We start from the raw sequence: 72089 nt of genomic DNA, 5'->3' as shown, positions 1-72089 counted from the left end.
TTCCCATTTATGGGGACAGTTGTGATTACATTTAGGGACCACTGATAATCCAAGCTCAAGATTCTTTTTTTTTTTAATTGAGGTATTGTTAATTTACAATATTGTGTCAATTTCTGGTGCACAACATAATGTTCCAGTAATACATACACATGCATATATTCTTTTCCTATTCTTTTTCATTATGGGCTATTATAAGATATTGAATATAGTTCCCTGTGGTACAGAGTAGGACCTTGTGGTTTATCTATTTTTATATATACTAGTTAGTATCTTCAAATCCTGAACTCCCCATCCCCCTTCCCTGCTGGTAACCATAAGTTTGTTTTCTATGTCTGTGGGTCTGTCTCTGTTTTGAAAATAACTTCATTTGTGTCCTTTTTTTTTTCTGATTCCATATATGAGTGATATCATATGTATTTTTCTTTCTCTTCCTGGCTTATTTCAGTTAGAATGATGATCTCCAGGTCCATCCATGTTGCTGCAAATGGCATTGTTTTATTCTTGTTTATGGCCGAGTAGTATTCCATTGAGTATAGATACCACAACTTCTTTATCCAGTCTCACTTAATCACATCTGCAGAGTCCTTTTACCATATAAGGTGACATTCACAGATTCTACGAATTAGGACTCAGATGTCTTCAGGGACTATTATTCAGTGTACCACAAAGTCTTTACTGTCATGGGCACCATTTATTCCTTACTCTGTTCCTATTGCCCGCATAGGATCCAACCCATAGTAGGAACTCAGCAGATATGTGTTGAAAGAATGAATTAAATCAATGGATGGATGGACAAACAGATGCTCCAGGTAACCCAAGCCATGTGGGTGTGACTACCGACAAGGCTAGACATAAAGGGGGAGGAAGACGAGAAGAGCAGAGGTAGAGGGCAGGTAAAGAAAGGGAATAGAGACCAAGGAATTTTACAGGTGGGTCCTGCAGCTGCCAAGCAAGTGAGGATATGTTCAGAATTTGAAGGAAATGCACAGGCAGTGCCAGCACTGCTCTCAGAACCACGGCCTGGTGCCACGAACCTTTGAAAGTACATTTTTTTCTCACTCATGTTCCCAGTCAACAGCATTAGCAAACCCAATGTTGTCTTAAACACAAGTCATTGGACATTTTCTGATCATTTACACTGATTCAACCAGCACAGGGTTTTCCCATCCACCATCCCATGCGAGACTCACACCAACTCCTTCGAGGGAAGCATGGAAACTCTCACAATGAAGAAACAGAAGAAGAAACAGAGGCTCAGAGAGGACACGGGTTTCTGCTCATGGTCACATACTGAGTTAATCTAGGTGGACTGTTTCAGCTTCTGCTAGACTGTGCTGTCTGTGCTACCACCACTCACATAAGACTCAGTCTTCAAGCTAGTCAAAAGGATCATATCACATACTACACACATGGAGACATTTTTGTGTGTATTTATACCCACACGCACCCATTTAGATACACACATATACGTATCTATGTAATATCATTATATATCCTACACAGGGACATGCTTATATGCACCTATAACAAATAGGTTTAATAGGAAAGCACCTGAGATAGCAATGAGAGTCTATAAAGGGGAAATTATTATGTTTAAATGAAATAATGGCAGGGAGGTCCTTCTTTACTCTTAATAACTAAAGAAACGGGAAATGAGGACAAATTATCAAAGGCCAATATAGAGCACTTGGGTATTTTTTGGATTGAAAGGCTACATGCTAATTAGGATCTGCGTCTTACACCTCCAGAGCAAGGACTCATTCATTGTCATATTCTCAAGTATCTCAAATATCAAGACCTTTCCATGTGGTAAGAATGTTGCGACACAAAGGCAAGTTAAGATGTAGTCCCTGCCTTCAAGGAGCTCACTGCAGAGGGACAGGCAGATGTGGAAACCTAGCAATTACCCTACAATGTGACAAGAGTTTGCCCTGCTCTATCCCATGGGAACACAGAGCCGGGGCAACCAAGTCAGGCTTAGGTCATAGGAGACTCTCTGGTCGAGCTTAAGTGAGAGCACTGTGCAGGAGCTGGCTAGATGAAAAGTGTTCAATAAATGTTTATTGAATCAACCTGAGGATGAAAAACGGACCGAGGAGGACTCCAGCTTCCCTCCATGGATCTGATCCCTTCCCCGGCAACCCCGCCAGCTCTCCACGCTCTTTACAGAGTCAAGGATGAGAATTTATTGCGTCGAAGCCTTAAGAATTCATAGATAATTCATAGACTGCTGAGGTAGCGGTTGTCATACTCAATAAACAAAGAAACCCACAACTTGGGGAAAGAGAAAGGAAGAGCAGAAGTGCCTAATAAAAGAAAAGAAACATCTGGGCTCTCTTCACTTGGTGCTATCCCACCCTCTCCCCTTGCTAGTGAACTTTTTGGATGTCCAATTATCAGGCAGCCTGGAAACAAGTTCCTCTTCTTAAGATAAACAGCAACGACTGAAGCACAATTTATATCTATTATTTTTTCATCAGGCTCCCGTCTCAGTCTGGGCAAGGCTAAATAAGAAGAACTGTTAGGAAAATTAGAGGCGAGGACTCAAATGAAGGTTTTACCTTTGGCATTTAGATGTGGATCTGATCCTGAACCATGTGTGTCTTCCTATGTGACATTTCCAGCACCGAACTGGAAAATAGGAGTCTAAATACAGATACAGCCTATAATGAATCCATCTGGCCACACACCAAATTTTTAAATATTTACAATTACGGCCCCGGCCTTATTAAACGTGCAGGAAAACAGCAGCAGCAGGGTTTACACATGAGGGCTGTGAAGCCTCCCTCAGCTGACGCCACCAAAGCAACTGTCTGAAATTTCTAGAAAAAAAAAATATATCCTTGCCAGACTCTTGAGATTAGGAAATGGTATGAAAACACCAGGCAAACGGCTTCCTGGGATTTCTCAAACTGCATCCGGCGCACAGCAAAGAGCATGTATGCGTACCAAGTCCATGTTTAAATCCATTCCCGTCACAAAAAGTCTATTCCATGCTGATTGTCCAAGAAGGGGCAAATCCAGCAGATAAATGGGAACAAGTAATAAATACAGGGAAATAAAGAACTCTCTGCTATCAGGGGCAATGCAAAAATCAAGATTTGAGTCAGAGCTGGAACCCAGTCTTAACAGTATTTTCTAGAAGGCAACATGGTTTCCTTAAAGAACCATGTGGTCAGGGCACCAGGAGATTCTGGTTCCAGTCTGGACTTACCACTCACTCATTGCATGAGGGCTAGCAAATCCCTTAATTTCCGAGAGTCCATTTTCTCATGAGTAAAATGGGGAACACAATCTCTCCCTGCCTCACAGGGTTGTCTGAGGCTCCAATGCTGTCGCAGTGTTTTTCCAACTGTACTTTGAGTCATTAGTGGGTCTGGAAATTAGTTTAGCGTATTACAACTACTATTTTTAAACAGAATGAAATTGGAATAGAATCAAATGGAATGGAAGAGAGACTAGCTCACACAGCATGAGTTCAGCTCACACACGTAAGAGCGAGTACAGCTTTGTAAAATTTTTGTTCCATTTATATGTGTATGTATGCACTCGGTTGCTATGTTAAATGCATGTGTTTTTGCAAATTAAGGCTATATTATATGAAAGAGCTTTATAAAATGCAAAGGGAGGTATCCAGGGAAAGCTACTAGCCTAGCAATCACAGGTGTGTTTTGTTTTGCTTACAGAGTTTTCAATTTTTAAAAAATAGACTTTAGTTTTTAGAGGAATTTTTGGTTTACAGCAAAATTGAGCAGAAGGTACAGAGATTTCCCATATACTTCCTGCCTCCATGAATGCACAGCCTCCCCTATTATCAGTCAGTCCACATGGAGTGATACATTCGTTACAAATGGTGAACCTATAGACCATCCATAACACCCCAAGTCTTCAGTTTATGCTAAGGTTCACTCTTGCTGTTGTACTTTCTATGGGTTTGGACAAATGTATGACATGTATTCACCATAATAATATAGAGAGTAGTTTCACTGCCCTAAAAATCATCAGTGCTCCATGTATTCATCCCCCCACCCCACCCCCCCGTCTAACCCCTGCCAATGACTGATCTTTTTACTGCCACCATAGTTTTGCCTTTTCTAGAACGTCATACATACTTGGAATTATACAGTATGTAGCCTTTTCAGATTGGCTTCTTCACTTAGTAATAAGCATGTCTTTTCATGACTTGATAGTTCATTTCTTTTGAGTGCTGGATAATATTCCATTGTTTGGATATACCACAGTTTGTTTATTCATTCACCTACTGAAGGACATCTTGGTCACTTCAAAGTTTGGGCAATTATGAATAAAGCTGCTATAAACACATACGTGCAGGTTTTTGCATGGACGTAAGTTTTCAACTCCTTTGGGTAAATTTCAAGAAGCATGACTGTTGGATGGTATAAGAGTTATGTTTGGGTTTATAGGAAACTACCCAACTATACTCCAAAGTAATTGTGCCATTTTGCATTCCCTTTAGCAATGAATGAAGAGTTCCTGTTGCTCCATATCTGCACTAGTATTTAATGCAGTCCAATGTTTTCTGGATCTTGGCCATTTAATAGTGTAGTGGTATCTCATTATTATTTCAATTTGAAGTTCCATGATGACATACAGTGTGGAGCATCTATCTTTTCACATATTATATTATTTGCCATCTGTGTATCTTTTTTACTGAGGTATCTGATAAAATCTTTGGCCCATTTTTAATTGGGTTGTTTGTTTTCTTCTTGTTGCATTTTAAGAGGTCTTTGTATATTTAGATAACAGTCCCTTATCAGATGTGTTTTTGCACACATTTGCTCCCTGTCTGTGGCCAGTCTTTTTATTCTCTTGATAGTGTCTTTCACAGAGTGGCAATTTTTAATTTTAATGAAGTCCAGCTTATTGACTCTTTCTTTCATGGATCATACCTTTGGCATTGTATCTAAAAGATCATCACCAGACCCAAGTTCATCTATATTTTCTTCAGTGTTATCTTCTAGGAGTTTTATAGTTTTGCGTTTTACATTTAGGTCTGTGATCTATTTTGAGTGAATATTTACAAAGAGTGCAAGGTCTGTGTAGAGATTCCTTTTTGTGCATGTGCATGTCCAGTTCAAGCATCATTTGTTGAAAAGACTCTCTTCTCTATTGTATTGTCTTTGCTTCTCTGTCAAAGATCAGCTGACTGTATTTATGTGGGTCTACTTCTGGGCTCTCCATTCTGTTCCATTTATCGATTTGTCCATTCTTCTACCAATGCGACTCTTGTCTTGATCACTGTAGCTTTATACTAAGTCATGAAGTTGAATAGTGTCAATCCTGCACTTTATCTTTTTCCTTCAATACTGTGTTGGCTGGTCTGAGTCTTCTGTCTTTCCTTATAAACTTTAGAATAAGTTTGTCAACATCCACACAGTAACTTGCTGGGATTCCACTGAATCTACAGATCAAGCTGAGAAGAACTGACAGCTTGACTGTCTTCCTACCCATGAACATGAAATCTCTATTTGTTGACCTCTTTCATCAGAGTTTTGTAGTTCTCCTTATGTAAATCTTGTACATAATTTGTTAGATTTATACCTAAGTATTTTATTTTAGGGATGCTAATGTAAATATTGCTTTTAATTTAAAATTCCATATGTTCATTGCTGGTATACAAGAAAAAGATTGCCTTTTGTATTCTAACCTTGCATCCTGCAAACTTGTTATAGTTGCTTATTAGTTTCAGGATATTTTTTTGTTGTTGATTCTTTCAGATTTTCTACATAGACAATCATGTCATCTACAAAGACAGTTTTATGTCTTCCTTCCTAATCCATATACCTTTCATTTCCTTGTCTTATCTCACTGCATTAACTAGGACTTCCAGTATGATATTGAAATATAGTGGTGAAAGGGCACAACCTTACTCTGTTCCTGAGCTTAGTGGGAAAGCTTTGAGATTCTTACCATTAAGTGTAATGTCAGCTGTGGGGTTTCTTGATAAATATTCTTTATCAAGTTGAGGTTTTCAAGTTAAAAAAAAAATTGAATGTACTCAGCTGACATTCATGTCCTAGTTCTTTCAATTGCCACCGTAGTTTATTTTCAGCATGTTTCATTCTTGTTACCTGCTTGACTCATGAAAGCGTCTGAATTTGTGATACGTGGTTAAACCACCGTATGTACATAGCTCTAGTTTTACACTTTTCACCCTGAATTAGCATTGTCTTTGCAATTGTTCTTGACGTTCTTAGGAAGAGGAATTTGATCTTTCAATGTATCCTACAAGCTGGCAGTATCCTTTACATAGTAGCTGCTCAACAGTATTTCTTAAACAAAAGAAATTACTGGTGGATGAAAAGCAGAGTCAAGATTTCTGGATCCCTGTCTGGGCTCAGACATTGCCATTGGCCACCTGGGTTATACCGAGGGAGTCATTTCTCTGCTCTGTGTCCATGTTTCCCTCACTAATAAAAATGAGACTGTTGGACTCAAACCAGTGTTTTTCACGCATGTGTGTGCTCTGGGAAATCCACAACAATGAAAAGTGCTTGTCTGCCAAATGATGAAGATTTTAACTGCCAGAGGAACCCATTTGTTGCTCTTCCTGCTTTATTATTCAGGTTCTACCTTAAGATGTCATTTGACTAGATGATTAGATGATATCTAAGATTCCATGTAACTCTGCCATTCAAAGACTCCACCCCCACCCCACCCCCGGTGTGGTGCTCTCCCACCTTCATTAAGCTGTTGTGTTCTTTCCTCAAAGCCTGCTAAGCTATCGGTGACTGAGGCGGTCGCTGATATGAATAGAACATTTGACAACACAAGCTGGGGGATTCATTTGTTATCTGGCTTTCAAACAGAGTCCAGGCAAATGGTCCCATCTTCCTTTTGACTCCTACAATTCCTGATGACTAACTGCATTCATCTCCTCTGATATGTGGCTACTCCCATAGATCTTGCTGAGAACTTTCTGTTTCAGGGGTTCATCTATCAGCCAGTGTGGATTAGGAGGACATTTAATGGAGAATTCATTATGATGAGAAATCTGTGAGTTGCAGTCATAAAATTTGCTCTCGCTTTTATAGAAAGCTTCATCATTCACCCACTCTTCCTGAAAACGACTGGTACCAGGCTAACCCTCCTCCCTCTGGCTTCCTGCTTTGTTTTGCAATGTTGGTACTGTTCACCCAAATATGTTATTTGATTCATTTCAACCTAGGTTTACTGAGTGCCTGTTATGTACCAGGTCCTGTGCTAACCATGACCAGTAAACTAAGGTGTGCTTTACACACCTCTGTCCTTGAGTCCCATTCTCTTCCTTACCTCTCAAGATTAAATGCACTCACAAATTTTATTATCCCTTTTCTGACCCACCCCTCATCACCTAACTCATCCTATTCTGTGCTTCCGTACCTCAGTTTCTCTTTTGATCACCTGTTTTACCTTGTGCCTCTGTTTTCTTAGCTTGTAGGGAAGATGAGATGACTAAAGAGAGGCAAAGCACTTAAATTGTGCGGGCTACATGACAGGTATTAGATAACCATGAGCTATGTTTATTGTTATACTTGCAATTGGCATCTCTATCTATTTCATCTGAGCAGACAAAATAGAGCAGAAAGGATGCAAGAGGGCTGGGCATTAGGGTGTATCATTCAAAGGGAGGAAGAAAAGATCCAGGGGGCTAGGGATGTGTGGATTCCTGGTCCAGGTGTGGAAAGGGAAAGAGATGGTTTGGGAATGAAATTGACAATGCTCAAATCACCGCTTTAGATGTCGGGTCCAAGCGCTGACCAGCTGCTTATGAAGGGTCTGCCATCACGAGCATCCTCCCTGTCTACCATCCCACCACCCTGCAGCTTTGGAAGGAATTTTCTGCCCTGCCCTTTCAAGAGGAGCTGCCTCAGGCTTTCAGCAAAGGCTGCCAAAGTCGCGGGAGAGAGGGTCACACTTCTCGGCAGCCGAGGGTGAAGGGCTCCTCCGGCAACACTTGATCTGCCGGCTGCTTCTCTGGCAGCCCACTCAAAATTATTGATTTGAGTATGTGGATTAGAAATGAGGGCTGGAGCTGCAAAGGGTCCGCTACTCATCCCTCATAGAACTGGTCTAATTGGAGAGACTCTCTACACCCTCTCGAGGATCTCAGTCTGTACTTTTCTTGAGGCCAGGAAAACATCATCTACACCTCAGGCCAGAGCCCTGAGTCCAACAGGTCTCTATGCTCTGTTCACCCGCCTCCCTGCAAGCTGGCCAATGCAAAGCGTATATGCACTCATATTATCACATGATCGCGGGGGGGGGGGGCTTAAAAGAATTTTTAATTGAAATATAGTTGATTTACAATATTTCATTAATTTCAGGTGTACAACAGTGATTCAATATTTTTCTAGATTTTACTCCATTTAAAGTTATTACAAAATATTGGATATATTCCCTGGGCTAGACACAATATATCCTTGTAGCCTGTTTTTAAATATTTATTTATTTATTTATTTATTTATTTATTTATTTATTTATTTATTTTTAATTGAAGTATAGTCCGTTTACAATGTTGTGTCAGTTTCTGGTGTCTTGTCACTTATTTTGTACATAGAAGTTTGTAACTTCTTAATTCCCTGACCCTATTTGACCCTCCCCTTTTCCCTCTCGCCACTGGAGAAACTAGTTTTAATGAGAATTTTTATTCATTTGTTTGTTCATTACTTGGTCCATTTATCCATCAAACAAACACTCAGCCTCTTAAACCCTGGGAACAGTACCTGACATTTAAATGAATAAGTTAAAAAATAACAATACACAATCTCTGCTCTTTATTGATCACAGGCTAATCATTAGAGAAAGAGGGCTAAACAAGAGAATAGAGTGCGATGAGTGTTATAATAATGGTCAGTCAAGGCATGGGCAAGGCTGCTGAAAACTGAAATAGCAAAAAGGATCGAGTCAAATATAAAAATGCTGTTTTAAAACACAAACGAATGTGTGTAATAGACATGCAGTCTCCCTCCACCGCTGAGCCCCCTCCTGACTCTGAGTCTCAGCCCATCTCTGACACCCCCCGTTCCTAAACATCCCTCAACCTTGGAGGTCTCCCCAGGAGGGGCTCAGCGTCAGAGACCTCAAGATGTTTGTCGTACCTGTTGCATGGTAGGGAAATTTGTTTCTTTGTTTGATGGACTAAAGAAAAAGTTCAAAATACTCTATAATATTCACAATAATAATAATAATTGCTGACACTTACTGGGTTCTTCCCATATGCTGCCTAGTTGGCTCAGGACTTCACATCCATCCCCTACCCAGTCCTTATAAAGCCTTTGCGTGTGGGGATCTATCGCTCTTCATTTTACAAAAGATAACATGGAAGCTCACGGAAGTTGCCCCAAATCACCCAGTTAGTATGAGATGGAGCTTAAACTTGAACCCGTAGCTGCTGATTCTGAAACCAATCTTCCTCATCACTGCATTGTATCGTTTTAACAGTGGGGGCTTTGGAGGCATAACAGGGCAATGAGAAGTGCTTCACAAAGGGATTGAATGCCAAAGGACAAACAGGAATTGAAAAGTCTGTCTTAACTCATCAACTAGCCTCTTTGGTCCACGGGGCTATGAAGTTTATCTTCTTTTAATTTCATGAACTGATAAAGAGACAGCAACTCAGTGCCTGAAATTTGGAAAATATATTAAAAAATTCTACTTTCTTTCTCTTCATCCTCCCTGTCGCTTATCCTCATGAGCCTAGCAGAGGGCTAGACACGTTTTTGACTGCTGACTGATGGATGGAGACAAAACCCAAGATTTGGACCCCCTCCCAGGTCATCAGTCACGACGCAGGGCTTGAAGGTGACAGTTACATATTCCCAGCCGCAGCTGGTACAAAAACAACATTTTAGTTCAAGGCACAGTTGAAAGCATCTCCTTTGCTTTGAGAGTGTTAATTATTTCTGAAGCATAAGAAAGAGAATCCAGACAGGGGGTAGAACTATCCAGACCTTTTGCTACTCATTTCTAAAAACAGATTCTATTCCTTTACAGAAGATACCTTGGTTACTCAAACGATTCATTTGCCTTGTTAGTTTCCATCTGCATCTCTTCTGTTGTTCCACAATCATTTTCAGACACGTGGGGAGTGGGTGAGGAAAGGGGGACTGTTTTAATAAGCCAAGAACAGTAAACAGAGCTAATTTTCCTTTATGCTTTTGTAAACAGGACGCCCCAAGAACAAGTTAAGAGATCTCTTTCTTGGCTGGCAAATTCATTTTCCACAACGAGAGGCGGTCATCTTTCCTGAGGAGTCTGAAATTCTAAGATAAAGATGAAAAGATGGTGTTTTATCATAACGACACGGATCTGCATCCCCATTTATTTTGTGCTCCAGCAGCAAAATATACGGGGGACTGTCATTCTGCTTTGCAAAGTGGGAAAATATTTAAGCCATTTAAATAATTCGAAAATGAAAAGAGGTACCAAAGGGAAATAGCACAGAATAATAGCTTTACAGTCTCCCTTGGAAAAAAAAAATTCAAACCGCTGACCCAGATAGTCAGAATTTATAACTCGTCTCCTAAACTCTGCCTGTAGCTGGAGCTCTCTAGGACAGAGTATTTCTTTGGCTGTTCCTTAATAATAATAATCATTCTTTACCCTCCTATAGCACTTTAGACTTCTCCCAGAGTTCTTGCACATCCATTATCTCATTTGGTCCTCTGAGTAGCCCTGTGAAGTACACAGGGCTGGGATGATCACCTCCATTAGCAGAAAACAGCCCCGGTGGTGGTTAAAAGCAAAGAAACCACAACCACATGCTCTGGTCCAAAGGCCACATTTCTTCTCTAAGAAACCTAGCCTTTCCTTTCTGGGAGGGTGCACCAATGTCAGCAGCTCTCAAAGTTACAAATTTCACCATCTTCAAAACAATCCATTTCAAGGGCTGACTCTCAGCCAACCCTACGGACAGGACAGGTCTGCTCCAGAAGACAGAAGCTGATCGGATCTCTCCCCTACCCTTCTTTGTTATACTTGGCTCCAAGAATATTTGGAATAACCTCCGGTGAAAAGCTTAATCACTAAAAATAAATAAAAGAAAATGCAGAGGCTGTAGTTGAGAACTCCTTCCTTTCCCTCACATCATACGTGTTTTAGTTGTATCATGGTGGTGCCTAATTCTACCGCTATTTTAAACCTATAGCTGGGTTATATTTTCACCTTCTGGTTTAAATACATTTTGAATGTGTCAGTATCATTGCTTCTACTCCAGATTAATAGGATCAGCCAAAAGGATGGCTGACATTTTTGTTGCTATAGAAACTGGTCCTGATGTTACACAGCTTGCCTTTCCCCTATTTGCCATACATCTATCCAGCTATTGAACACAGACATCTTTTTGTTTCACAAGGAATTACATTAAAAAAAATTAAGCCATAATTTTATCCTAGGTTAGTCTCCATTCTGTCGAAAAGAGTGTTAAATAATATTAAGAGGCATCTGAAAGAAAGTGGGACTTGGTGATAACACTGCTTGATAGCTTAGCCTCCCAGATATAAAGGGAACACAAGTGGAGGAAATTATCCCACATCCGAAATCCGCGTTCTTTCCTGCTTGAGTTCAGTACTTCAAGGCTCTTCCTAAGCAAACCTCTAAGCCAAGACAATACATTCCTCCGTAGCCTGGGGGCAACCAAAGCAAGCCAACTGCTCCCCTCCCTCCTGCTCACCCACGCACCCCCCCCCACACACAAAATAGTTTTTGGACAGCTGCTTCCTTAAATATGTCATCAACACCCTCCAACATATCACCTCCATTGTATACTGAGATTCTTTCTCCACAGATGCACCATCGCCCCCAGAGAAAACCTCTCACACGGAATTAAGATGTAAAGACCCAGCACTTAATGATGCAGCCACCCCGTATGGCTGGTGCAGGAAGGGAGACTCAAGAAGGAAGAGAGAGAGGGGATGAAAAAAAAAAAGCACCCCTGGAAATGACCAGGAAACACAGTTTCTCCAACCCTGATAATGATGGATGTGTATCAAAAGCAGGGACAATGAGCAGCTCTCTAATTGGCAGGATCTAAACTGTCAGATGTCCGTTCATCACAGCCATGACGGTAGTGGCAGTTTATGCGTTAGAGTGAATCTCTCCCTTTCCCATTACAGGTTTAAATAAAGCTTTCACAACCACTTAGGAGGCACAGATGACCAAAAGGGACAGGTTCCTTAGACAGCTCTCCAGGTTATCAAGCTTACCTGTAACTGTCATGGAAACTTGAGGGATGTATCTGCTGTGGGAAGCAGGGGGGATTTACAAAGAACACATTGACAGCGAGAACATTTAAGCAAGGCGTTCTCACCTGACGGAATATGGAACTCACCCTACAGGTTAGATACGGAGGACTCTAATGAGGTCAAGGCTATTTTGTTATTTCTTACCAAGAGCCAAGGAAGAAGCGGAAGGGCCAGCAGCCTTTCCATCATAAGTCAAAAGGCCAAGAGTGTACGTCACCGGTTTCCTGTGTTTTAGAGGGTGAATCTGCATTTAAGCAAGGACAACAGAAGAAGTGTTAACTGAGCCTCTGGTATATGGCGGTACTCTGAAGGGGACTTAGTAACTGTGGTCTTATTAAATGCTCACAGTTTCTGTGAGGTAGAGGTTATCCTCAAATCCTCTTGACAGACGAGGCAGCTGAGGTTCAGCGGGGGCTAAATCCATCCCTAACACCAGGCTTCTTTCACGTGGCTGAACTGGCAAGTGGAATGGCCAACCGTCGATAGAGTGCGCATCTGTCCATTTATGTAGTTTGCATATGTCATCGGCACAGAACACAACGTGAGCTAATCGGAGGATAAAGCCTGTGGACTAACTTCCCCCCAGCCCTCACCTCCAAGGAAATGTTTCCTGTGCTGGGCAGGAGGTATGCTGTCCGTGGTAATCAGCAACAGAGGACTGTTTTTAGTTGAGTAGCCAAGTAGGAAGTGTCTCTTCTTGCCAACAAGGAGTGCCGATGAGGCAGGCAGATCGCAGTAAAGACCACAGGAAGAAAAGGGTCGGTCTGGACAGAATAGAGACCCTAGACAAAGCCACACCAGGTAAGGGTTCTGAGAGAAGGATCTGCAGAGTGACCTAACAGCTCCAGGTGCATCTTTTCAAAGTAGGGTGACAGTATAATTGATCATTATAGGACTCTTTTGATAATGAAAGAGGAGACACTAACAATTTATAGATGCACACCAAGCATAAACTGGGACTTCTTCCTTGGGCAAATCTAGAAACATGGTCATGCTACGTGTAAGGTAGTTACATGTAAGTACATATATTAAATTAAATATTGTCCTAGGCACAGGCTATAAGCTCTCCTTCTCAAAGGATTATTTAGTTATTCAAGTAAAGTTCTGATTTTAAAAGTTTGCTGATACTATTCCAGATCACTACTGTCCAAACTGAAATGATGTAAGTCACAGAGGTAAATGTAACTTTTCCTGTAGCCACATTTAAAAAGGAAGAAGAAACTGGTGAAATGCATTTTAATATTTGATTTAGCCCACTCTACCTAAATCAATATCACTTCAACACATAATCAATACCAAAAAAAGATTAATATAATATTTGCATTCTTTTTTTTCAAACCAGACCTTAGAGAATAGGGAAGTTTTGAATGGGCTGAGATAGAGGGCTCCCCAGAGAAGAAGAGAGAAAGAACTCTCCAAACTTGCCACACAAAATGAAGAAAATGATGCCAGAAAACAAATGGCCAATAGGCATGGGGAGAAAATGCTCAATATCACTAGTTAGAGAAACGCAAATCAAAATTACAATGAGGTTATCAACTCACATCAGTCAGAATGGCCATAATTAAAAAGTCCACAAATGATAAATGCTGGAGAGGCTGTGCAGAAAAGGAAACCCTCCTACACTGCTGGTGGGAATGTATGGGAAACAGTATGGAGATAACTTAAAAAACTAAAAATAGACACCATATGATCCAGCAATCCTACACCTGGGCATATATTTGGAGGAAACTCTAATTTGAAAAGAAACATGCACCCCAATGTTCACAGCAGCACTATTTACCATAGCCAAGACATGGAAACAACTTAAATGTCCACTGACAGATGACTAGATAAAGAAGTTGTGGTATATATAAAAATATACAATGGAATACTACTCAGCCATAAAAAAGAATAAAATAATGCCATTTGCAGCAACATGGATGGACCTAAAGATTGTCATATGTCATAAGTGAAGGAAGCCAGAAAGAGAAAAAAATACCGTATGGTATCACTTACATGTAGAATCTAAAAAAAAAGAAAAAGATACAAATGAACTTATTCACAAAACAGAGACAGATCCACAGCACAAAAACTTATGGTTACTAGAGGGGGAAGGGAGGGTGAGGAGGGATAAATTAGGAGTTCTAGATTTGTAGATACTATTATACATAAAACAGATTTTAAAAAAAGGTCCTATTGTATAGCACAGGGACTACATTCAATGCCTTGTAATGGCCTATAATGAAAAATATATGAAAATGTATATATATATAAATGAATATATATATATAAATGGTATATATATAAATGAATCTATGCTTTACACCAGAAATTAATACAACATTGTAAATCAACTATACTTCAATAAAAAAAAATTCATGGAACAAAGCTGAAAAAAAAGAAAACCACATTTTCCCCAGCTTTATTGAGATATACTGACATATAAGAACCATCTGGTTTTAATCACGTGGAAGATATTCTGAACCTGAGTTGGATGAAAAGGCAGTGAGTGGAGAGGTGGGACTCAGAAGAAGAGAGGAGAGAGGAGATACCCCACAGACCCCAGGGAGTAAGTGTGAGGTTCCAGAAAGCAAGTCTGGGCCATCTGTAGGAGGAGGAGTGGGTTATGTACCTACAGAAGACAGGGGAATACATCTTACACTTCTGTGCAAGAAATAGAGGCTCCAACAGGATCTGGATGAGACTATTTGCCCCCTGAGGTCCGAGTACGTGATTAATCTTTGCATCCCCAGCACCCAGCATGGTGCCCAGTGCAGAGTCGTAGCTTTATCGCTGTCTGCCTGGGATGAAGGGAGGGTAACTACCATTGGTGGACGGCCTCCAGGTTTTAGCCACATGAACTGTGTCATCGAATACAATGACACTGAGGTAGAAAACACTGGTCCCGCTTTAAGGATGAGGAAGCAGGGACCCAAACTGGTCGTTTACCTTGCCAAAGGCCTTTCCAGCTAGTAACCATCAAAGCTGGGATTTGAACTTAGGCCCATTGGGTTATGAAGCCTATGTTCTTTCTATGACACCACTGCTGTCTAGCCAGTCGATGACTGCCTTTTGAAAGGGCTAATAATAGTAATAATAATGGTGATGATGCTGCTCGCAGCTAATATATACATACTACTTGCTAAGTTGTCAGGACAGTTGCAAGCACTTACTCTATGTTAACTCATATAGTCCACATAATCACCCCAGGAGGTAGGTGTTATTGTGACTTCCATGTTATAGAGGAAGCTGAGGCACAGAGAATTTAAGCTACTTGGCAAAGATCACACAGCAGGTGAGCGTCTGAGATCTGAGGCTTCGTTGTTTGGTTCCAGAGCCCACGGCTTTAATCCATTCCCAACCCCTGCCCCCTGCCACCCCAGTGCCTATCAGGGAAAGCTCTGCATTGTACACTATGAATGTGGGCCAGCTGCAGGACGACAGACAGGAATTTGCCTCAGACACTGAAGCATAAGGTTTTCTTCCTGGGACTCTGGGTGATCCCTTTCCAAAGTTGACTGATTGCTCTTCCAGGGTGTGACTTAAGAGGAAGAGGCCATCCAAGATGTGTTACCTCAAAGGGCTTGAGAGCTTCATTACTGACAGAGGTGCAACCCATGTGGACATTCTGAGTACAAGATTTACATCTGACTCAACAACAGCATGTCTAGAGACAGATAGATGTCAGATATTCAGCAGCAATTTTGCCCGAAGCCAACAGTAGGATGTGCCTCTTAACCAACACCATGGCATAACCCCTCAGAAAAAACAAATATTTATTCCCTGTGTCAGTCATTTGTTGGCACAGCTAATATTTATGGCTTTCATCCCCAGCACTAGCCAGCAGAGAGGGCTTTGTCGAGCTGCAGGGATTTGAGCAGCAGCTAGGCAGGAGAGCATTAAAGTTTTCAGGAAAAATCCCCAACCTCAAGGCACGGAGAAGCTGCAGAGAGGTGACCTTCTTAGGGAAGAACATGGATGACCTCAGGCTGATGAGTGGCCTCCAGGGGTACCTTCCCCCTATTAGAGAATCAGCTGTCAACCAGGATGAACTGGGAAAAGGCCTCCTAGGCCGAAGCCGGAGTGGAGAATAGAGAGAGACTTTACTCTTCATTCATTCACTCATTTATTATAGTACAATTATTGAGGTCCTCAATGAATATTTGTTGACTGAATAAGTGACCATTTGGCCCCCAATAGGCAAAAATTTCCTTATTAGGCATTTTGCTCCTATGACCCAGTGTCTAGTAAGGGCATGATTGCCCTTCGTTGATGGGGGAATGTGGTTCAAGTTGGGTCTCTCAAGTGAATGAGGTCATGGGGAAAGGGTGAGGAAATACCATCTTGAGAAACCCGGTACTATTTCTGATTTGCTGGGTCTGACTCCCTCTTGGAATAATTTCACATGCCCAGCTGTGTCAGCACGTTGAGTTATACAAGGTGGCAAGCTGTCGCACTGTAACAGGCATGACGTATCCTCCCATCGATGCATGAAATTAAAAAGATGTGGTTTGCTAGAGATACAGCAGATAAACCAAACTTGCTTCTCAGTCCATCTACTTTTATTCACAAGTGAAAATCTCAGAAGAAGAAAACGAAGGACCAGTCAGTCTGATTAACTGCCCAGAGATTGGTTTCAATAAACAGTTTCATGCCATCCATAGTTAACTGAGTTCCTACTATGTGCTTGGCATGCTAGCAAGTGCAATATAAAGAGGAGTAAACAGAACCTGCAGAATACCAAAGAAGGGGCATCTCATCCAAGCCGAAAACGCTAGGGAAAGCTTCTTGATGGAGGTAATGCCTCATCTGAATCTTGAAGAGAAACTATGGAAGAAAGGGAAAAAGCAGGGGCAGGTATGCAGAGGTGGCTGGTGGGGGGTTGGGTGGGGTCGGGGAGGAGCAAGCTTCTCCACTCTGTGCCCCAGGATGGAACATCTGCTGTAGACACAGCTGCCCAGGGCTCCAGCATGGACAGCGAATTTCTGCCAGAAGGTGAAAAGATACAGTGAGCAGGCGTCGGAGCAGATGTGGCAAGTGCATGGGGTTAATCAAGCATTCTGCAGCCAGCAAGAGAAATAAATGCCCCCAGAGCAGTTCTGGCAGCCACTGGCAGGAGATGGCACCAACTCAAGCTTTGTCCTCTTGGAATAAGAGGCACTCTGCCACTCGGAAAACTGAAGGCACTCGCCCAGTGCTCCTTTCTGGACCCTCCTTGTTCACACAGAGGGCAACAGAAAGGGGAAGGGAAAAAAAGTTAGTAATGAGATCACTGACCCACAATAAGGAAAGTAATCAATAATCATTCTATGAAGGGAAAAGAGAGATGAAGAAGACCGCTGTTTGGTAATTTGATGGTTTCTATTTGCTTCCCTGGCTTGGATTTTAGAGTTGGGAAGGATGTGAGTATTATTACATGGCAATGAGGTTGCTATGGTAACTCCTTATTGTTTAATATAAGACTAGCTAAATCTTAGATAAGTTACTGAGAGAAAAATTAATGCTGCCAAAGGCCAGATCCAGTTTTTGATTCTTTGTGTGTGTGTAACATTTCTGCCTGTTTCCCCTTCATAACCTGCCCGTCTCCATTAGGACATCAAACACACATCAGGATGAAGGGTGGCTTCGGTCATTGTTGAAGGGATCCTACACTACAGAAAAGCAACAAGAGCCCAGTGGCCAAGGGACCAAAAGTCAACACAAGGGGTGGGTGTCTGTATCCAGGGGAATTCAAGAGGTGGCTCAACCCTAGCTCAGCAGTCCAAACACCTGTGCTTAAATTCCAGCTTGGCTGTCAAGCCATTCTGTGACCATGGGCAGTGAAACTTTCTGGACCTATTTCTTAATCTTTAAAAATAAGGAAAACAGTGACATCCATCTCTCTGAGTTTTGTTGGGAAAAATAAATCAGAGAAGGCTTTGAAGTATTAGCAGAGTGCCAGGCAATATTTAGTGCTCGATTAATGAGCAGCTATCTTTTTCTTTTCTTCCTCCAATTGTGATAATGATGATGATGATGACAATGGCAATGGCAATGACTATTGTCTTTTTAATACTTTAAGGTCCAGTTTAAAGGCCAAGACTTCCATCCTTTCTGAGTGGCCCCAAAACATACAATGCTTGCTTTGAGCTACACTCCCTTAAGTCTGCCTGTAGGTATCACAAGGTGGCATTAGGTTGGGGGTAAGGGTCAGAGTAGAGAAGGGCGAGCCACTGACAAGTCTAGAGAGCTTGCTTTGCTCCAGGTCCTGTGCCAGGCCCCCACTTACGTTATCTTTTTATGTTACAACATACCAGTGATGTGGATGTGGTTATCCTCATTATACGGAGGAAGAAACTGAAGCTCAGAGAGGTTCATTACTTTGCTAAAGTTCCCACAGCTTGTAAATGGTAGATCTGTGGACATTTGGTTTCAGAACCCATGCTTTTCCACAGCACCACAAAGTCATTCTGAGCATCCATTCTTACAGATTTTTTTTCTGATGCATTTCTGTCTTATCTCCCGTCTGCCCATCAATCTTGGGTATCAGAGGTGAGCCTCTGTTCCTTCTTCCTTGTGTTCTGCCCCATCTCCCGTCCCAGGGATAGCACAAAGGATATACTCAACAAAAGCCTGTTGATTGAGGTATTGGAATCAAGTCCAAGAAAAAAATGTGAGACAAGAAAAATGAATACAGCAATGTCTGCAGGCAGAGACTGAGTCAGCTAATGGATTGAGTTTTAGATTTCAGTTGACAGTAAGGATATACAAAGACGAAAACATATCAAACTTCTGACATAAGTGACAATCGGGAAAAAAAGGCTCTGAAAATAGTGGTTAAAACAAAGCAGGTGGAATCTGCAGAAAACTAATTAACTTTCCAATTATGCCAGAAGTTGTAAATTATAAGTTTTTGCACTGTTAGAAAGAAGACTGAGGGGAAAGAATGACAAACAAGACGTTTCGATATCACCGAAGAACACATAACTTTCGTTAATAGGCAGCTCTGGCGGTAATATTGTAAGAAGCATTCTGGTTCCTGAAATTCCCTTGTAATGAATGGCTTCTCAATTCAATAATTTTATTTCAGTAATCTATCACCTTGAAAGTACATACTAAGGAAACTTAGTAGCGCGCTCTTTTGGATAATTTAATAAATGTTTCATTTCTTCCCACCCCACCCCACCTCAAGTTATAACCTTGTTAGGGTGACAGCCTTCAACGACAGACAAGAGGTCCACTTCTGATGTCTGCCCTGAGGCGCCTTCTCTTGGCAAGGTGCGTGGAAACTTTTAGAGGTGAATTATGAGACTGTGTTTGGTGACTGACTATTAAAAATTTCAGAATTCCACTTAAGGAAAATGAAGTCTAAAAACAGTAAGACAATTCTAGCATTCGATGGTTCACAGTGTCTTGGGGCTTTAAAGCCTCACGGAGCTAAGCTTGGATTCTGGCTCTGTCCCCTATCTGCTTTCTGACTCTGAGCTCACGGGACCTCCATTTTCTCATCTGTGTAAGATGGGGCGAACAACGCAGACCTCCTTCGACTGCCATCATGCTGCGAAAAAATAGTGCACGAAGGGCTTGGTAGATTGTAGGCACTCAATCAATGGTTCTTTCATGTGTAATAATATCTTCAGGTGATAGGATTCATTTTTTCATCGACAAACATTGACTGAGAGCTTCCTGCCAGATAACGGACACTGAGCTAGGTGCCAGAGACCCTATATGAAAAGTCCCCAGTTCCCCTCTAGGTTTTGGGAACTCAGTCTGGTGGGGGCACATCTAGCTTGCTCTCTCTCTTTCTTGCTCTCTCTCTCTCTGCCATCTCTTTGCTCAGTCTGCCCTCTTCCACCTGGAAATCCCCACTCCAGCTGAAGTTCCATTAAGTCCTCAGTAAGATTTATTTACAGTATAACTACTACAGCCCCAAACTGGCTTTGTCTGGTAATAATACATCCCTTACATGGGTAAATACAGAACATTGTTACGTGGATGATCTCATGGGAACATAAGTACAGTGCTGGTAATAACAACAGCCTACACTTCAGACATATGATACCGTGATTGGGAGGCTGAGGTGCAGAGAGATGCCCAGATATATTTAACTCCACAAGTCAAGTGATTCCCCACGATTAAACCCCACTCTCTCCTGCTCTACTATGGCAAATGGCCAGACAAGGACTGGTGTCCTAATTGTGAAGATGAGGAAACTGAGACGAGGGAGAAGAACTTACATGCCGTTATGATGCTGTGAGTGACTGGCGGAGACAGTATCAGAACCCAGGTGCTTTGTCATTTGCAGAGTCACTCAGTCACTCAACTTACAGGCACTGAACTTAGAGAGACCATTAACCATCGGAAAAGCCCTAAATAACAATGATGACTCCATCCATCAGTTAACGTGTACTTACTCCCTATCGAGCACTGCTGAATTTGCGACAATCCTATAACATAGGTCTATTAGTTTCCGCATTTTTTCACATGAGTAAAGGGCATAGATAGGTCAAGAAACATTCCCAAAGCAGTAAGTTTAGCTAGGATTTAAATCCAGGCAGGTGGATGCCAAAGTTGGCTCTCTTAACTGCTTCACCAGTCTCTCCCACTCAGGTGTTGATTCATGTGCATACATGGATGTGAGAGTGTGTGTCTCCCCACACACCTGAAAGAAATGAAGATCTAGTCCTCTGTGCACAAAGGAACTAACACACAGGCTGGAGGCTGCCGTCTTTGGAAGGATCTGCTTGCAAGATTGGTCTGTGGCTGATGACTGGGAACTTGGTTGTGAAAATGGACCCTATCTGATAAGACCAGTCCACTGTACCTGGACTATTGACGCAAATGACTTGGTTTATGCCAAACACCCACTTTCCTTCTTGGAGACTGGAATTTTGCAGTTGGCAGGCAGAGGGTGCAGTTGTGACCAATCCCCAGTGAAGCCCTCCAGCACTAAATCTCAAATGGGCTTCCTTGAGGCAGAAACATCTTACAAATGTTGCTGCTAGGGGCAGAATGTATGCTGTGTGACCCCACATGGAAAAGAGAGACTAGGAAGCCTGGGGATGGACCCCCCCAGACTCCACTTCAGTTTTGCCCTTACTGATCCAGTTGTATATCTTTGCTGAACCTCAGTGAGAAATCTCAGCTGTGAGTGTGACTGTAGTCCTCTCAGTGAATTAATGAACGTGTGTGTGGTCTGGGGACCCGTAAAACATTGCCTCATTCCTAGGCTGTGGAAAAAAAATTTCTCGGATTAACCAATTGGTAAATATTTCTTTTTTTTTTTAGACTCCTGTTTTTATTTGCCTTCCAGTTTTCTTCAGCTATAACTGACCTACAATATGGCATTAGCTGTAGGTGTACAACGTGATGATTTGATTATTATGCAAAATTATTAATGCAGTAAACGTGGATGGTATCTACCATTTCCCATAGTTACAAACTTGTTTTTCTTGCAATAAAAACTTTTAAGATTTACTCTCTTACCAGCTTTCAAATACATGATACAGTAGTCTTCATTATCAATCATTACGCTGTTATATTTTATCTCCCCAGAACTTCTTTATCTTACACCTGGAAGTCTGCATACTTTAACTACCTTCTTTTATTCTTTTTATTTTGACAGTATCTTTCTGTGGTCCAATCATTCAATCAGTAAATTCTCATCAAGAATTTATTTTGTGCCAGGGATTGTGCTAGGGAATAAGTTTTATAATCCAGCGGAGAGGACACACCTTCATCACACAACGGGACAAACGCACACTACTGCTAAGATCATACACGTACACACGTGGAGGATAAACTGAGACACAAAGGGGAAGCACTAAAAGCAGCAGCAGACGACGGCAGGCCTGTTTGATTTAGGTGGATTTATCACAGAAGACCCCCTCTAGAGAAATGACATTCCAGCTGAAGTCTGAACAAGTCAAGTCAAGCAGGCGAATGAAGCGTGGGGAACAGAAAAGCAGGACTGTGAGGGATACCTCTCAGCTCTCCTCCAAGTTTTAAAACCTGGGCCAATAAATAAAAGGGAAAAAAAAATCACACCACCGACTAGCCATTCTTGCCATGGGGACAGTTGTGAGAGCCATCAGTGGGGCCTTACTGAGGTGTCAGGAAAGAGGAATCTTTCGGAACGTTCTGCAGGAATGTTCGGCAGGCCCTTTTGGAGCAATTTTGTCGCCGCACTGTGAATGACTTATGAGAATGGCAAACAACTGTGCTCTCCATCGCTGTGTGACTCTAAGTCAGATGCTTCTCTCCCGCGTTGCTGACAGAGGACGGTCACGCCTGGGTCATCTCAGCCAGCCCCGATCTTCCACGGTGGAAGCCAGGGCATGCTGTCACTGAGTAATTGCAGCTTGCCTGCTGAAATGCAGATGTGCAGTCAACGGAGAGGATTCAATTTGTGGAGGGGCAAAGAGGGAAAAGACAGGGCGTCAAAACAGCGGCAGACCTACTCCTTGTTCTCCCCCGAGTCTTTGGTTACTCGGAGGGCTGGAGCAGATGTGTGCATGTTCCAAAGGGAACTGAGCTCAGATGCTGGGCTATTTGTGAAGGGGAGAGGGCAGAATGGGACAGGTGCTAGAGATGGCCTGGGGTCCGTCCAAAACTGGCCTTAGGGAGTCACTGTGGGGTTGGGAGAGAGGGATGAAGAGCTATAAAGATCCCCTCATCTGCTTTTCCTTCTCCACTGTGAATCCTGTTGCTACACACCTGAGCCTGAATTCACGTGAGGTCAGGCTGGGAGGAGGGTAAAGCGCAAACAAGTGAGCCTAGGAAGGACTTTCTAAGCAGCAGTGGCTGGGACCAAAGAAGAGCAGTGCTCAGGGTCCTCTTCCAGGATACGCGGAAGTCAGGATTTTGTAAATCTGCCCCGATGGGTTTAACTGGCCACTGCTATTCCATATTATGGGTGGTAAATCCTACTATCTTTCTTTAGAAACGAGATCAAATTAAATACCTATTCTATGCAAGGCACTCCGCTATGCTAATGGCATGTTATTTAATTCTGAAAACAAATCTATGTGTTTAGTTCCTATTTTATACATTTGGAAATGGGCTCATTTATGCATTTTCCCAGTGAGTGCTGCGTGTCTTAACACGGCATCAAGCACTTCACAGCTTTATTTCACTTCATTTTTATAAGGAACTCTTCACTATATAAAAGAGAAAACGCACCCATCCCTCCTGCTGTCCTCTATGCACCCATTCTAAGATCCAGGCGCTGTCCAGCACTCTAGTCTGGCAGGTTTGCCCAGAACCGCACAGCTTACAGCTCGGGAAAGAGTGTGGCGGGACAGAAAGATTAATGCTGGGAGCACAGAGCCAGATGTACCGTTGAATAAATAAATGAATGAGTGAGTGGGTTTGGTGAATTAATAAATAAATAGAATGGTTGGTGAATTGAGGAGCCGGCTAAAAGTAGAAACAGCAATATATTCTCATGAGGAGAGCTGAATATTTTCAAACTCATTTCTAGCCCAGCCTAACCACATGAAACCCAAAACGTCATTTGGCACGAGCGACAAAAAGTCATCCAACTAGGAGAGGCCAGTAAAAGGAGGAAAGAAACTCATTTTGTTCAGACTTGTTGTAGCTATGGTTTAACGCAGTTTAGGACCACGGCCATAAAGCCCTCAGGAACAATCTAATGTGCTTGAAAGTATCATATTCAATTACATTTCATTACATTTTTTTTTTGCCAAAACAGCATAGCAATATCTGTGTACAATATTTGTAACAGAATGCAAAAATGCGCCTCGTATTTGCATCCTATTAACCTATTTAAAATCCCAAGCAGAAGAAGATGAATTGGAATCTTTTGCAGTCTAATGCATTAGAACACAAAATGTGGAAATATAAAGTAGCATTAAACAACAGCAAATATAATAATAAGCCCTGTAATCGTGATGCCGTGATTTCAGATTGCAGTCAGTTCCCATCGTGTTGTCTGCAATATCACGCTGGGAGAAGGAATGCCTGCTTGAGGTGCACAATGAAGCCTTAAGGAAATATAAATTTTGCTGCCCATACTCTCGCTATCCCATTCAGAATCAATTAACCTCATTTTGAAGATAAAATACACACGGCGAAATCACACGAAGAGACGCTTCATGTGGATGGCCTCCCTGGCACAGTAGATGCTCAGTGAATAATTACTGTGGAATTAGAGACATATTTCATTCATTCTCCAAATATTTATTACACTCATTATACCTACCATGTACCAGGCACTAGGTTATTCATAAAAAGGAACAAAGGGGAGGCAAGAAACAGAAAGGTGGCCAAGTGCATTTTCTAGGGCTGAGGCCAATCCCCATCCTCCCATGTGATCGACAGACATGTATTCAGGCAACAGGAGAGCCCATGCACGCCTTCTCAAGTCTGTGTTCCCCATTCTTTGTTAAATTTGAGGGGTCTGGGTTCCTTTTCACTAAACGGGCCGTCAGATCTCCTTAGAGAAGTTTCAAAATTTCATTTGCGCTCAGTCTGGAAGGATGAGTGAAGGAGGGGCATTCTTTGGCAAATGGATCAGTATGTGCAGAAGCACCTATGAGCTAGCGTGAGGGGGGAGAGCAATACACCTGTCACGCTGGGTAAGGATGACTGCTGACATTATTTTAGATTCTATGCTCAGACTAAACAGTAGTGGCCCTGCAATTGAGCATGGATATGAAGCAATATTATGACTAAGGGGTAGAAAGGCATCTGGCATTTGTTGAGTGCTTATTACCTGGTAGGAATCATGTCTAGGACTTTATAATCAGCATCCCAGCCAAGTTTTAGAACCACTGTTTATGGCAGCTACCACCATCCCTGCTTTCAGGTGAGGAAACTAAGCCATGGAGAAATTGAACAATTTTTCTAACGTCATATAACAAAAAAGCCTACCTATATTCCCCAATAGCAATTATCATTATAAACCAAAGAAAGTCTCTGGACATTCAGGATCAGGCAATGGGGTCTACAGAGTCCAGGTGACTTGCCCAAGGTCGCCCAGTGGTTGGCCAAGCCTGGACATGAACCCAAGTCTCCAGATTCCCGTTCCAGTGTTCCCCCGACACATCAGGATCTCCAGACTCTCATCTCTCCAGTTACAGCCTGTGCAAACAAGGGAGATGGAGCCGTGATAGATGGTGCCTAAGAGCTATTTTAATAGCCCTGCTGTTTTGCTGGAGAAACACAGATGCTGCGATTTGCTCCCCCGCCGAAGCCTGCAGCCGGGTTACTGCTCCGGCAGCCACCAGATGCTGCTGTTTCCAAAAGACACCGGAGAGCAGCCAAGCTTCCGAGGACACACGCGGGGAGGACGCCTGGTCTAGCAAAGCCCCACGACGTGCATTAGTAGCCACCCTGATCCTTTGCTGATATAGACGCTCTACCCACTTGGGTTAAAGCCTGAGGGAAAACGGGTGATTCATGATTTCAGATATGAGGACTCCCCATTTTCAATGAGGCTCACTTGAATCCCAGTTCAAGGCCAGCCCTGCTTTCTGGCCAAGTGTGACTCTATAAAGCAGGGAAAGAAAAGAATGCGGAGAAAGGAAGAAATTAACATTTACTACATAACCACCGTTGCATCTGGTGTCTAACGATTGGTGTCTAATGGATGTCAAGTTTTACAACGACTCTGAGAAGTTATTATGATCCCTATTTTCCAGATGAGCAAATCAAAGCTAGAAAAGTGAAAAAAATGCATCAAAATGTAATATAGTTAATTTTGGGTGAAGAAGGGTTGACCACTGGACTGAAGGGTTCCATGACTGTTCTATTTCAAGGAAAATGGCAGCAAAGATGACTTTCAATACTTAGCATGTCATGCCCCTTCAGATAAAACAAATGACTCTACAATCCATGAGTGAGTCACTCTTTACCCTACCCCTCTCTCCTATAGTACCCCTCTTTTCAAAATGCCTCTCTGCCTCCCAGCACTCTGGCTCAAAAGCATCCATGCTCCCTCTTATGAGGATGAGGGAAGGAGACATGGAGGGAGGCAGGGGCTGAGATTTATCCAGAATTCATTTTCATAAATGAGAACCTTTTCGCAGTGAAACAAATTTCCCACCTATGGTATCTCTGCATCTCATTCAACATCCCCCATCTCTTGATTATCACTGTGGGTTGTAATGTACACTCTATTAAATGGGCAATAAACACAGCAAGGGTTATTGCCGCACATAATAGCTAACAGAGATCTTGTCTTTTACCCTATTTCAGAACCTTCCACACCTTCCTCCTACACCCTTCCCATCTCTGTACTAAAAAAGAAAAGCCAGAAATATGCCTTGATCCATGGCATAAAGTCTCAGCATTCATTCAACAAACTTAACAGTTCATCACTGCCCCCCACAAAACATGATCTCCCTCCAGTATCCTCATCTCAGAAAATGCATCTCCATTCACTTAACAACTCAAGCCAGAAACCTAGAGGTAATCTCTTGCTCCAACCTCTTTCATTGCCCCCATCAAAATCTATCTCCTGAATATTTTTCAAACTCATCTTTACTGCCACCATCCAAACTAACAGTGTTTCTCTCTTGAAAGAGACCCACAACAGGTCTCTCTCTCCCCTACCCACCTTCCTTCCTCCCCCTACCACCATCCCCCATCTATTATCCATTCATCTTTGAAAAACACAAATCTGATGGTTCCACTTTCCTGTTCTTCACACCATTCAGTGTGTGCTAGCGTGGACATGGGGCCAGGTGTTTTTCATTGATTATTCATTAAAGTGCCCACAGACCTCATTTTTGTAGGTGGAACAGCTCCGACCCTTATTCATCTCTCTACCCTTATGCCATGTTCTCCAGTCCTCACATCATCCTGTTTGACCTGTCCAAGGTAGCTCCCAGGCTGTGTTCCTTTGGCCTGAAACATTGCTATTCTTTGCTCCAAATCAGATCTGGCCTTAGATGTATGCAGAGTGGGCAGATGCCCAGATGGTGGGATTTCAGGGATTCCTGTCCTAAACTATCTCCCTCATTCCAAATTGGATCATATCCACCACCAACACACCATCAATACCAGGGAAGACTTGTTAAGTGTTTGCTCTGTGTCAGGCACTCAGCTAAGTCTTTACATATTCTGTCACATCAAGCATCACAAGGTCAAGTGACTGATAACGACAAGAGTTGGATTTGAACCAAGGCACTGTAACTCCCGAGCTTAGAACACTATCATTCCCTTCATTACCTGTAGCTCCTGGAAGGATGCTTTCTCCCTGCCTTCTGTGCCCCGCTCCCCCATGAACTCCTATGCAATTGTAAAATAATATTTTTCAAGGAGCATCAATGACATCAAATGATGTTGTTAAAAAAAAAGATACCAAAGGGTCATAAAATATAATCCAATATAGTATTACATTTACATGGAATAGAATCCTCAAACAAAATGAAAACAGAAAGTTGGCAGTGATTTATTCAGATGGTAGAATTATGGGTGACTTTAATTTCCATTTTGAGACTTATAAAAGACCTAAAATTTAGATAATAAGTATATATTACCCATGTGCAAAGAAAAAAAAAACTGGTATGATTGAGAGATGTAGAAAGTACAGAAATACATTCTTTCAAAGGGTTGAAAGAATCTCCCCCCTCCCTGCCCCACAAAGGGCACAGGGGGAAAAAAAGAGTGATGTAGTAAGATTTGGGGAAGAGAGCAAGGGCTTTGGAGTTCCACAGTTGGCTCTGTGGCTCTGCCATTAACCAACTATGATGCCTCAGGCAAAATATTTCATCTCCCTGTATCTCAGGTTTCCCATCAGAAAAAAAAAAAAAAAAAGGAGAGAGAGATAACCTGGCTCATTGCAGAAGCTTAAGAAAGAAAGCATGAACTCCTTTTCTTAAGAACAAGCCTGTTTTCAAGATCCTCTGGGGGTTTTCCCTGCAATTCTCCCCAATGCAAAGCAAGCATTAGAAACATAAGAACTGGAAAATGAGTAAGTTTAAAAAAAAAAAAAAAGTGGGTGACTTAGGCCCCAGACTCTTGCTCCATTCCCACAGGATGGAAATGAAACCCAGCATTTCACTAAGTACCTTTAACAGTTCTCAGCCACGACACCAGGGGAAGAGACCCGTGTCCACGCCACCGTCTCCAGTGACCGGAAGGGCCCCGGTCTCCTATCCTTCTGCGATCCCCCGTCCCGATGGAAGGACAGGGGAACAGCTGCATTTATAATCAGTATTTTTGTCATTTAAAGTTCACTAGATTTGTGGTCAATTATTGGCTAAAAAACATTTATTATTTGCAATATATTATTAGTTTATTATGGCTCATTGCTCTAAAATACTTCGTTTAATCCTTTGCAGGTCCTTAAACACAAATACGGCAGCTATTAGCAACCTCTTCAGTCAGGCATAAAATTGTACCCAAAGGCCTCATAAACAATAGAGTGCTTTGCAAAGATTAAATCAGTGTACACAGCTGTGAAGGAGGCCATTAGGAAATGCATTATCATTCTGTTTTACTGTTACTCTGTGCGCCCCTCTGCTCCTGCCGATCCATCAGCTCGCAGGGCCCCTGCCCTGTAGGTGGAAGGGCCTCTGCACCTTACCAGGGAAGAGGCAGCTGCTACCAGGAGCCTCAGGGCCCCAGCTTCTCCTTGCGAGGTTAAGGAGACCTGACAGCTGCTGTGCAGCCCACATCACAGTGCTCACCTGCTTCATAGAGCGAAGGCTGTCCTTGCTACCAGGCTTCCTGGAAGATGCTAATTTCTAATAAAATAGTTGTTTTCCTGCTGGCCTTTGCGTCTTTATTAAAAATGTCTGTTGCCTCCAGAAAAAAAGAGGGAGAAAAAAAGGGAAACCATTATTTATGGAGCCTCTGTTATGCTGCGGGCTCTCTCAGACGGCCATTTATTCATCCAACAGGACATACTTTGCGGCTGAAACCACACGGGAGAGTGAGACTGGGGCTCAGCGTTGGGTGGGGGAGGCAAACACACAGCCAATGCATGTTCAGTGTTACATGAGGAGGGCAGGGCTTCCTAGCAGAAGGATTATCTCAGCTGAGTTTAGAAAGATAAAGGGCAAACACAGACAACAAGAGCTCTGGGGAGCTGGGCGGACGGGAGACGGACACTCCAGGCTGCGCGATCAGCAGGTGGGAAGGCACAGACGAGTGAAACAAGAGGGTATCTTACTTCATGAAGTCCTCCCAACCGCCTTGCGAGGTGGATGGCATCCCTTTGCAAAAGAAAAGCCTCTTTCTGCCCTAACCCTTCTACCCCAGACTGCGACAGCCTGCGCTGTCCTTTAGCAGTAAACAAAGCACAATGGCCAGGATGCGGGCTTTGGATTCATGTCTGGTTAACTCTGAACTCAAGTTTCGTGATTATCTATTTGGGTGATCTGGGACAAGTCACTTCTCTGAGCCTCAGTTTCCGATCCGCAAAATGGGGTTAGTAATACCCACCTCATAGGATGACTGTCAAACTTATCTAAAATAATACAGAAAAAGCACCCAGGACATTGTTTGTCACGTAGCAGAGCCTGGAGAAAAAAGTGTTGGTTTCCTTCCTTCTATAATTAGGTTATCAGTTCAAATTTTGTCTCTCCCAGGAAGCCTTCTAAGAGTCACCAATTCAGGAACGTTCCTTTCTAAGGGAAGGAACATAGCCTATGCTGGTATTTTCCAGAAACATTGTGCACACCGACAGCTTTGGAGAAAGATCAGCCGAACCGAACTCACTTGGCTTTGTAGTCTGCTCACCGAAGAGCCTCCCCAGTGTAATTTCAAGCTCTTTTGCTCCCATAGGTGGACACCCTGGGCCCCGGGACACCCTACCTTTCTGCTTTCTCTTAGGAGGCTGTGGGAGGAAACAGGCAGGGACAGCAGGGCGTGACCTTTGGGGAAACATTTGTTTCTGACTTAGCGTATTGGAAGAAGCAAGAATTCGACCGGGGTGACCATCCTAGGCAGCTCTTCGGCCCTATAACCCACTACACTGCCTGTGACCATTGTTTCAGCCACAGTTGCCTTCCAGCTGTTCCCTGAATACACCGTCTCTTTCTAATTTTATGCAACATGGCATTGGCCATGCCATCTTCCAGGAATAGTCCTGCACCCTCGTGCCACTCTCCAACTCCAATTCATCCTTTAAGACCCAAGCCTCACGTTTCTGCATTCTCTCAGGGAGGGTTCCTCACTCTACCTGTGATCCCAGAACCCAGCATTCATGCTTTCATCTTATACCTGCAACCCTGAGATAACTGATTCCTGTGTCTGGTTCCCTTCATGTCCTGTGATGCCATAAAGGACAGGTGTCCTTCCTTGCTCATCTTGGCATTCCCGTATTTAGAATAAGGGATGGTACACTGTAGATTTCTGGTGAATGAATGAATGAATGCTAACATCCAGGAGTAATCCCAGGAGAGACTCAGACACATTGAAACCAGCCTGGCACTCAGCAGAGGCTGTAGTATGGGTGGCAACTGCCTCCAGAAGACATCATTACAGAATTCTCTAACCCCTTCCTTTCTGAAAGTGGGCCCTGAGAAGCAGAGCCTCTGTCATGGTGATTCAGTGTGGACTTTCCCCCTAATTTCAGCCCACCAGACCACTTATCCCATCTCCCCCCATGAGCTGGTTGTTTTCTGTTTGGTCCCTGCCCCGTTCTCTCTCCCTTGCTTTGTTCCGGGAGACTGACGCCTGTCGACAACTTTGCAGGAGGTTCTTTGACCTACAGCTCTCAGCGGGGCTCTGCCGATGGGAAGCTCTGACCGGAGGTCAAGGGGCAGGCAAAGAGGCTGGAGTATTTCTTCCCCTCTCCCACTCTCCTTCAGAGCCTCCTCTGCAGCCACTGTGCCCACCCAGGAGCACTTTGAGAAGTGGTCTGACAATGTTCACGGTCCGATGGTTAGATCCGTGAAGTGTCTAATTTGGTGCTGTGTATTGGGGTTGGTGTGGGGGTTGGCAGAGATGGATGGATATGTGAAGGAAAAGCCCAGCTGGGCTAACAAGCTAAGTCACAAATCTAAGAGCAACAAGTGTCGGATTACTGATCTGAGTTCTGCTGGGCTAACTCATAAATCTGAAGTTTAGTGTCAGTCTATTGGGCTAACGAGCTCAGTCACAAATCTAAATGTGATAAGTGTCGGTTTACTAATATAAGTTCTGCCGGGCTAATTTATAAATCTAAAGTTTAGTGTCAGTTTACTGGGCTAACAAGCTAACTCGTAAATCCAAGCTCAACAAGTGTCAGTAACGTGATCTGTTCCAAATTGATAAGCTCCAGTGTACTGATTCCTTGCTTTTTGTTGTTTGAACCTTATTGGCTAATAGCCCCATACTTGTAATTAACCCTATAAAACCTCACGTGCACGTCTTGGAGGTGCTCAGAGCTTCGGAGCAGAAGCCCCTCTGAGCCCGCTGGCGTAATAAATCTGAGTACTCCAGCCCTCCGAGTGGTGTTTGTTTCTTGGCTGGCCTGTCATTTCCATAACAGATAGACAGGAGGAAGGGAAGAGAGAAAGAACAATGCGGGGGGAGAAGTGGGCTGATGGATTCTTCAGTCTTGCATCCAATTTCTAGCGGCCATGCAGATCCGATCCTCTATTCTTTTTGGCAGATAGCACAAGTAGAAAGCAAACGAGGTCTGCAGAGAACAGAGAGGCTTGAGTTTAAGCCAGACTCAATCACATGCTGGCTGTCTTTCAGCCAGGGGAAGTGACAACCTCTCTGAGCCTCAGTCTTTGATATCTATGTAATGGGATAATGTACCTCCTTACACAGTAGAGAAAAGGCCATGATGTTAACATACGTAAGAGAGCCGACCACAGTATCCCAGACAGAGTGAGAGACAATTCAAAGGCAGTTTTCTCTTTTCTGGCTCCTGAGTGATGAATAGATTGCTGGGTGAATGAATGAAAAAGCAAATCCTCTTTCAACAAACCTTTTGTTCTACCTTAGGTTGAGCTAAAAGCTGCCCCCTATAACTTTTACCCAGTGGACTTAGACCTGCCTTCTGGAGGCAAGCAGAATAAATCAACTTGCTCTTCTAAATGAAAACCCTTCAAATATTCCTGTTTAATAAATTGAATAAATAGACTCCACTTTAATAAATTTTCCCTAGGCCTGCGGGCCTTTGCAAGGCAGGCAATATAAATGAAGATGATGTCTGCACATGAAATGCTTCTGTGGACCACATGACTGCCACTCTGTCCAGAGATGGAGGAGACAGACGTAGGGGAGGCTCATGTAAAATGAACCAGTGATGGTGGTTAAATATATAAGCTTTGGCCTTTCTAAAGAAAGCTTAGACATCATGCACTTTGATTTTTAAAAAGGACATCGTGCATATTTAAAAATCAATCCTCTCTCTCTCCCTTGTGTATTTCTTCCTTCCTCTGTCTATTTCAAATACATAGAACATTACTCTGTTCCATGTACTCTGATAAGCTCTCCCTATGCTTCTCTCATTATTTTGTTCAGTCCTTACTCAAAGGGAGACATATTGTCAGCATCCCCATTGTATAGATGATGGAACTTTGGCTCTAAGTCAAAAATTGTATCTGGGGCAGACAGAATTACAAGGAACAGAGCTGTAACTCAAAGCCAGGTAGGTCTGTCCAGTGAGTTCTGCTGCATGATTGTGTCTATGGAAGAATGAGGCGTAGAACAAAAATGCAACACACACACACACACACACACACTGCATTGCATTAGGCCTTGAAGGGTGTTTTCAGGCAAAGAGGAAGCAGCCTGAACCAAGGTGTGAAGATATATGTGAGTCTGTCTGCTTTACGGGATGGTTAGCAGTTTGATGTGCCTGAAGCCCATGGTGCTCAGCTAAGGCTCGCAGGAGATCGGGCCACATAGGTAGGCTGAGATCCAAGTGTGAAGCACAGGAATATGACACAGATTTAAGGGGCCTAGGCTTTATTCAGCTGTGATAAGGGGGCTCAGGGACCAGCCTTCACCATTCCTCCGAGGTTCAGGACCGATTTTACTGACTTGCACACTCAGTGGCCTGGCTCCTCACCCACCATTACACTTCTGTCACTATTGGAGCTCAAGCGTCTTTCTTTTTTAGGTTCACCCAGGACTGGCTAAAATATTCAGCTTTTAAATCACTAGAAGAGGGGCAAAAAGTGGGAAGATGAGATAGCTCCTATAAAAAAAAGAGACAGGAAACAAAGGAAGCCCCAAGAAAGTATAAAGAAGAGAAATCATAAAACAAAAAGACAGGAATAAGACCAAACTTATCAGTTATGACAGTAAATATAAATGGTTTAAGTCTCCCCTAATAAAAGATAAAGTCTTTCAGATTGAGTTAAAAGCAAAATCCAACCGTACGCTGCTTACAAGAGATGAACAGTACAACAAAAACAAGAAAGAAAAGGGGGGAAAAGCTGGGCCAATATTTATCAAGTATAGAAAGCAAACAGCGAGAAAGCAGCAATTGGCAACACTTCAAAGTAGAATTCAGGGCAAAAAGCATTCTATGAGACAAAGAAGGTTATTTTATACTGATAAAAGGCTCATTTTACAACACAGCAATAAGAGATGTGCTGTTCCATAACGGCAAAGGAAATAAAGCAAAAACTCTTAGAAATTTAAGGAGATGGTGAAGAAATGAACTTTCTGAAATTGACTTTAACAAGAAACACAAAACTAAAATACTGTTTTTATTTTTATGTAAACATGTCTAAATATTGCTGAAAACCAAACTTAGAACTGAGTACTTACAATGTTCCAGGCACTGTTCTAAATATTTACACAAATTATCTCATTTAATCCTCACAATAACCCTGTGATTTAGAAAACTATTATCCCTGTATTAAAGATGAGAAAACTGAAGCACAAAGGTGGCTAACTAATCTACCCAAGATTAAACGACAACTGCATCGTCAGAAGGGACTGAGCCTGGTTCTAGACTGAGGCAGGCATTCCCAGAGCCCGCCCTTGTAGCTATTACGCTAAACAATCTCCAAGAAAAAAATGCACAGCCTTTTAAAGCCAACTAGGACACTGACCATCCAAAGTCATCATATCCAGGAAGAAAACTTCAAAAACATCAGAATGGACAGAAAGTACAGTCCAAATAATCTGACATAACACTATGACATAATGTAGTAAATCAAGACATGATCACACCCACACCTAACAAAGACAGAGCGTGTGTATGTGCACTGCACGCACACACACACACTCACGTGCACACACACAAAACACCATGCAGATTAATCATAGGAATGTGGTACCAGAATTCTACATCAAACATTTATAAACCTATTTCACCCACTTCTTAGAGAATTATCATGACCAAATGAGTTTTTTCCTGGACTACAGGGATAAATATATGAATATAACGCTTCTTGCTAGTAATTCAAAGGAGAAAACCACATGGCCATGTTGATAGATGACTTGTTCCTACTGAGTTGTAGCCTTATGAAGTCTGGGGCAGGGCTGGAGGTGTTAAGAGGTCCAGACCAGACAGAAGGGGCTGTTGCATCACATGAGTTACAAAAACAATCACTCAAACACGAGCAACAGTGCAGAAGAGATCAGGAGTGTCCAAGCCAGACTAATAGCAAAACAACCTAAGGTTGAAGGAACCTTCTCAGTTGGTTTTGAACTGTCCCAAATCAAGGTGCGGCCATGATCTTACTCTGGATCTGAACCTGCACGTGGTCATCACGGGCAAGGTGGTCCTGCTGGGTGTGCTGGTGTGCATGTGGGTGGCTGGGGGTAACCATATGACCCCAGTTTTGTGAAGGGGGTGGCCATGAGGTTAAACACTTAACAGGGCCTGGAAATCCAGGGAGGGTTCACTCCAAGATGTAATCCTCACACCTGGAGGAAGGAAAGGCCACATCAAGATGGGAGGTCATCTGTGAAGAGATTCCTAGAAACTAAGAGGTTACGTCAAGGGAATCTTTGCATCTTCTACCAGAGGGGCTTCTGTTTCTACAACATTGTACATTTGAGCTGCCCTACTCCTGAAAATGGGCTTGCTTCTCATGCAGCTAAAACTTTGGACAGGCTGATTGAGATGGTCAGAGGAATTCATGCTGCTCTCAAATAGCAGTCCTGGAGGACCATGTCACCAGGAGTGTCATCACAGGGACAGGACACTGGCGGTAGAAGCAGAGTTGAAACTCAGGTTAACTGACTTCCCAGGCGAATACAATCATATTTTTTTTTATCATGTTTACTTTTTCTCATTAAAAATAATACATCCTCTGTGGACCATTTTGGAAAATCTCAACAATGCCTAGAATTAACATCTGGTAACATTTTGGCTTTTTTCCTTCCAGTGATTTCTTCTCTCAGAACACAGAGATGTGTATGTAGGCATATGTACATAATTACAAAAGCAAAAGGTAAAATGTAATTCATGTTTTCTAGCCTAGTTTATTATTTCTTTATCCTGTGTGTGGAGGAGGGGCATTTTATGGAAGAAATGAGCACTGAAGGTGAGATACAGACCTGACACTGGATTTAGCTAGACGGTCCCTGTTGCTCAGGAGGGCATCACAGACGGAGCAAATGATACCCAGGAGAGTATAGGGCGGGGGAGGGCCACAGCCCCTGGGGACACACATCTCCAGGAGCTTTACTGAAGAAAAGGAGAGACCCAGGGTGGAGGGCAGGGGGATTAAGGTGGAAATGGATGATGGGAAGAACAGGGGCTTGGGCCCAGGCACTGCGGTTTGTACCTCAGCCCAACCACTTACAGAGCACAGGGCCCCACAGGAACGTGCTCAGAGCCACGGTGGTTTAGCTCCTTTCTGCCTTCACACCCCACTGGATGTGCACTATCAAATCTGGTAAAGAAACTGAGGCTCCAGGATGTGAAAGTCACGAAGTACAAAGGGGTAGAGCTGGGATTTAAGTTCAGTATCAACTAACTCCAGAAAATGAAGGTATTTTTCAGTAAGAAAATGAAACCATTTATTATAAAACACAGTTTGATAGCTTACACAATTAGTGCTTTTCAGTTGAAGTACAGCCGATTTACAATGTTAATTTCTGATATACAGCAGTCATTCGGTTAAACGTGTGTGTATATATAAATACTCCTTTTCATGTTCTTTTTCATTATAGGTTACTACAAAATATTGAATATAGTCCCCTGTGCTACCCAGTAGGACCTTGTTGCTTATCCATTTTATATATAGTAGTGTGTATGTGCAAATCCTGAACAAGAGAAGACATACATGACAGCTGAAATCCTTTGTTTTTCATCATCAGGCACCCTGGCCCCTTCCCAGGTGCTAAAGTCTGACCTTAGGGCTTTGTGTGGAGCCAGTGGACTGGCCTGCAAGGACTAGGCCTGTCCTCATCAGTCTAAGGCAACTGTGCATTCAGTGTGATGCACTCCCACACAAGGATGCCTGCCACTCTCTCTGTATCTCACACAATCTTGCTTCCCAACATCACTTTTTTCCCATTTGACTGAGTGGTCTGACCTAGAACGGCTCTGCGTGACTTGAAATTTAAGCATTCCTCTTTCAACTCTCCGGTAAGAATCTTTTCCCTTTAATAATGCTCCCAGTGGCTCCTCGCCCATTCCTTTTCATTTCTGCTAGGTGCTTTTAAGTTTGGCTTTCCTTCCACCCCCTGCAAACTCCCCAAGGCTTAGCTTCAGAGACGGGGCTCTCTCAAGACCCAATCAATTCCAACATTCAATTAAGCTAATTAAGTTCAGGTTGCCATCAATATATTTCTTAATTGTGGTTTAAACACAGGTAAAACCTAGAATTGTTCGTCAACAGCCCTTAGCCTCAGCTGAAAGCTAGCCTCTACCGTTAAGAATTCCCATGGGTCAGATCGAGGTTCTGGCAATAGTTAGAAAGACCACATGTGTATTTGCATAGGATTTGCATATATCTACATAGGTTAGTCTCTTCGCAGTAGATTTCCAATTAAAATGTTATTATTTCAGCCTTGAAGTTGTTTCCTGAGTCTCCTATTCTCTAGTACCATTAGCAACACCTGTTCGCTTTGACATTGATTTTTGCATGAGGACAAGAGGACAGTGAAGGGCACCTACCGTGATCTACCGCCAGCAGTGAAAGCCTTGAATATTAGTGTGCACCTCTGAGGCAGGCTGACCCGAGCAAATGGGAGATTTTGTCTGGTGGCGAGAAGACCCCAGGCAAGTCTTGGAATAATTGCTGGGATTGTTCTGGATGGCTGGGCTGGTCTCCACCTTTCCTTCCCTACTACCTCTGCCCTTGCTCCTGGCTGAAGCATTTTTTTCCCTCCCAAGAAGTCTTTTCCCCTGCAAAACACGGATACCAGAAGAGTCTCTGAAACACCAGAACTGGTCGTTGGAATGTTTCCCCAGTCCTAGAGGTGTGAAAGCTACCATCCAAGCATGACATGCAAATTCCCTCATGATCGCCTTTCTCTCCCATTGCAGCTCTTGACTCCACTTTGCAACCTGGGCTCCAGCCAAGGTGAACCACCTGCAGTTTTTCAAACCTACCAGATGCCTTCATCCCTGCAGGTCTTTGCAGGTACTGCTCTCTCTGGCCATCAGAATTTATTCTGCTCTGATGTCCCACAAATGGTTAACTTCTACGCTGTCTCTTACTTTGAGGGGTCCTTGCTAATTGCCTCCTCCCATCTCTATGTTCCAAATACTTTGCACTTGTATTTCCATAGCGCCTCACATTTCCCTCTTTCCTCCACGGGTAAAACTCCGGAGAGATCCTAGGACCTCTGTGAGACCTCTTCACCAGCCCTCGTATCACCACTGGCAGGAAAATGAGAGATGGCTCACCACAGGACCTCACTTCCCCATCCCTCCATCACTCAGCAGCTCACCACTGCCATCTTGCTTTGAGGCCATCAGAACTAGTATCCCACACACACACAAATATACCCAGCACCCCACACCATGCCTCAAGCAAATTCTCATCACCACATGGCTTTATGGCTAATGAGATAAGCCCAGCCTCTCTTTTTGCCCCCCCCCAAACTATCCCTCTTTATTTCTCTTCATTGCATTTATGATATTTATGGTCATCTGACACACTTCTGCATTTTTTACCGATTTATTTTTTTAATCAGTCTATCTCCCTCCTCCAGAATGTAAGCTTCATGAGAGAAGGGAATGTGGTCTGTTTTGTTCATTTTAGTATCCCTACACCTAGAAACATAGGATGTGCTCAATATTTATTGAATGGGCAGGCTACCTGCAGGAACTCTTGCATGGCTGGTTGGAATCATGGATGTGGCAGAAGCTTTCAAAAGGATTATTAGATCACAGTATACATACAAGCGTTTGGGGCTACCTAAAGAAAAGCCATTTTGAATAACAAATGAAGGAAAAAGAGAGACAAAAAGCCAGGCGGCTGGCAGGATGGGGTCATGACTTGAGCTGCTGATTTACTGAATCATAGGTTTAGGAAAGTATTGTGACAGGGAAGACCAAATCTGGCTCCATATTGGATCTGTTTCTTTTACTTTAACCTTTGCATTCTATTGCTTTTGCTAAAGTTAATCACTAAAGGGATATTGCCTCTAAGCTTAAATTACACATAATGGCCCATCTCTGGGAGCGTTGCCTCCCAGGTAATGAGCGTTAAGCTAAAATACCTTTGTTTAGCTGGCAGAAAACAGGCTGACCAGGCCCACCTGTGAATGACTGCCGGAAGGAAGAAATTAACATATCCCCCTGGAGGCTGACCGGAACAAGGAAACGTTTGACTTTACTCCCTCCTCTTTTAGTAAAAAAAAGAAGCCTGAATTCAAACTCAGGCAAGGTGGTTCTTTAGGATATTGGTCCACTATCTTCTTGGTCTGCTGGCTTTCCAAATAAAGCCATTATCCCTTGCCCCAACGACTCGTCCCTTGATTTACTGGCCTGTCATCCCGCAAGCAGTATGAGCTCGGGACTCCATAACAGTAGGTATTTGGAAAGCAGATTTTAAGCAGTTCTAGCTGCATATTGTGTGATGGGAATCTCCCTTTGCTCAAGAAACCTTCAGTAAAAATCCACATTGATTCTCACTGAACGTGACGCATAGGAAGAAAGAATTTAAAATGGAAAAGGAAAGGCCATCGGTATATCCCAATAGTGAAGCTTCAGGCAAGACATAGAATTGACTCTCAATATGTGTAATGGATGAATGGATGGATGAATGAATGAAATGAACCACAACGAACAGGTAGAAACTTAAAGGTATAGATTTGTCTCAATATGAAAAACTTCTTAAAATCCCTCTTGCCCAGAACTAGAATGAACTGTTCCCTTTATCTTTTTTCCAAGGAGCACCACGATAATTATCTCATCAGAAATGCTGCAGCAGATATGTCTGTAATGGAAACAGCATTATACCAGATTAGTGGTTGTCAAACTTACAAAGTCTAGAAGATTCTGGGGGTCGTGAGTCAAAGGTGATTTCCTGGGATGAGAGAGGGCCCAGAATGCAGGCTTCTGAGACCTCACTGTTTTAACCAGAGCAGCTGTTTTTAACTGTATTGCACATTCATTCATTCACTCAACATGCGTGTTAACATTAAATGCCTACTGTGTGCCGAATACTGCGGCGGTCCTCTTCAACTCTGTTTTTGAAAACAGTTTCCACCTTGGAAAACATTTCAAATGATACTGGAACCCTTAAGACCCAACTGTGTGACTGATGCTTCCACGAGCTGGGTAAACACCATTACACTGGGTGTCCACAGGGTCTCATGACTAGGACTGTGGCCCTTTTTCTGCAAAAGGAGGGCCAGTCACCACCGTCCGAGGAAGAGCCCATCATGGAAAGGAGAGGTACGCATTTGTCAAGTCCTTCTGAGCGAGGTAATTTATGAACGATTAGTTTTTCTCATCTTTGTAGCAATCTTGAGGAGGGTATTTTACAGAGAAGAAATGACATTAAAGGGATTCATCCAAAATCACAAACACGATAGGCTTGGATTGGAACCCAAGTCTCTGTGGCCAGTGGTCTTTTCTTTTCACCACACTTGGGAACAGTCATGTGTTTGGAGGCAGGTGGCCTGGTTTCCTCTCCATCCCTAACGTGCAGCTTGGTGTGTGAGTGAGTGCAGTGAGCTCTAGTAGAGATGGGAGCAGAAGAATGATGCGTGGGGATATGGACAGACATCCGGCTAGGGCGGACATGATGCCCGAGACCAGGAATTTGCACAGTAAGACCCTGAAAATGGCCGTTCGTGTGAATTCTTCATGTGGGATAGTTACGTTCAAGCCTTGGAGACAAATCTCCGAAGACAAGAAGAAATGAAAGAGAAGTCAATGACTTAACTCATTGTAAAATATAATGGTCACTACATTTTTCTCTACCTTTTTCCCCTTCCTTTCCCCCTCTCCTCATACTCAGAGGAATAAAAGTCATGGCCTCAATAAAAGAGAGGAGGAGGGGATTTCTGAGGGAATGAGCCTGAGAAGAGGAGTAACAAGAGGCTGGAGTTTGATTCCTTTCTCATGAGATAGAAAGGAGGTCGCCTCCGCAGGGCTGGGGGTGGGCTGACCGAAAGGGGACACAGAGGGGTGAAGTGCGGTAGTATCCAGAAGCAACCTGTGCTATAATCAAAACTTGAAGCTTGGCATTCGACAAATAAGTTCTGATTCAGTCTTCATTCATGTATTCATTTAATAAATCCTCCTTGCATGACCATATGCCGTAACTTCCTGGAGACATAGGAAGAAGCAAGCCTGGCAATGTCCCTGTCCTCACGGAGCTTACATTCTGGTTGAGGGGATATTTCATAAACAAATAAACAGCGATGGCACTGTCTGACAGAGAGATGCCGCGAAGAGTACGAAAGCGGAGGATGTCACGGAACGTGACGGGGATACCTGTGCAGGGAGGTAACAGGATCTGGGAAAGTGACAAGGGTGCAGAGAGTGAAATGGAGGGAAGGGGGACCGGGCAAATACGTGGAAGGGGTGTGAGGGAGGAAGGGAGAAAAGGTCTTCACCCCAGAGAGGGCACGTTTGAGGAAAATGAGGGAAATCGGAAGCTTAGAGTGACCGAGGAGAAAAGGGGTAGGTGGAGGCCAGATCACGGGGGTCTTTAGGGCTTTCCCAGCATGTCGGGTTCTGTCCTGAGCATACTGTGGAGACCACAAGGAAGTCTGAGGAGGGGATGATGCGATCTGACTTTGGCTGTGAAGTCATCACTCTGACTGCTGTGTAGAGAGCTGATTGGTGGTGGGCAGGGAGAGAGGAATGGAGACCCCAGAGGGATGGAGAGAATCCCATGAAGACGGATGTGCGTTCAGCACGCACAGGGCAAGGAATCAGGGCTCGCCCCGAAAGCAGAGTTGGCAGGATTTGCTGTTGGAGGGACACGTGGTGCGAAAGGAGCAGAAACATGGAGAATGACTACAAAGACTTGGGCTCAGTTTGGAGCTGGTCTGGAGTCACCCACGGAGGGCTGGCACCTGCAGCCATGGGCCTGCGTGGGCTCCCCTACACAGTAAGTGTAGCCAGAGACGAGAAAAGACCGGAGGCTTGCCTCACAAGGATCTGCGGAGGTGAGTAAGATTACGTCTAAATTATCAGTGAAAGAAGGTGACCTCAGCTAAGCAGGATGCTTTTCAGCCACAAAAAGAATTTCTCCAGAAGCCCGTTGTACCTCGCGACGCTGACCATAGCATGCTGCAACCTTTCACAAATCTGCCCACCCCCCCCACGAGATGAAGGGCTACTCAAGAGCAACAAGCATGCCGTACGCAGTTTTTATTCCTAGCACACAGCCCCTCCCAGTGTGTACATACAAAAAGCTTATTACCAATATCTATAGAGAGCAAGTATTATACCTCTCAGAGAAGGGTATCGGTGGAGACGTGTTTGACAGATAATGGCCTTTGAGGGGCTGTGGATGATACACTCAGGGTAGGAAGCTAATGGTCAGTACTTAACAGAACCTGCACACAGAAGGTGCTCGATAAATGCATTTCCACCAACTGAATGAAAGCTGCTATGGTAACGGGACCCTTGCAGATATTGGATGGGAGCTCCACTCAGCTAAAACCCAAGCATCTCTAACAGGGCTCACTGGTGTCAACGGTGTTGCCTCAGAAATTAGAGGGAATAAGGAAGGGCCTGGTCCAAGCCAAAGGAAGAAGTTGGTAAGACCACAGGAGGCTCGAGAAACTTGAGAGTTAAACAACTAGGTGACTCTGTCGTTGGGAATAATTTATGAAAAGCAAGAAAGGCAAGCAGGCATTACTAGACAAGGACAAATTCACTTCCAGAAGTACTGAGAAAAAAAGATTAGGTTTAATTCTTAATGTGGCCAAGGAGGGTTAACTGTACAAATGCAACACCGACCACATCATCACAAGGAAATCTCAGGGAAGTAACGTCTGGATAACTCAATGACAGTGACATCTGGAGGGGGGTTCTGAAGACTTCCTTGTTGTATGAGGAAAAATAGAATAAGCAGTGATAATGGTGATGATGATGACAGTTAACACTTACACAGGGCTCTCTGTGTGCTAAGCACTGTGGTCACAAGCCCTTGACGTGTATAACAACTCACTTTACCCTCATAACAACTCTCTTTGAGAGAGGTACTATTAGGACCTCCACTGTATAGAGGGTGAGGCTGAGCCCCAGAGTGAAGCAATCTTGTAATAGTCATACAGCTAGAAAATTAAAGTAAACGGAAAATAAAAGATGGATGTAGGTGGGAGTTATCCATTTACCCACCTACCATTTACTACGCTCGAAGTTGGATTTGGGCTTTGGAAAGAAATATTTACACTTTGACAAAGTTACGATCACTAGTCAAGATCAAAGTATTTAAAAATTGCAAGTTCATCAACACGGAGTCACAGAAGTTCATGTAGGAAAAGATGTTAGACATTATCTAGTCCAAGGTTTTTATGTTACCAGTGGGGAAGCTGAAGCCCAGAGAGCGAGGGTGGGGTGACTTACTCACTAACACACAGCTACTTAGTGACAGAATGAGAACAAGGTCCTAGACGTATTAGCTCTTATTCATGTTACCTTCCAAAGTAAGCAGAACAAATGAAACATACTGTGTTCTGAGGGAGTTGAACATAGGCTGCTTTTGTGGAAGCGTCAAGATCTGTCACTGGTCCATCCATTCAAGTCTGGTTGACAAGTATTTCACTTGAAAGTGTGTGTGTGTATATATATGTATAATTTTTTAGACTCTAAGGGAGCTTTAAAAATTACTTGTTTACACACCTATGTAAAATATTGGGAAACTATGGCTATGCCCTGGTTTCCCGGTAGTTCAGAGAATTTCCATTCCCACAGTGGATTCAATACCCTGTCTGACTTTGCAGCACTGAAAAAACAACTGTGTAGATTCCAAACCACTTTCTTAGACCAGCTATTACAGAGTAAGGTACCTAGAGTGCAGTGTGGTCTTAGCTGCTCTGTGAGCTCCCTACGCTCTGTGATGTGGACAGGTGATAATGAGGGCTCCGATGTAACAGAAGAAACCTCATTCTCTTTGATCCCATTCACTGGCACATATCTCCAGCTCCAGCTGCTGGACCTAACCTCTGCCAGGACAGGACAACGGGGGTGCTGGCCGGGGTATCCAACTCAGCTGGGAAGCTGAGAGGCTTCGGATTGAATGACTGACGGAATTCATTTCAAGTTCTCTCTCTCTTTGCTTCCAGCAACTCCTTCCAATCAGGTTCCCTGAGGTAAGAAGTCATGGAGATGATGGCCAAAAGGCATCTTAGGTGTATGGAGATTTCACCTGAATAAGGATAAACTGAATTTGAGGAAACTGTTCACTCCACTCACCTGAGGGGTACTGAGTCACCTGGGCAATTCTTAAGGGAAAACCCACTCCCTGACAGTCAAGAGTTACGATCCCAAGTGCGGAATGCAGACTTGTCACTGGTCAGAACTCTTTGCCTGGAGCATCCCAGCCTCCCCTCTTGCTAACAACCTATATTCCATCAGGCACTTCTGCAGGGGGTTGTCATTTGAGTCCTGATGGAGAGACGGCCTGTAAAGGTAAAGACATGAAGACAAAGCTTCCCAAAGTGGCTGACACATTCGTCCTGCTCTGTTTCGTTTCGCTGGGACTATAAAGCTTGGACCTACTTCCTGGCCCGGACTCCAAATTATGTGTCTCCATCAATTTGCCTGCTGATGTATTTCTCATCTCCGTGCCTCTTGACCCCCATGTTTATTTTCTATTAACTGTTCAGATTCCCTACTTAGACCAAACACTTGGACCCATTCCTCTACTTGGGCTCTCTTTTCCTTCTCAATTATAGTTATTATTGCCATAATTAATAGTGTATTTAATACATATCATATATTGAGGTCAGTCTATGTGCCAGCCAGCTTAATAGGCACTTAGTATTCACTGCTCTCATCCTTTTGACAATCCTGCAAGGTAAGTTGTTATCACACCCACTTTACAGATGAGAAAACTGAGGCTTGTGGGGTAAATGACTTAATCAAGTCATCAGAGCTAGAAAGTGGTAGACCAAGAGGACTTCAAGCTGTGTCTACTTTGCTCCAAAATCTGAGAATTTTGCATGAAGATGCATAATTCACATTCATCCTCTGGGTCAGTTTGCCCTTGGTCCCTCCAACCTAACTAGTATAACTCCATCCCTTGAACACTTTTACCTGTGCTGGCGATGAGCTCTCTTGTAATTAGGTATGGGACACATTTTCTGAAACCAATGTAGAGTTTAAAGTGAAAATAAATCAGGGAGGTGGGGTTAGGTAGATAAGGTTCAACAAGATTTCAAATACCTGTTTCACCAGTACGGCTACCAGGGCCACACCTGGATGAAGGTAAAAGCTACCATTAAATAAAGTCCCTGGTTAGCCTCTTAGTGCTGCTAACCTCCCTTCAGCTAAATACATTTACTTTACCTCTTGCGTTTATATTCTGACATTCAGAGCTTTTTCATATCCCAAGTTTCAAGGGGGCTCCTGAACAACACTTACTATCGTCCCCATAATTTGGATACAGAAAATATTTCAAAAGGAAGTTAAGAGGCCTCCTTGAGGACACAGATTTACTATGTAGTAAAGGGCAGAAGTAACTAGATCCTGGTCCTTCTGATGCTTAGATTTATGTTTTAATCAAAGGTAGCTCAGAAAAAAAAATGTATTTTGAAGGAAACTAGTATTTGTTGAATACCTACCTAACATAAATATCATCCTGTATATTTTATTTTCATGTATTACATTCATCCATTATGTTCACAGCATTGGCACGCAACAGGTACTATTATGGCTCTTCATTCTCTAGGTCAAGAAACCGGGGCTCAGAAAGTTCCGGAATCTTGCCCAAGGTCATAGGAGTCACAGAGTCAGGGTTGCACAAAGGAGTGTCTGCCTCAAAAGCCGTTCCCTCAAGGCGACCTCATGTCATGCTTTTATTCTCCTTTGTATCCAAGATGCCTAAAGAAATGCACACCATGTTTAGAACCCAAGGGCGCACCCCAATGGCTCCCGCTGGTTGCTAGGTAACATTAGGTAACGTCTGTTTGACGCAATCTGGTGAACATTGACATAGTTCTCTCGCCAACAGGAGTAGGTCAATAGGACCGTGATGAGGCAGGCACTTGTTTTCAGAAGAACAGGACTGGCTTTTCAGAGCCCCAGAAGTATCTTTGGATGATCTGGATCCAGGGTCCAACCACTTTGCAATGACAGCGTAAATATTGTAGGCTGAATGGACAAGCACCAAATGGGGATATTCCCTACTGCCGTGCGAGAAAGCTGCCACTTCTGAGGACTTCCAAAATAAACAAACACTCCATGTGCCAGAAAGGAAAGCACAGGGAAGGCCTGTTCCAACTGGAGATGGTGAGCGTCACCCCCAAGGAAGCCGTCAGTGCCTGCTCGGGGGCAAGTCAAGGGGGTGCCCTCAGGTCTGGCTGCCCTGCTCCTGGTCTGTGGCCGCTTCCCTGGGTGACCTGCTGAGCTCACAGAAGAGGAATTCTGCAACAGTGGACCAAGACCTGGATACTTACTCCCACCGGCTCAGAGACATGCTGCAGTGCGGGGGATAGGGGAGGGGGGAAGAGGGGAGACACAGGGTGTCGGGGAACCATTTGTTCCAGCAGTGCGTATCCCTAGGCAATGGCTAAGCAGGAGGAAGCTGGCCACAGCCTGGGCGGCAAGCATGTTCTTAAATGTGACTGCACTCAAACATCTGCTCTTCTAAGCTGTGCATTATCGGGCAAGTTATTTACCCTGTCTGAGCCCATCTTCTCATCTATCGAATAGAGAGAGAGATGATATTCACTCTTACCCTGGGTGGTTGTTGTGAGATTAAACAATACTTTCTAACTACTTAGCACAACAGCACATCCTTAATAGTAATTTACTATAAATCATGTATAATACACATTATATATTCTGTATTATATACCACATATTGTAAGGATTATATTATGCATCATAATGTGTTATATAGACTATAAAAATATATATAATAACATGTTATTATTATCATCATCACTTACCAGGAGCCAAACTTTTTGAGAAAGAGAGGAGTCACATTAAGTCTAGTATTTTTCTCAAGGTAGCAACCATCTCTTCTAGAACTTAATCAAATGGTTATTCTCCTTCTGCTTAAATCCTAATATGTATGCTTATTCTATGCCTCGTATCAGTTGAAGAAATGTACTCATATTCACTCACCGAATTCAGACAACAATCCCCTGAATTAGATAATGTTATCTTGATTCTACAGATCGGTAAATCGATGGAACAGTCACCTTTCATGCGCTTGGCTTCAAGTACGTAAAGTTAGCGCTTGTTTCACTCACGGAACTGGAATTTACTGAGCATTTTCAATACATCAGAGTGCTGCATTCTAGTTTGCAGCAATATGGAAGGGAATGGAACAAAACTGCTCCCCTCAGGGAACCTGGAGAGGAGACTGAACAGGCAAGTCACAGACTGGAAGAAGTATCTGTGTAAGGTTTATCTGACAAAGACTTTGAAGCTGGAATATATAAAAAAAAATCCTACAACTCAAAAATAAGGTAACCCCATAAACTCCACTAAGAAAAGGTAAAGAGGACAAACGCACAAAGAGATGCTACAAATCATTCACTATTAGGGAGCTGCCAGGGGAAAGCACTGTAAGATACCATTATAACCCACTAGACCAAGAGTGAACAGACCAAACGTCCCAAGTCTTGGCAAGAAAAGAAGAACAAGTGGGCATCGCATACACTGCTGGCAGGAGCACCACGTGGCACAACCGCTTTGGAGAAGAGTTCACCAACTTCTTTACAAGTTAAACATAGACCTATCAAAAAACCCAGCAATCCCACTTTTAGGTATTTGCCCAAGGGAAATGAAAACACACACCTACTCAAAGACAACACGAATGTTTACGTAACTTTGTGTTCTAACCAGAAACTAGAAACTGCCCAAGTAAGTGTCCAACCATTGTGTGGATGAACGGATGTGGTTAAATCCCTACAATGGAAAACTAATCGACAATAAAGGGGAGCCAACTATTGATACACTTGACAACGAATGAATGTCAAAATAACTACAGCGAAAGATTCCAGAGATTTTATACTGTAAGAGTCTACTTACAAAAATTCCAGAAAATGCAAAGTTACTGGAGTGACAGATACCAAACCTACAGTTGCCTGGGGGTGTGTGTGTGTGTGTGTGCGTGTGTGTGCGCGTGTGTGTGCGTGTGTGTGTTAGATTATAAACGAGCATAAGGAACGTTTGGGCTTTGATTGAAATGTTTATTGTCTTAATTGTGGTGATGGTTTCACAGGTGTGTGCATACGTCAAAACTCATCAAACCATATGCTTTAAATATGTCTATTTATTATATGCCAATTAAACCTCAATAAAACAGGTAATATTTTGGGGGAGGGGAAGCATGTGATCACGTAACAAGATGGCCCTGTGGTCCAGTGCAGTTTTCTGAGCCATAATTCCAATCTGTAGGCTCTGATAACTTGGATGGTGTGGAAGTATGCAAATTCTACACTGAATGCCACAGAGAACTTCTGGGCACAGAAGACAGGGTCCGACACCCCTTCTGGGAAGGCTGCAGATCCTTTGTCTCAGGGACGGAGTTTCTATGGAAGCAGATTAGGAACTGGAGATGGGGGATGGGTAGCTTTTAGAGAAGAGAAAAGAATAAATTTGTACACAGTCTTTGGATTGATAAACGATCCACTGCAGAGGAAAGAAGAAACAGGAAGATCCAAAGTAAAGCTAAGGCTTGGAACAGAGCACCCATGTGATAAAATCATCATTTATTCTTCTGTGCATTCATCAAATGTGGACTGGGCTCCTCCTCTATGGCAGACATTCTTCTAGATGCTGGAGATACAGCTGCTAGCAAGAGATAAAAATCCCTGCTTTCCACAGAGCTCTTATTCCAGTGGAATGAGGTGGAACATCAATACGTCAAGGAGGATGTGTATTATGTCAGGAGCAAAGTGTGCTAGGGAGAAAACGGAGGGTGGGGCAGGGAGGTGGTGGCGGTGCCGAGCACTGCCTGAGATCCACAGTCCATGAAAGCCCTCTGCTTCTATTTAAGGTAGAAACCAGAGTGAGCCAGCTGGAGGCTGAGGACAAAGACTCCCGTCTGGAGGAGAAGGTCTAAGGGCTATTAACAAGACACCGGAGGAGAAGGTGGGCCTGGGTAAGTCTTTCCATAATGGAATAGTGATGACACTAACACACCAACCACATCTGCTTATCGAGTCTTCCCTCTGCACCATGAACTTGACTGAGAGCTTTCATCCTTCTGGCAACCCCATGAGGCAGGTGCAAGCATCCTTTTCACTGTGCTGCTGATAACACTGAGGCTGAGGCTTGCCGCAAGCTGCAGAAAACATAGGGATAATGGTGAGCTGGTCAGGGCCACGAGATCTGTCTGACCTTCGGTCCTGAGCTCATCACCACCCAGCCGGTAAGTCAGGGTGCCCTGGTTTGTAAAGCCCGAGCAGTGGGATTTGGGTGAGTTATCTGTCTGCACAGTTACCTGCCCTGTATCTAAGTCCTTCCTCGCTTCTTTTTAATGGAACAATGTAATTGTTTCATGTAACACTGTTTTCATGGGACTCCTACATCCTATACAAAGATAAAATACCTAGAAGTACGCCAAAAAAATTGAATTTGACTTTTTTTTCAAGTCGCTCCCTCTGTTGAATGTACCATCAGACTGGAGGATTTAAAGAAGTCTTGCAGTGGAGCCCATGACTCTTAGAAGTGGCCTAAGCTACCATCACTGCCCTGGACCACAGGTCTTTCGATCCCCTCTGGCTCTTCTCCTTTTTTTTATACTGGGCCAGAATAATCCCTTTAAAGCACAAATCAAGTCCCTGTAATTAGCTAACCTCACTATCTACTGTACCAAATAAAGTTCAACAGTTCGGGGGCTTAAGCCTGCAGAAGTTTATTTCTTATTCACAGAAATGCTACCTGGTGGAGCTATGTGCCATGTGGCGAGACAGGGACCCAGGCACCTTCCACCTTGTGGCTCTGCCATTACCTCGGGTCTCAGAGTTGCCTTCTTCTAAGAAGTAGAAACCTAAAAAGAGCCCCTCAGAGAAGACATCCCTGACTCTTCAAAACCCCAGCCTGGATGGGATATGCACAACTTCCATCCACATTCCTTGACAAGAAATAATCATGCACTCGCATCTCGAAAGCAACAGAGTAGGGCCAAAAAGGCAGTCCTTGTTAAGATAGCTGCCCACAGGGACAAGCCTGTATGATGGGATGAGGTCCACACATTTTCAGTGGCTAACTAGCTGTCTCTTAACACAGTTCCTCTCGCTTGTGCTTAGATCTGTATGATGAAATTGAAAAAGCTTTAACACAGTCTACTAAGCCTTATGTGAGTTGGCTCCTGACCCACATACCCAGCCTTATACCAGGCCAATCCCCTTGGTCTCCATGCTCCAGTGACAGTGGTCTCCACAGGCCTAAAGAGTGTCATGCTCTTCAAGGCTCACTGGGCATGAGAAACTCCCCGTCCTCCTCCTCAGGCCCCATCGTAAGGTGACTTGCTCTCACTCTCCTTCACTCTTAGCTCCCTCCTCTCACCCCCAGGTGCGGCTAGTCCCCCTGTTCTAAGCACTCGTCACCTCCCTACCTCCATCCGCTCCCCACCAGGCTCTCGGGAAATCTCAGCACACTTGCAATGACTGGTTCAGTGTCTAAAAGCACAGGCAGAATCGGACCGTGTGCTTCCGAAGCATCGGTCTGCTACCAACAGGCGGCCTAACACTTGGCCAGGTTATCTGTAACTTTCTTAGCCACCATTTCCTCATTCGAAATATGCGGATCATGCCAACACATTCGTCCTTGGCTAAGGTGAAGATTAAACGAGATCCGGTAGGTAAAACGCTTCGCGTCCCGGCGCAAGGTGTGTGATAACCCGAAATTCGCGGCTGTCCTCGTTCCTGCCGTCAGCGTGAGCTCCGGAGCCACCCATCTTACTCGCTTTCTAGTCTCAGAACTTCCCCAGGGCCTGGCCACAGTGGGTACTCCATGAATTTAACTGTGAAACAAAGTAATGCTCCCTTTTTCCTTACGTATGGCGGGCTCTCTGAAAGAAACACGGCTCTGTGGCCTGTCACTCCTCGTGCCCTGGCCCACGTGGATCCGCGAGGAGAGGGGGCTGCAGGGCGGCAGAGGGCTGAAGCACACACTCCGGGGGCAGCCTGCAGGGCCCGGCTCGGTTGGTGCCCAGCTGTTGAACCCAGAGGAATTTACCTTATGTTTCTGCACCTCGGTTTCCCTGACTGTAAACCGGAGATAATCACAGGGCGTGCCCGGTAGAGCTCCTACGAGGGGTGCCCAGCGCCTGATGCAGAGGGAGCACCCCAGAATTGATAGCTGCTATTGAGAACAATGACTTGTGGATTATTAAACAACCTGTTCTGACAACAGAAGATGAGCTCAGGATTTACATAACATGCCACGCCCTTCTTTCCCTCCAGTGGATTTTCAAGCCGTGGTATTTGCGGACTCCCAGGGTTGGAATGCTCCTTTGAAAGGATGCAGCTGAGAGCAGGCAAAAGCTCCTGGACCCTATTAATTTGAGGTCATGAAATAGCCCCTGATGTGTCCCCGTCTCTGACTCCCTTTGGGTTCTCCCAGGCCTTGCCTTCCCTTCCCATCGGGTGTGGGGCAGGGTATGGGGGCGGCAACGGAGGAGCAACCACATCTACTCCAAAAGAAGGCATCTACCTAATTGCAAAGGAATATATCCTGGCCACAGACAATAAATGGTGTGTGATGCTTCCATGAAGTGAGATGGATGGAGCTCTCTGTTGCTAACTGGCCCGTAACCAGGGTCATTAATCACATGCGGCACACTCATTGCCAGTAATGGACTTCACCCCGGAAAACTCCAACTCATGGTGCCAGTGGGTTAAAGGGAGGGTCTCGCCTGTTATGGAAATACAGATCTCCCATTGGGATTACCCCCGGGCACTTGCCACCCCTCGTTCCCTGAAAGGTCCTTTTAATTGATTTTCTTTCTTACTCTCTCAGACCTGTCTGGCGGAATGCCTACCTGCCAGCCTCTGCCTGGACCCAGAGACGTGGCCCGAACTCTGTGAATTGCCAAGAAGCCTCTAGCCCACCAGAAACCGCCCCTGTCTGCTGCCTTTGACATGAAAAGTAACTAAGCCTCAATAGCAGGCCCTCGGTTTTTGCTAGACCCCACCTCCCTGCAGGCAGGTCTGGGTGGGAAAACGACCTGACGTCATCAGTCGCAGTTTACTGAGGGCTTGCTCTGGGGCAGGCCTGGGGCCCTATGCCCACTTCCTCACCACAATGATCCTCATAACAATCCTGAGAGGCAACTGGTTCTCCCTGTTTCCTGGTAAAGGACTAGGGTTCAGAGAGGTTAAAAGACTTGTCCTCAGTTGCACAGTAAAAGGCAAAGCTGATATCTAAACGGGCACATCCCACCTTACAGTGCCTGATCGTTCTCTTGCCTTTCATGGACTGACATCTGAAGCGCCCCCAAAGCTGCAACTGAATCCCTGTTTTCCTCTTGACCAGCATCAGAAAAGCAGACTAGCACTGGATGCTGGAGATAATCATGAAAAGTAGACTTTCATTTTAAAAGGCAGCTCCGTTCCACCATGTTGATACTTACAAGCCAGGTCCAGTAAATATTGTTTAATTTAATAAATCGGCTCTGCCTTAGCTCCGGTCCTTCGAAATGCTCAGGGTGGAGAGGGTGAGACACAGCTTAGTGTATTTCCTTTTCATGGGAGAACCACGAGAATCAGGTCATTTATAACAAATTCCTCAGCTGTGCAGAGTTTCGGCCAAGACATTATTTACTTAATTTGATTAAGAAGGAAGAAGCCATCCCTTTCGGTGGGGCCGTATATTCTCATCAGCCCCGAGTGGTTCTGAACCCGAGATGGTGGTATTGCATTTTCAGGTCATCCCAGGCCTGTAATATAATAGCTGAGGCAACTGGAAGGATGTCTTTTGTTCTGGGAGATCATTTGCAACAGAAAGGGTTTGCTATTGTCATTTCTGCTGTCACGTTTGGTTGCACCTGATCTGGAAAAGGCCCCGGGCAGATTCTTTGTTCTGGCCTGCAAGGTTCTTTGTGAACTGGCTCCAGCTTGTCACTCCACTAGAGCTACTGATACTTTAAAAGGGCTGGTAATTATTCACTTGTGTGTGTGTGTGGGGGGGGGGGTCTGTCCCATGCAAACACCCCCTGGCTTCTACACACTAGATGCCAGTAGTACCCCACCCCAGGTGTCACAACCAAAACTATCTCCAACCATTGCCAAATGTCACGTGGGGGCAAAAGTACCCTCGGTTGAGAACCACTGCACTGGAGTATTGGAATTTGTCTTGTTCACTGGGTTACTCTCAGAGGCTCTAACTGTGCCTGACACATAGTAGGCACTCAATTAACAATTTGTCATCGAGCGAAGGCAGCACAGGACCCAGTCTCATGATCCACTAGGCTCCCTCTCATACAAAATATTCTTCTTCCTCCATGACCACTCTTTTTCCTTCCTACTCCTATGTCTTGATTCTTCCACCTAAAATGTTTTTCCTCCTCCCTCTTGCTATATTAAAAACCCGTCTTTCCTTCAAGATTCCATTCAAACACCATCCCGACTAAAGCTATTCTTGAACACCCACCTGGACCATATCTCACCATCCCACGGCCTCCCTATGAACTGCTATCTCTGTTTCTTTTATAGCTTCCAACACTTTCTGGGAGAGATGATCTAATCTAGTGGCCAGGCTCTGAACTGAAATGAGAGTCCCATTCATACTACCCGTGAAAGCGTGGAACAGTGACAACGTCTGTGAGACTATTTCTCCATCTATAAAATACAGATAACGATAGTACCTCAAAGGTCTCTTGCAGGGATTAAATAACGTATTTGATGGGCACGGCCAAGACCCTGACCCAGAGGAATAAGCAGTGGTTATTGTTATTATTCTCTCTACTAGAATGAGAGTTCCTGGAAGACAGAGACCAGTTCTTCCTCATCTTTACACCCCTAGTCTCTAGGTCAGTGCCTGGCAAACAGTGGATACTCAAGTCACTCTACTGAACACACAAAGTAAATGGGTGGGAAATCCTCCACAACAGTAGCTTCATGGACTCTTACTATGTAAGAGAAGAAAGTATCCAGTCTGAGCTCATTTTATAAGAGGGAAAAAATGAAGGCCAGCAGGTACAAATAGCTTGTGTGCAGCAGCACAGGGTAACACGGAACTGAAAATCGTGTGTCAGACCTGCTGCCTCCATCCGCCTCCAGACCCCTTTCCTTAGGAGAAGTCCCAGCAGAGCCCTTCTCTCCCCCGTTTAAAAAGGGCCAACAGGAGAGACTTGCTTCATGGGCCGGAAAGCTAATTAGAGCTAATTTAGTATTTTTTCCCGAGAACTAGGATGCCGGGTGGAAACTTCTGGAGGTCTGTGCTGCCAAAAGAAATGCTTTTGATTATATTTACACATCTGACTTGAGGAGTACTTGGAAACCTAATCATAACTGTGATAACATGCTCGTTGGCCCTCCATAGACTTATCTTGGCTGTGTGACATCTTTTTTCTTTTAATTGAAGTATAGTCAGTTTATAATGTGTTAATTTCTAGTGTACAGCATACTGATTCAGTTATACATACATATGTATATTCCTTTTCATACTTTTTTCATTATAGGCTATTACATGATATTGAATAGAGTTTCTTGCACTATACAGCAGGACCTTGTTGTTTATCTACTTTATTTATAGTAGTTGGTATCTGCAATTCCTGAGCTCCCAATTTATCCCTCCACTCCCCCTTCCCTCTGGTAACCAGGTTTGTTTACTATGTCTGTGAATTTGTTTCTGTTTTACAGTTAAGTTCATTTATGTCATTTTTTTTAAGATTCCACATATAAGTGATCTCATATGGTGTTTTTCTTTCTCCTTCTGGCTTACTTCACTTAGTATGACAATCTGCAGGTGGATACATTTTTCCAAGGTGCAGGTCAGGCTTCGTCTTTTCCATCAAGTTTTCCTGGACAGTGTTCTGTATAATTCAAACCCTCTCGGAGGCATCTGAGAGAGTAAATAGTGCTTTGGAGTCAGGCAGAGTGAATGGCTTTGGGAAAAGTACTTCTCCTTTCTTAGCCTCTGTTTCCTCCTCTGTAAAATGGGGCAATAGTATCAACCTTGGAAGTCTGACATGAGGCTGAAATGTAACACTGTATGTAAATGACATGCTCAATGCCAGGTGCACATAGGAGGTGCTCAGGAAACATTAGCTTACACCTATATAAATCTAGGCATTTGCCGTAGAAAATTTTGGCCCTGCCTGTGAGTGCTGACACATCTTCAGCCTCAGTTCTCAACCCTGCACTTGGTCTAGAAAGAGCTTGGGGCCCAGCATAATGGGAAGATTACTGGAGTACAGCTGAGAGGCTGTCTTGTAGGAGGAAGGTGGAGGACCCACTGGGAAATGATGGAGAGACCACGGGCTTAGACATTACACAGACTTGTGTTTGAATCTCAGCTCGGGCACTTTCCAGCTGCAGGACTGGGAAATTCACTCAACCTCCCTGAGCTCAGTTATCTCATCAGCAACACAGGCAAGAGCCCCTCTCTCATGTGGCAATTGTGAAAATGAATTTGTATCACATAGATAGAAATGCATAGCACACAGTAAGAACAGAATCACTGAGTGTGCAGCAGAGCTGGTCCAAGACTCTACGGCTCTTAGCACATGCTCAGGAAATGTGCTAAGTGCGTGAACGATTTGGATGGAGCTCCTTATAATCTGGGATGTCTGGGGAGAGGAAACAGAGCACTGGATTAGGAGACAGAACCATATTAGTTTATATCCCAGCTTTTCCAACTGAGTAAACTCCTATTTTCCCAATTTGCAATCTTTCTCATCTATCAAAGGGTGGTCCCAGGGAAGATCAAAGAGCTGATAGTGGTGAAAAGAATTTACAAACTGTAAAGTGGAATCGCATGGTATTTGGAAAGCATTTAGTACGGCACCAGCAAACAGCAGACCGTTCAATAAATGGCTGACAATCCTATTAACAAATGATTATAAAGCACTTACTGAGTGCCAGTCACAGGGATTCCGTTGTGAAGAAGACACACCCTGGCACGGAGAAGGCGCCATGGGAGTATCAGGCCCTCCTCGTCCTTCCTGATGGAGAGACTAGAAGGTTAGGGAAGGTAGCAGCGATCTGGCTTCCGATGGCAGAAAGCAGTGTGCGTGCAAAATACACGTGTTTGTATGTAGGGAAGTCTGTGCTTTAAATGCCCTCATTTGCCCTCCACTGAAGGGGGGTTTTTTTTTTTTTCATCTTACAGCTTTTCATGTTTTGTCTTTTGTCATTTTTCCCTTTTTTGGTTGCCAGGGGATCTGTCTCTAGAAACAGTCGCATCTCCCAAGCATTCCTCTGATTTCTTGTGAGACGCCTCTGCTAATGCTTGGTGAGAATGTCGTAGAAAATGAGGATCAGGTTCTGAAGGGAGGGCCTGAGGGCTCTACTGAGAGTAGCACACGGGTGTCAGTGGTTGAAATCACAGGTGTCTATTGTGCCTCCCTACTGCCTACTGACACCAACCCAGAGGCACAGCCGTGTCACCTCTCCTGTTCATGCTGTGGCAGTCTATCCCTCTGTGGCCCCGAATGAGCCACTCCTCCTCCATTTATACCTCTACTTAGCTCTCTCCACAGCCCCTGAATCTGGGCTTGTTCTATGACTTTAACCAAGAGATGATGGTGGCAGTGATGATGTGCCAGTTCTGAGCCTAAGCTTTAGACATCTAGGTGCTTCGTGAACGTGTTAATCATTTAATTCACACCACATCCCTCTGAAGTAGATACAGTCATCTAAGAGCAAATCATAGTGTCCTGGGTGTCAGGTACAATTTTAAATGCTTCAGATGAACTGATGTATTTTATTCTCACACCAGCTTTATGAGGAAAACGACATTATAACCATTGTACAGGTGGGAAGACTGAAGCGCAGAGACATGAAGTATCTTTCCCAAGATCCCACAGCTAGTGAGCTTAGAGCCAGGCCGTCTGACGCTAGAACCCACACACGAATCACCACGTGGAACTTCAGAGAGTCGCCTGTCTCACCCAAAGTCACACAGAGGCCATGACAAGGCCGGGATTCAAATGGGCTCCGTGGACGCCAGAGTCTGACGCTTCCGGCCTACAGACATCTAAAAGACTATTCTGGGTCTGCTAGGAAATTCACTGAAGCCCAGAGGCAGCTGCCACAAAAAAAAAAAAAAACAGAAACATAGAGCTTGCATCCAATGGTCATTTTATCAGTGTCAGATGTTTACAGAGTCCTTCTCTGGTTTCCTTTTCCGTGTGTGCACACATGTGTACGTGTGTGTGCACGTGTGTAAGTGTGTGTGTGAGTGACTATGTATGGGAGTGAAAGCACTTCTAGATCCTGTTTTTACTCCAAACTCAAGATGTAAGTTCACTGTGCCTTCTGCATCAGAGGATGTAGAAGGATGGTGGTTACAGAGCCTCCATTCATCCAATCTACAGGGTTCTATCAAGTGCCTTCAGTGTCACAGTGCGAGGTGCTGGGGCAACAGCGATGAGCAGAGACCAAGCTGACTCCACCCTGACATCCCAGACAGCAGGTCCACGTGGGATGTAGCCCGGCTCTGCTGCGGAGGGGTGGGTGACCTGGGGCAGGTACTGCACACTCTCTCAGCCTTAGTTTCTCATCTGGAAACTGGAGTTACTATAGTTCCTGTGCCGTCGTCTACATTAGAAGATTCTGACGATGGAAAAATATAATAAATGTAATAAAACAAGCGAAATGCTTAGCAGAACGTCAGCTACAGATGACGATGAGAGGCTTTCAAAGTTGTTACTGCTAACAACAGTTAAATAGTAATAACAGGAGTCTAGTATATACCAGACACTGTGCTAGGTCTTCAAATGCAGCAAGAATAAGGTCTGTTCCTCACCTTCAGGGGGGTCTGCAGTCAGGAGAACAAATGTGCACATGGACAGCTGGGCTTGGAGTCGTGGGTGCTGTCACAGAGGGGTGTGACCAGTGTCACTGGAGCACAGCAGAAGAACAGACCGATTCCTCGCTGGCGAGAGTGTGGGTAAGGAGATGGCTGGGGCAGATCCAGAGAGGAGGGATGCTGAAACCTGGCCTAGGTGTTTGGAAAGGACTCAGGTGAGGAGATTTGTAAGAAGGGAAGGTGAAAAGGGAACTTGAGGCAGAGGAAAAACAGGCTGAGCCAAAACACTGTGTTGTGATTGTGCTTGGATGGTTTCTAACGAGGAAACGTTTTCTGGGAGGTGGGGTCTAGAGTGGGTGGTTGGAGAACAGGAAGCAAGAACCGGTAGGCGATAAGCCTGGAAAGGTACCTGAGGCCAGATCATGGAGGATCTTAAATGTCAGGCTAAGGAGGTGAACATGATCATATGAAGAGGCAGGAGAAATTGGCGAAAAAACCTAGTATCAATGGATTGAACAACAGATAAAGAGACAAATACAGGTTTACATAGTTTATAGATATGTGTATGTATACAGATGTCTCTGAAAGTCATGCTGTCTTTCTATCTTCTGGCTTGTCTTTTTTCAAAAATAAGGAGGATCAGAGCAGGGTCTGCTTGCTCTTTACTCACCATTGCAGCCACAGCGTCTAGCACAGGAACATGACAGGCACTTGATAAAACTTGTTGAACGAATGAGTGAATTGGCTGTAACCCCTACTTCTGATGTTTGTCAAATGAACAAATGTATTTATGTCTTGAATGTGGAGGAAGGTGGGTGGTTTCAGAAAGCAGCTGACATTTAATCTTAGCACTGTCGATGAGTACAATTTAGCTTTGCCAAAACCGGCCATTCCTGAGAACCCAAATATAGACAGCATCACCACCCAGTGTATAGTCCGGTGGTAAACAGCACTGATTTGGGAGCCAGGGTTCAAGTCCTAGCTCTGCCATTAACAGCTGGGGGCCCTAGACCATGCTCCTTAACTTTCTGTGTCTCAGTTTCCTCATCTGTAAAATGGGGACAATAAAAGTATTTCCTTTACAGGATTACTGTGAAGATAAAAGGTGCTTATTACCACAATGCCTGGCACACAAGAAGTTCTCCATAAACGCTCGCTGTTATTAGTCATTTGACTGTTGAACCCTGGATGCAATCAGCAGACTGAACACTCTAGAGTCCTATCACACAGGAATGGGTTCTTTCTTCATATATTATAACTGAACAGTCTACATGAGTCTCTTTGACATGAATCTCTTTGGTACAGATGAAAACCAGACAGCCTGGGAGTCACTTCTGAAATAATGAGTGAGAGACTATAAACAGAAAGAAATGAGGGGAAAAAGAACATATCTAATGCCAAGATTCAGAAGGGACTGTTGCAAGATATTAATGAGCAGAGAGATCTGGAGAAGCCATGTCAAAGCTTTCTGAGAGAGTGAGTGAGAACAATACCTGGGGAATGGCAGAGAGAGAGATGATAAAGGGAGGATGACAGCTCCCTGCAGGCCTGGACCAAGTACGACACAGAATAAGCAACACGGCCAGAGGAAAGCAGTGTGTCTTGTTAAGTTCCTTTGAGAGGCTTTAAATCAGCAGTGGCTTCCTGGCACCATTACAGGTTACCCAGAAGCCACCAGAGAAAAATGTGGAAGGAAAGCCTTGAAGAATGAGCCTGGTCCCCGATGTGATGTGGTTACCATAGAGACCATTCTCGATGGTAGCCAGGAAGGGCAGTGCCTGTCCTCGGAACAGTTAACAAGCTATTAGACCAAACATGAAGATGCCAGCAGGTGAGTAGAATGAAGCCGCTCTATCACAGCTGTCTGTCTGCTCAGATCAAACATGGGAAGAAACGGCCATAAATCAGCCAGGCCACCAGGGCCATTGAGTCAAGTTCAAGGGAGCATGACGAGCTCTCTAACCTGAGTCAAAGCCCAAGGACCACGTCCCAGAGGTCCACGCTCAGAAGAGTAATGCCTAAGCTTCCTCGACTGGCTCAAGGATCCAAGCAAGATGGAAACAAAAGAAAACAAAATGGCAACACCAATGAACATGAAGACAGTATCCAAAGATGTGGAAAAGACGAGCTGAGAGAACTACAGGAAGGCAGCAAACAGCGGCAGGTTTCACACTGTGTTGTCTGATGTTCAGTCAGAACTGTAGTTACAGGCAGGCTCTGCAGCCAGCAGGGCATCTGTCCAGTGCTGGAGGGCAGGACCAGCATTTGAAACTAGGTCTTTCTCAGAGCAGGGTCTACTGGGCTGTTCCTCTCCAGGAAAAGTGTCCAAAGGAGGTGAGCCCATGGGCAACTATCTCCTTTATGTATGATTTCCTCTCTACACACAGAAACTAATGTATTGGGATGAGCATTCATTGTGTGGTAAGACTTGCCCTCTAAAGGTGTGCCAGGTCTCCTGGGTCCACTCTGCCTTCTATGAGTAGGTCTATTTGCAAAGGTGGTGGCTCAACACCCAAGGTCCTAATGCCTAGTTCTGGACTCCCTGGAGTCCACCTTCTGCTTCCCTTCACATCTAGATTATATCTGTAACATCACAGCTTCCTGTCTGGGCACTTGCTGTTCCCACAATGCTTGGGCACCATATCCAACCCCCCTTACTTCCTTTTCCATTTCTACATCTCTTCAAATCTCAGCTCGAGGGCCATCGCATTCACTCACTCACTCATTCATTCCATCAACAAGAGCAAAATACTCACCAAGTGCACAAGATGCCTCTGTGATTCCTTCCTCACTGCTTCCACATACCCTGCGCTTACGTCTAACAAAACGTATCACGCTTAGACCAGGCTTGTTTCTCGATATGTCTGTCCGGCTCATTAGATTTTAGAGTCCTTGAGGGCAGACTGGGTCTTCCTCACAGTCTAGTGCAGTTTCCAGAATTGAGCATGCAGCAGGGATGAATAAAAGAATAAATAAACGAATTGCATTTCTAATTCTATCCAGGTTGCCGTATTCTGAAGGGAATTCTCCAAGCCATCAAGTTGGCCTGGGATGAAATGTTTTTTGTGCACATTACTTAATAAAAAGGGCTCCGGGTCAAATGAAAAATTTAAAGTCAATATGAAATTGATCCTCATCAGCACTTTCTCCTCCAAACATATAGACAAAAGGACATTTCTGAAACATACGTATTAGTGTTGCATTTTCTGCTCCAGAGACTCAGTGATCGTTGTCACCTCCAAGTCCAGCCCTCATTAATTTATGGGGCATCCAGCATAATCAGCAACAGGCTTCTTGGCAGCACAAATCAGAGATCAGTCTAGAATTTGGTGGAGTCGCTAAGCTACAAACAGAACAATTTCCTTCCAGGCTCTTTTCTCTTAAAAGTCACTAGTTGCTATTTATATTAAGCTGAATTTCAGGGGTACACCAGGATCATCAGCAAACTGGTCCCTTTCAACTGTGCAGGGAAAGAGAGTGTAGACACCCCAAATAACACATCCCATAGCATCTCCTCAGAAATTCCTGTCCCATTTTGCTCGGTTTAGTAGCCATATAAAGATGTGCCCAGGAAGGGGAAAAGCCACCAGCAGAGGAGAAAAACAAGACTCCTCTTGCTGGAAGAAATACAATCCAGTGACAGAGCCAGATGTACTGGGTATGACAACAGTTGGGCACTGTATCTGGCATACAGATGTATTTATCACCCAAGGAGATGGTTGTGATGGTCTGTGTGGACTGGCTTCAGACAGAATTGGGAAAATGATTCAGGACCTCTTGCTTCAGCAGCAGGAAAGCTTTTATGGACTGCATGCTTGAATGGATACGTTGAAATCCTAATCCTTCATGTGATGGTTTTACAAGGTGGGTCCTCTGGGAGGTAATTTGAGGCTGGAACCCTCCTGAATGGGATTAGTGCCCTTCAAATAAGAGACAGGAAAGCTGGTTTCCTCTCTCTGCCATGTGAGGATACAGGAAGAGGGATGACTGACTACAAACCAGGAACTGGGCCCTCAGACACTGGATCTGCCAGCACACTGTTCGTGGACTTCCCAGCCTCCAGAACTGGGAGGAAGAAATGTCTGTTGGTTAAGCCAGCCGGTCTGCAGTGGTTTTGTTCCAGTGGTTTGAGCCAAGATGAAGGTGAAGCCACAGCTTCTGGGGCTGACTTTCCCCTCCTCTGATTCTGGGGTCTGGTGCAGCATCACAGCCTGAGTGCCCCCTTCCTCAGAATCGTCTGGGGAGAACGTCTAATGTCTTGGAACATTTTGTTCAGGATTTCACCTTTCTCCTAGTTAGTATGCAGGCTGGACATGGAGTGGGCCTTGACTGCCTGGATGCCAAGCTGACCATGCAAGGAAAAGATGGAGGAGACGTCCCAGGATGAACACCCCCAAATTGCAGGTTAGGGTCACAGTGACAGAGACTCCTCCAGACTAAGGCTCCAGGTGGTCCTGGTGATGGTTCTTTGGGGGTAGGGATGGAGGTGGGGAACGAGGGCTGGAGAGGATTATGAAAAGTTGTAATGAGGAAGGAGATTTATCCCCAAGTGTGCCCCTTTGAACTGGGTGGGAGGACCCAGGCTTGAGCTTCCCTAGTGTCACAGATAACCTTCCCCAGGCTTCTGTGGGCCAGGCAAGATTCTGTCTCTTCCGCTTCCCCAGATGCCAAAAGGATCCCAGCTAATAAAAGGTGTTGGTCAACACCATTAGTAATGCCATCAGTAACACTATGCCACAATTCCATCCTTACTGTGTTTTCTACTTATTTAAAGAGAGTGTTCATAGGCCTAACCATTGAAGTCCCTCCTTTTGACCCCTGGATCCTACTTGGTGCGCGCGCACGCGCGCACACACACACACACACACACACTTGAAAATATCACATTTAATGTCACAGCAATACTCTAAAAAGGGTGATATTATTTCCATTCTGAAAATGAGGTTCAGGGTGGTTCAGACACAGGCCCAAAGTCACACAGCTAGTAAGCAGTAGAGCCAGGACTTAAACTCACTGTCCTAATCTTGAATTTTTAAATTTTTTAAATGGAGGTACTGGAGACTGAACCCAGGACCTCATGCTTGCTAAGCATGCGTTCTACCACTGAGCCATACCCTCCCCCAACTTGAATTTTTAAATAAATTCAGATTTCCCATTTTGAAAACAAGTTAGAGCTGAGATTTATACTCCCTAGTCCAGTTGAGAAAATTGCTGTGGGCTCCTTAGTTTGCATAAAGCTTGACTTCTGGGATGTCCTCTGGTCCCCAGCCCAAGGCTTCCCATCTGGACTTGCGCAGTTCTAGAGCATGGCTTGCACGTACCCTTTGGCTCTTCTTTCTTGATATACCTGGGATAATTCTCCCCCTCCTGAGTCAACCCTGATCCAAAGCCATTTCTCTTTCCACCTCACTTAAGAAATGTTTTTAATGATTAATTTTTTATATTTATAAAAGCTAAGACATGAAAGCAACCTAAATGTCCATCAACAGATGACTGGATAAAGAAGTTGTGGTATAGTTACACAATGGAATACTACTCAGCCATAAAGAAGAATGAAATAATGCCATTTACAGCAACATGGATAGACCTGGAGATTGTCATTCTACGGGAAGTAAGCCAGAAAGAGAAAGAAAAATACCATATGATACCACTCATATGTGGAATCTAAAAAGAGAAAAAAAAAAGAGGATGCTAATGAACTCATCTACAAAACAGAAACAGACTTGCAGACATAGTAAACAACCTTATGGTTACCAGGGGAAAGGAGGTGGAGAGGGATAAATTGGGGAGTTTGAGATTTGCAAATGTTAACCACTATACATAAAAATAGATTAAAAAAACAAATTTCTTCTCTGTAGCACAGAGAACTATATTCAGTGTCTTTTAATAACCTTTAATGAAAAAGAATATGAAAATGAACATATGTATATATATATCCATGACTGGGACATTGTGCTGTGTACCAGAAACTGACACATTGTAACCTGACTATACTTCAATTTGAAAAAAAGCTATGCACACTAAATCACATCAGATTTAGAAGGAAAATATAAAGTGGGAAATAAAAGCCCTCCTTATCCTATTATGCAGAGAAATTCACTCCTAATATCTTAATGCCCTCTCTTCAGCCTTTTTGGGGGCGTCTATGTCTACACACCTAGACATACAATTTTGTTTGCAACAAAACTGGAATCATGTTGTATATAAAGCTCTGAAGCTTACCTTCATGTCCATATGCCATTAAGAGCAATAAAAACTCTTTAGAATATGTTTTCTTTAATGACTACATTATTTGAATGTGAAAAATTTTGGTGAAGCAGTTTCCTCATTTTTGGAAATTTTTATTATTTGCCCTTTTTCAAAACTAAAAGTAGTGTGGAAATAAACCTGCTTGTTCATACATCTCTGTAATTTCCATTTTTAGCACAGAACACTGGAAGAGGAATTCCGAGGTCAAAAGTTAGGAAGTCATTTCAGGCTCTTACAAGTGATTTATATTAATTAAATTCTTACTGGTAGAGTTTCCATTCTATACTGGAAAATCATTTTTCCTGGAAGATAACCCTCAATGTGGCCCTGAAGAGCAATCTTTCAGACAATCTTGTATTTGTTTGAGTAGGAACTGAGTTTAAGGGAATGTGTGAAGACAGTGTGTTTATCTAGGCTGGGGGTGGTTTTGGTTAATGCAGCTAGCATTACTTATCCTAACTAACCCACGGGGACTGTCTGATTTACTCAATGATCCCCAAACCAAAAAGCCTCAGCGGGTTCTTTGTGCATCCAGCCACGAATCTGCCTTGGACCAGCATGGCTTCTCACAGAGGCATGTGAGATCTGTAGCCCTGAGCATCTAACCTAGTGCTCAGCAGATAGGAAGGCTTACCTGGGTGCGGGTTCACATGTGCTCGCGGAAAGAATGAAATCATACGTGAGCCTCATAATTCCAACTGGCTGACACCTAAGCAAGGCACACTCTGCCGACTGAAGTGGATCTTCAGCTGGCCTCTAGGTAACTGCCTCACCCACAGAGTAAGCCCATTGCAACTACACAGGGCATCCGTACACTGCCTCCTCACAAGAGCTGAGGCTGGGGACCACCTTCAGAACAGAGGGTGCTGTGCAGAGGGAAGTGGTGTTTCCCAATGCAGTTGTTTCTATTCTGCTAACATTAATTACAGTTTGCTCAATGTAAACGGGGGAAACATCTCGCCCACCCAAAGGAGTTCCCTAGATGGGCCTGTTGGCTTCACAGGAATCTGGGAACAGACGCATCTTCCTCCTGAGACAGGAGGGAAGAGGGCAGGGCACAACCATGAAGAGAATGGCACAGCCTTTAAGGATATGACTAGTCTCAAGATGGTGGAAGATTTGACTTCCAGAAGAACTGAGCCTCATTATACACTCACTGTAATATATTAACATGCTAAATGACACACCCACAGGCACCATGACAGTTCCCAGGCTGACCACAAAAGGCCAAAAAAGTGGTCAGGAGGCTGGTGCTCAATTCCTGGAAGTCCCCGCCCCTTCCCCCAAATAGGTGGAACAGTCCTCCCACTTGTTAGCATATGAAATTACCCAGCCCATAAAAACTAACCACCCCTGCATCCCAGGGCTGCTCTCCTTTCAGAGACGGATCACATCCTGTCAGCAGAATGTGTATCTCTCTAAATCAACGTGCTTTTACTTTACTGTGGCTCACTCTTGAGTTTTTTCTGCACAAGACAAGACCCTACTCTCCAGTAACACTTCTAGGTCTTTAGTCTTTTTTTCCTCCCAATACAACACAAAGACGTAAACACAGAGTTCTGCTCATAGACAAAGTGAGTTTGAAATTGCAAATCTCCTCAACCTCAAGGCCTTTCTTTTGGTCTCTTTATCTGATGCGAAGTTGGGGCATGAAGCAGAGGCGTGAGGAAGACACCGCCTGGCTGGCGGGGCGTTTAATTACACACGAATGTGACACTATGGTGGCAGCCTGGCAATGCAATTCCACAACTAATTATATTGAAACAACAAACTCAAGCTTCCTTGAAGGGCCCCTGCCCATGGGACCACCATATTGTTGTTCTGCCACACAATTGTTCCTTTCTTCCGTTTTAACATTACTTGTTGAATTATCTCCCTCTATTAAAATCCTCCTTCTTCCTTTCAGGACATCATCAAGAGTCACCACCTCAGTGCAGCCCTCCCTGATTTATGTCAGTCATCTCCACACGAACATACTGATCTTTCCTCTCTGTTATCATAACACATCATGTGTGTTACACTACTTCCAGTGTCTGCACCCCCACTGTCAAATCTGGAAAACAAGACTGATGGGCTGCTAAGGTCTTTTCAAGCTTTTCTTTTCAAAACTTTATTTTTTGCTTTCTTAGGAATAATCATCAAATGGTTTAAAAATCATATAGTATAGTGGAGAGATTGTGGCTTTGACACCAGAAGAACAGTGTTGGAGCATCAACCAAGTTGATTCTAGCTGAATGACCCGGACAGGGCTTATCATGTCTTTGGGCCTCAGTTGTCCCATCTGTAAAAGGGCAGCAGTGTGGATACTACACCACAAAGCTGAAGAGCAGATTAAATCAGTTTCTGCAGGTCAAAGCCCTTTATAAATTGATAATAAAATACAGTGTTTGTACTATTTTAATAAAAAGCCCTGAGTGGCTCTCTCCTCACTCTAAGGAAAGTACCACCACTGCTGGATTAAATATTTTAAGACATAGCATCTCAGATTCTTAGAATCATGCCCAATAATCTCCACTGTCCCTGTTTCTAGAATAAAGATTCTTCATTAAGCACCCCCAGGAGCCTTAAAACTCAGTCTGAACCACTTTGGGGGCCCTTTCACAGGTGCCTATTTTGTGTTAAGCTTTTAATAGGCTTTTGCCACATAAACAGAATAAAAGAATTAGAGAGACTCAGTGCGGGGGCAAGTACTTGCCAATGAATATTTGTGTGATCTGTGAAAATCGCTTCGCTTTTTGAACCTTCGTTTCCCGTCTGTAAATCAGCTGTGCTGGTGCCCACCCCCACTGTAAAAGGTTGTTGTGAAAATGACCATGTGACAACCACCCCAAAGCGCACAGACATGACGCCTGGCACGTAGCAGGCACTCCACACGAATCAGTTCCTTTCTCCTACCGCCCTTCCCCTTTGAGCACCAAGATTCTCCAATTCCACAGTATTATAACATCCAACACCTAGACGTGGGGTAGACGAGGGGTGGTCTCCAGGGGAGTGATGTCAGAGCAAGACTGTACCAGACACTCCATCCCAGGATCACAACTGGGCTCCCGCTTGAGCCTTTCACCCACTGTGCTCATCACCACAATATTTTACAGTGAGCATTTAAATTTTTTTTAACAAAAAGAAAGATTATTCTCAGTGACGCATGTGATAAATATGCCGGCTTTAAACCTTTTAGAAATATTAAAGGTTTTACAGCTCAATGTTTGACAGACTTGATTAATCCCTTCTGCCGAGAAATCTTTAGGAGGAGAGCTGTAGTTGGGTTTTAAAGCTCCTGGAGTGTTCTTTGATAAAGGTAAAGAAAAGGTAAAGAGCTTTTAAAAAGAGGGAAAGGTTCCTGCATTGCATGGAAGAGACAAAGAACACGAAGGCCCAGGAGGCTGCACAGGAGGGTGGAGAGTTGGAAGCAGGGGTGGGGGGTGAAGAGAGAACGGTGTTTTAAAAGCTCACTCCTTGGAGGAAGTTTTCAAATGAAGGGCATGCATCCTGCCTGACCATCAGCCATTTGTCTAAGAGTTTTCTTCTCTGCTGGGTACCAAAGTGGATGATGTTGGAGAGGGTGGGGGATAGGGCAGACCAAGGGCAGAACAAACTTCAGAGAGGAATGAAATGGAATTTATTACTGTCCCTTTTCACAGTCCTGGACGACTCAACAGCACCCTGCTTGCTTTTTCAGTAGCCAAGGCTATTTCCCGCACTGACTTCTCTAATCTCCAACTGGATTTTGAACTCCTCTAAAGAATAGTAAATACTTTTTGGCTATTTTTCTCCCCCTTGGTGCCTACCTTAGCTTTTGGACATAATAAGTGACTCATAAACATTTGTTAAATGAACAGAGTTGGTGTTTAATAAATCCTTGACAAACGGTCTAATGATGGAAGTGGGAATAAAAACCCCTACTTAAGAATGATGCTTTAAAAATTACTAACAGATTCCGATGAACTTACAAAACAGAGACAGACTCACAGACAGAAAACAAACTTATGGTTACCGGGGTCGGGGGGAAGCGGGTGGGAAGGGATAAATTGGGAGTTAGAAATTTGCAGATTCTAACTACTATATATAAAATAGAAAAACAACAAGTTTCTACTGTATAGCTCTGGGAACTATGTTCAATATCTTATAGTAACTAGTAATGGAAAAGAATAGGAGAACACATATATATATATATATGTATATGACTGAAACATTAAAGCTGTACACTAGAAATTGACACATTGTAAACTGACTATGCTTCAATAAAAAAATTAAAAAAAATCCTTGTCCTCAAAGATAACTAGTATTAATACTTTTGTTGTTTTATTAAAGAGAGAAATCTTAATTATATAAAAAAACTTCTAACAGATTCTACCTCTTTCTGATTCCAATTCTCCAAAAGAAAATAGTTTAGAAACTGAGCCACTGAACCTTCCAAATAAAGCCTGGAAGAATACTTACTGAGCGCGACCGCCGTGCTAGGTGAGATGGACACAGCTCCTAGCTGAGCCACACTGCCTGGAAGAGGAGCCTTGGCATCACTGTGGGAGGTGCTGTGATTGAAGGGCATATGGGAAAACATGCAGAACAAAGGAACAGACAGCAGATCCAGAATTTCTGTTCATGGGAGATGTTAAAAAAAAAGCTTGAGAATGAGTGGTAGACTTTTTGTTTTAGTTTGTTTATTTATTTATTTTTATTGATATATAGTCAGTTACAATGTGTCAATTTTTTGGTGTACAGCACAATGTCCCAGTAATGCATCTCTCCCTCTCTCTATTTTATATATATATATATTCTTTTTCATATTCTTTTTCATTAAAGGTTATTACAAGATATTGAATATAGTTCCCTGTGCTATACAGAATAAATTTGCTTTTGATCTATTTTTATATATTGTGGTTAATATTTGCAAATCTCAAAGACTCTTAAGATGAAAATTGAAGGATAACTCAAAAGGAGACGGGGGAAACCTACTTCTCCATATCACATATCCAGTTTTGATCTGTGAACTTCCATTTAAACTCCAGATGGAACGCTTGCTCTGCAAATCAACCGCCCCCACAAAATCTTCAAGTGTCAGTCCGCTCGGCTCTGAGGTTTCCTTTGACACCCAGGTCCACCTCCAACCCCAACCCCTACTCTTTCTTTATGGAAGCGTTTTCCCAACCCGACACACCCACATACTTGCCGCCAGATATTAAGGGGGCAAAGGTCTAATTCAATTATGTGACTGAATCAGTTCAAATGGCTGACGTACAAGGATCTCAGGATGCCACCCGGCTTTCAACTGAAAGCAAATAATTGTTCCATAATTTCTTAATTCTCCCGCAAGACAGTTTAAATTAAAGGATGTCAATTTGCAAAGCCAGACCTCATTGTATTCTTAAATTGGGCCTGAAAGAGCCACAAGATGCCGGGTAATAAGGCAGAGAGCGGAGCCCAGAGTGCCTGGTGCCGTGCAGAATTGTTTAATACGGTCAGACCCTTTCATCTTCCTATCTACTGATGCAGAAAGTGGCATATTTCTGTCACTTATGATAAGAAACATTACTTTTTAAATTCCTTGGTGAGGCCTGCAGATCTTATAGGCCGCCAAGATAGCAGGAATCTCTCTTTCTGTGTCTGTGAACGTTTCTTTTTTGCCTTAAATTGGTTTTATTCTAATCCATTTAGTCTCCAATCTAAGTCAGAGACAAGTAACCCTGAATGGAACCACACAGAACAAAGGCTTCCTCCTTTCAGTTCTCAGATTCTACTGGTTACCAGCTCCTTGAATAAGTCAGTGATTAAACCAGTAATGAACCAGAGGATATTAACTAGAGGACAGGCAGTTAGTCCCAGAAAGGGAGAGGACTGAACAGCAACGGAGAGAAACAGAACCATGCTCCAAAGTGGAGGGTGCGACAGGGGGTGGGGACGATCTGAATTATTTTCATGGAAGAAGCGAGCATTTTACTCACGCGTGTCATAGAAAATGGTCCTGTCGATGCGTCCAGGCGGGGTGGGGGTGACGCTGGGGAAAAGGGAGGCTCCGGGATCTGGACTGAAGAAACTGGATGACGTCTTCCCAAGACTGCCAGGGCCAAGAGTCAGGAATCGTCATCGAGAGAAGCCAAGGACATAGCTGTAACGAAAGAAGTTATGTGTCAATTTTGAAAGCAACCCAATGGAGAGCGGAGGATGGCGGGCAAAGTTAGCGGTCAGGATGGCATTTAGAGTGAGTGGTTCATGGTGAAGTGTATGTGGCACACGTGTGTGGGCCTGGGGCACAGAGACCCGCAGGAATTGTGCCCGGCTAAACGGAAGGGATTCTTCAGTGTCTCTGCACCTAGCGTTGGACCAGACTGTGTGGAAGGTACCAAGTAGAACACAGTCGTCAATCTGTATTTTTAAAATTTGGAGTATTATTCAAAAGGACAACCTCCCCCCTCCACCACCAACAGTGCCTTCATAGTTCTTTATCTGGGGAGACACAAGATACAAGGCATCATCATGGCAATTAATAATGCTAATAGTTAATAAATGACCACAGCCTTTGTAAGTACAGCTTTTAGTCTTTATGTGTACTAATCTGTTTATTCCTGGGTAACGCACGGACATAGGTACCATTACTGCCGTCATTAAATAGTGAAGGAAACAAACAGAACATAAGAATCTTGTTCTTGACCACAGTGATGAAGGGTGGAGCTGGGGCTCCAGCCTGGCACCTGGCAGGGCTTGGCTTCAAAGCCCAAACTCTTACGCATCAGCTCTTATTCCAGGAGGCAGGATGTTACCTATGGTGTGTGTTGTAACAGGTACACACAGCTAGGCAACCTGAGTGGGGGTGGTATATGCACAGGGAACAGGGAGACCAGTCCTTTCCATGTTAATGGAAATAGACACAGGCTTTTAACTGGGAAAATGTGGGGATACTTGTGTCTAATAAGTAAAACTCTAAGAAGAACACGTTGGAACATTTTTCTTACTTTTTCCCTTACTCTTTTCACTAGAAAAATTACTCTATTGATATTCATGATGTGTAGAAAGTTCAGAGCTACAAAAATGAAAGTGTGATGTGATCAAATGAGCAGGGCACTTTATGTAACGTAGACCTGGGTTCAAGTTCTACCACTTTTTAGCTGGATGACTGTAAGCAAGCTTAGTAACTTCTCTGAACCTCATTTTTTTCAAATGAAAACCATGAGTCTATCACCCCAGGAAAATTTTTATGACTAAATAATACAAAATACAAACAGTGCGAAACACTCAACAAACATCATTAGTTATAAGCAATTTCTAGCTGCCTATTTGATCTTTTTCTGTTTCTCTTTACAGACCCTCCACTTTCACCAAATTAGTTTATTTACTTTTCTAGGATTTTCCAGTCTCCTTGCATTTCTTCCTCTCTTGCTGAAATACTTCCCTGTCCCCAGTTCTACCACTGAGCCGTCCAGGTGTACATCAAATGCCATCAACTCCACAGTGTCTCTTGTCCATTGCCCTCTGAAGTAAACTGACCCTGGGTGATTTTTATTCCTAAGTACGATTGAGTTCCTAAGTATTGCTGGGCTCTGCTACTTTTAAGACATTAACCCTATCTTTACTTTGTACCAGGCACTTTTCTAAGCACTTTCTATATCTCACTTCATCCTCTGCACCGGTGACTGTACTGTAATTAGCCCCACGCAGACACAGGCACGAAAGGCAGTCACTATCAGCACGCCTTATCTGCACAGCTGGACCGGAGGCTCCAGAGGGTAGAGAGGCCACAAGCATCACACTTCCACATGTAGGCTCTGGAGTCAAAGACCTTGGGTTCCAGCCTCGGTCCTGATCGTGTCAGCTGTGTGATATTGAGCAAATTACCGAATCTCTCCAGGCACTGGTTTGAATTTGTAAGGGGATGCTGATAATACCAACTTCAAAGAGTCATTATAAGGCTTAATTGAGTTTGTAGATACAGGAATTTGAAACATAAGGTGGCATAAGGTAAGTACTTAAGTATCAGCTCATATTATGATGATTTCAATAGGATGTAGTTGGTTTCCAACAAAAGGCCCCCTTTTCAACTAGGCATCTGCTATTCCCTCAGCCTTCACTGCCTTTTCCCACCCTCACCCATCATCTCACTGCCAACCTGAAGAACTCATGGCCCAGGGCTCCAGGATCTTGCTCTAGCATCTCCTGCTCAGTAAAGCCCTCCTTGATGGCCCCTCTGCCGAGGGACAGCTCCCTCGATGACCCTGTGCCCCGCTCACCTGTACCACTCA

General features: G+C 43.8%; 1 long non-coding RNA gene across 4 annotated transcripts; it reads left to right on the top strand.

The window, feature by feature from the left end:
• Nucleotides 1-43656: 43656 nt before the first annotated feature.
• LOC140700901 (uncharacterized) lies at nt 43657-56814 on the top strand. 4 transcript variants are annotated; one of them, XR_012079649.1, is made up of 5 exons: nt 43657-43820; nt 48683-48787; nt 48913-49057; nt 51652-51780; nt 56575-56814. It is a non-coding gene; the product is annotated as an uncharacterized lncRNA (long non-coding RNA). The 4 variants fall into 4 exon arrangements; XR_012079648.1 differs by lacking the exon at nt 56575-56814 and having other exon boundaries at nt 48687-48787; nt 51652-52300; XR_012079647.1 differs by lacking the exon at nt 56575-56814 and having other exon boundaries at nt 51652-52300.
• Nucleotides 56815-72089: the final 15275 nt, after the last annotated feature.

Source organism: Vicugna pacos, chromosome 13, assembly GCF_048564905.1.
Source record: "Vicugna pacos chromosome 13, VicPac4, whole genome shotgun sequence".
Taxonomy (NCBI): Eukaryota; Metazoa; Chordata; class Mammalia; order Artiodactyla; family Camelidae; genus Vicugna; species Vicugna pacos.
The sequence above is the reverse complement of the archived record's forward strand: the minus strand, read 5'-3'. Positions and strand labels throughout refer to the sequence as shown.